Genomic DNA, 72,089 nt, shown 5'->3' on the forward strand with positions numbered 1-72,089 from the left:
TCATCTATCACAGTTCGTGTTCACATTTAGTGTATCCATCACACTTGTTCACTAAGTGCATCTATCACACTTCGTGTTCACATTTAGTATATCAATCATACTTTGTTCACTAAGTACATCTATCACACTTTGTGTTCACATTTAGTATATCAATCATACTCTGTTCACTAAGTGCATCTATCACACTTTGTGTTCACATTTAGTGTATCCATCACACTTGTTCACATGGTGCATCTATCACACTTTGTGTTCACCTTTTGTGTATCCATCACACTTGTTCACATGGTGCATTTATCACACTTTGTGTTCACCTTTAGTGTATCAATCACACTTTGTTCACTTAGTGCATCTATCACACTTCATGTTCACATTTAGTATATCAATCATACTTTGTTCACTAAGTGCATCTATCACACTTCGTGTTCACATTTAGTATATCAATCATAATTTGTTCACTAAGTGCATCTATCACACTTTGTGTTCACATTAGTATATCAATCATACTTTGTTCACTTAGTGCATCTATCACACTTCGTGTTCACATTTAGTGCATCTATCACACTTTGTGTTCACATTTAGTATATCAATCATACTTTGTTCACTAAGTGTATCTATCACACTTTGTGTTCACATTTAGTATATCCATCACACTTGTTCACTAAGTGCATCTATCACACTTTGTGTTCACCTTTAGTGTATCCATCACACTTGTTCACTAAGTGCATCTATCACACTTTGTGTTTGCCTTTTGTGTATCCATCACACTTTGCTCACTTCACCCTTTGTGTATCAATCACACTTTGTTCATATAGTGTATCAATCACACACACTCGCTTTGTGTATCAATCACACACTCTCGCTTTGTGTATCAATCACACACGCTCGCTTTGTGTATCAATCACACATGCTCGCTTTGTGTATCTATCATACCTTGTTCACTTAGTGCATATATCACACTTTGTGTTCACCTTTTTGTGTATTCATCACACTACGTTCACTTTGTGTATCTATCACACATTCACTTTGTGTATCCATCACACACGTTCGCTTCATGTATCTATCACACATGCACACTGTATTCGTAGTGAGAATTGCAATAATTCTCTTACATCCTTTCTGCATTGTGATGTAGCTTGGTTTCTACTTGCTTAAAACTGTTGCATTGTTATGCTTCGTTACAGCTTTCTTTGCATGATCATAAGTTATGTTCAGCATTGTGCATATCATTTGCATCTTGCCCCTGCCCGCGGGCGCATCTCTTTATTATCTTGCTTGTTTGTCTAAGTCTTCGGCCTTCTCAAAAATGGGTCATCTCTGGGCTTTGACATTCACTCACGTCATTTTATGACTTCCAAGTTTTGTCAAAGAGGGGCAACTGTAGACACCCCATTTTTGACCGCTCTTAAGACTTGGGCACTACTGATGGTTTACTTGGTGGTGAAAGGTGTGCAGGGGAAAAGTTCAATTTCTTCGACAAGAGGAGAGTCAAATCCTAACCTCACACCCTATCTTGAACCAAAGCTATTTTGAATGGTTTTTAGACCTTAAAACCCTCTCTTTCAAAACCTTTTTGAAAATAAAATTCCTACGATGTTCCGACGCTCGCATTTTGTTAAATGTTGCATTTTTCGGCAAACCGAGCAAGGAAAAAGTGGAAATAAATGAAAGAGAGATGAAATATTTAAAAAAATCTTTCAAAAACGCCTTGTTTAGGGGTTTGGGGTTGAATAAAAGAGGAGAAAAGAGAGGAAACCCAGTTGGGGAAGGAGTTGGGCATGAATCTTTAAGAGAGAGACAAGAAGTCCTCGCCAAATCAGGCCTATCCTTTTGAATACTTGGATTTCAGCTATGAGGCCACCACCATTGGAAAGCTTACTTCCAAGGCTTCAATTTTCATTCAAGAATCTCCTCGAGCCGAGTCCGGATGGGAGAGGTATGGTTGTTGGAAGTTGGGCATTAATCCGGTTGGACCGAAACTGAGCAGTCTTCACTAAATGAGGGATATCTCTTAGAACACATGGAATTTTGAGGTGAGGCTGCCAAATTTGGAAAGAAGACTTCCGAGGCTACAGTTTAGGCTCAAGAATGACCTGAAAAGGCATCCAGATGAAGGATTTAGGCTTTATTCAAAATAGGGACTAGGACTGATTTTTGTTGCCGGCCTCTATGGGAGTATGCCGGCCATGATTGGCTAATGCCGGCCAAAAGTGACCCCTGTCGGCCATCAATGAGCCACTGCCTGCCATCGCTGATGGCCGGCAGCACCCCTCTCTCAGCTGGTTTTCCTCCAGATCTTTTGAGCCAGCTGGATTTTTGTTTGCTCCCCTCCATACACGTGTATGAAGGGATGAAGCCCTTGTAAAGCTTCTTGAAGAAGCTTTGGCTTTTCATTCCTCTATATAAGCAAGAGACCTCCCTCTTTGCCAGGGGTTCTGAGTTTTGGAGAGCAAAAAACTCACTTTCTCTCTATATTGTTTGTGTTTAATGCTTTGAAGTTAGATTTCCTTGCATTTTTACACTATAACACCTAGATATACACCACCACCATTGGAAAAAGCTTCTTGGGAGGTCTTCTTGAGGTCTGAAAGCAAGCTTCCACCCCATGAAATTGCTGGTTTCGAAGAGGGTCTTCAAGGGTGAGCATTTCTCCCATTTTTTGCACTTTCTTGCACCTTGCTTTAGCCCTCTTTGCATATTGATTTAGGCTTTGCTTATAACTGGAAAAAGTCTTGTTTTTAAGTTCTTTTTAAGTTTGGTTAAGGTCACTTTGCTATTAGGGGTGTGTAACCCCCCTTCCTTGCTTTGTTTGGCTTTGCTTTAAGCCATATCTTGGAGCCTCCAAGCTAGCCTTGGTTTGGCCTTCCTACCACTGAAATCCAGTGGATTTTCAGTGGTAAAGGTGTGGTTTTGAGGTCCTTAATCAGAGGGGGTAGCCCCCTCTCTTTGTGTTCCTCTTTGCTTGCATTTTTGGCCTTCCAAAGGACCATCCTTCTATGTATTTTTGAGGCTTGGTTCAGGCCTATTTTTGTGACTTTTAGGACCGGCCTTGGCCCTGTCCATGGCTGGTTTGGTCATATTTTGCATGCATATAGTATGTGTAGTGTAACTCCATCCATAGCTCATCAAAGTAGCATGCGTGCTTAGCTTGTGTTGAGTCCATTTCAGTGCGTTTTTGGTGATGTTTTACCATGCCATGAACCTTTTTTGGGTTGGTTTTGTTACTCCATGCTTGCATGATGCACTTGTAGTGTAAATCCCCTAAACTAGCTTCATATGCTCCATGCTTTGCCATGTCATTTTAGCTTGTTTGGTTTACATTTCAGCATGTATTTGGTCATCATTTGGCATGATATAACCCTATCCATAGTTGGTTTGATCATCCTTTGCATGCTCCATATAGGTGTAGAACAAATCTTGTTTACTAGCCCTTTGTGCATGATGTTTTGACTCATCATACTAGCATATTTTGGCTTTACTTAAACTTGATTTTATGCTTATTTTGAAGTGTTCTAGGACTGTTTTAGGCTGCCATGTCCATATCACTCATGCTTTGTATAGCTGTAGTGTAAATGCTTAGGCTAGTTTTGGGTTTTGAAGCCTCTATCATGCCATACATGTGATGTTTGCATGTCTTGCCCTCATTCCACATACTATTTCAGTCCATGAAATATTGTTGTTCACTTGCATTTGACATGCCTTGATTGCTTTGTATAGCTTGTGCTTTATGCTTCAAGAATGGATTTTTGCGCATGCCGCTTAGTCTAAGCCTTTGGCTCATCATTTCAGTACATTTTGGGTCCTAATATACCATGATGTAACTCTGTTTTTGATTGTCCAAGTCATTCCATGATTGGTTCTCATAGGTGTAATGCATTGCCTCTTTTGTAGCCTTTCATGTCCTATGTTTTAGCATTGTATGCTAGCTTGCTTTGACTTACTTCCATGCATGTTTTAGTCTCATATCAGTATGTACTAGGACTATTTTGGGTTGCCCTTGCCATATCCTTCATGCTTCGTATAGCTGTAGTGTAATTGGCCTTGCAAGCTTCGTGTTTCGGTGATTCATGCATGCTATCCTTGAGCTATTTAGATGATTTGGCATCGTTTATGATCTCATTTCAGTGCCTCTAGTGTTGTTACACTTGCACATTTGTCACATGTTTGTTTCATTTCGTATGTTGTCGCATACTTGTTTAAGCTTTGCATACCTTGCATGCTCACATGTTCATGTTGCATTTTGTCATGTTGTCCAAGGTCATCACCTCACATCATGCTTATATGCTTGTTGCATGCTTGGTTTAGTTGCATGTTTGCACATTTAGGTCATGTTGCATGTTTGCCATGCTTATGTGTTGTATTGCTTGGATTAAGTGTTAATCCGAGCATGAGGAACGAGGGGCGTTTCATACTTCAAGTGATGGAACGTGTCTCAATTCTCAGTCGCCGAAGCTCTTGATGATTCATGATAGAGTTCTAGGCTTTACTTACTTTATTTGTGCATTCATTTTCATATTGATTTGCACAAGTTGGATCTTTAGCCATCATGCGTGATTGATGGTCGTGGATCCGACTAGGCCTCTCCCTTGATGTTTTGAGGTGATTTGGAGTGCCATGGTGCATACATGTCTTTGGGAGACCCTCCCTTTCCTCTATTTTGTGCTTCGTTGCAGTTTGGTGTCACAGCACACCAGTGGCCCGCAGCCTGCCACTGATGGCCGGCAGTGTGCCATCCTTGGCCGGCAATGGACCATATTTGGCCAGCAGATCTCCTTCCCTAGCCGGCAGGCCACTGGTGACTTCCCCTGTAGTGTTTTGGTAGGATCCAGCAACAAGCACTGGAAGACACCCTGCAAACAGAGCCTCTAAAGAGCAACCGGAAGGCCTTCCGAAGCAAGGAACCGAAGTGAGCATGCATCTCCCTCTTCTTCAAACAGGGCTGGAATAGCACCGTTTACTGCTTTCCCTATTTGTTTGTTGTCTTTCATTTGTAGTTTAATTAATTTGTTAATTGATTAAGTTGTGTAATAATTAGTTGTAGCTAGTTATTCAATTCGGTTCTGTAATAATTAATTAGCTTATGAGTTAGTTAATTAGGTGGCTTGTATTATTCATTCGGACCCTCCGAGCGAAGGCGCAGTTATAATAAGTGTGCGTGCGTGTGATGTATGTCTTCCAACCCCATTTCTTTCTCCCTTTTATTTAGCCGCTTACAATGGTTAGATTTAGGGCATATTTCAATTAGCATACCTTATGCTTGCATGTTTGCATCATTCATCTGTATTGTATGCACCGGGCTCGGCGCATCATACTAACTGCATAGTATTTCAATTTCAATTTGAATACATGTTATCTGTTGCATTTCACATGCCATCCATAGATTAGCCGAGCCTATTCTAGTTGCATTTTGCCTGCGATGCATTAGCCATTCTAACATGGACTTGGATTATACATTTGATTACTAACAAGCTCTTTGTTTTGGCTCGGAGTACACTGTAAGTATTTGTGCTTTAGCATCTCGCATGAATGTGAATGTTAACATGACAGCATGCTTACCATGTGGCTATGTGCTTAGTTGATATAACTGCCTGAATGCCTGTGGGTGAAGGTTGGATTGTTTGAGTTGGAACAACTCGTTGAAATCCGTGTTTTAGCCTACTTGCGAGTAGCAAATTTCAAATTGTCTTTCAAATGAGCGGATACGCAATGCTTTATTCCAAATTAGGCGATCTAGTCTATACTTTTGTGTTGTGAGCATCACATAGTAAATCTAGGCTAATAACCGGAATAAGAACGCATAATGTTTTCAAAACTCAATATCATGGTTAGTAGAGGCTGATCTTCGGATCGGGCGAGAGGGAGTGCTCATAGCTGACCTTCCCCAATCGTACCCAAGTTCCCGAGTCGAGCCAACTTTGGTGATGACGGACATGTGGCCTTAGGCAACGAGTCAGGGTTTCCTAAATTTTCCAAAATAAAATATTTAGGTGGCGACTCTGTATCTGGCAAAGCAGTCCATATTTGGCACTTCTTTCAAAAAAATCTATTTTGAAAAACGATTTGCCGGATTTAGACTCTTTGATGATTCATCGGTCTTGCATTGCACTCTGCGAGATTAGATACAGGACTGTGACTTTGAGTCTTGAACTGTAGTAAACCTCAAATGAACAGAACGGGGGATTCCCTCCGGGGACGTTCGGGGACGTCTACAGAGAGAAGGCTTAATGGCGGAGAAGAGGGAAGAAAAGGAATAAATTATGCAATCATCTCATTTCCTTCTATTTTCTTTTTCAAATACATGTTCTTAGAGGTTCTAAATATTATTTTCAGAAGTATTATAATGGTGTTCTCGTGTTGAAAATGAAAAGAATTGAGCCTTGTTCCATCCTTACTTGGGTTTTCTCTTAATCGGTGCAAAACTATCTTTTTCTAACCAATCTCTCATAATTTCCAAAGGCACACCTTCAATCCAAATTTTTGAGTATAATATATATTATTTAGCATATTTTTATCACAATAGAAGTGAAAAATTATCCATGGTTATCCTCTTTTCTTACTTTATCTCTTATTCCAAGTTTTGTGCTCAAAGAACCAATTTTTCAACCCACTTGTAAAAATTCTAGAAAAATGCAGAACAATTTCCGTACCCCCTTTTTTTATGTCAAAGCCTTCCTTTAAGTGTTATATTTCACAGGGAAAAAATTATCAAAAAAGAGTGAGCGGTTTGAGAGAAAACTCGATTTTCGTAACAGTACAAATCTAGACAGTGCTGGAGTATTTCTTGAATAACTAAAAATCTAAAAAAGCTATGAAACTTCTAAAAGATGTTTATGAAAACCAAATAAAATTCTCTACAAACCATAGAAAGGCCAAGTTTAGAAAAAATCTAAAAGTGTCTATTTAATTGCAACCTTTAAAGTGTACCAAAGTTGGAAATTTAATTTGTTAATGAACTTATGTTCTTGAATTCATGGAAATGCTTATTATCACTTGTTCATGACTTGTTATGATATTTTCATGTGTTATAGTTATATTTCTTACCATATTGATTGATGATGCTCATGTTTATGTAGATATTATTGTCTTGATAAGTTGTTCTAACTTTAATTTAAGACATCTAACTCAACATAAAACTTAATTAGGGCGGTATTGGGTTTTCGATCACTTGAATAATGAAAATATGATAATGTGTTATGTATGAATTGATGGGACGTGTTCCACAACTGAAGGTTAAGTCTTGTGCAAGCAGTTATCGCGTTAACCCTAGAATGGAACGGACGTATTTGGACTCTTTGCAATGGTTTGATGCGATAAGGTTAGGTCTAGATGAGACATTCATGGGGATAAAATCTTTTTTTTCGGAGTGATAAGGTTGGGTTTAGGATGATAAAAAAAATTTCTTTTCACCGCCCTTTTTGAGGTCTACCGATAACGTTGAGCGATATATAATCTTTGCAGGCATCCGTAGTAAGTTCTACAAAGTAGCAAACGAGGGAATTCTGAATAGTCCAGTGTTTAATTCTTGCGGATAGGAGGATGAAATCTCTTTGGGATATTTTTAGATTACTAACATCTAACCTTTGTTGTTGACTTGAATATCATGTTTCATTACTTGCTTATTGTAATTGCAATTGTGCATTGAATTAGGAAAAAAAGGCCGGGTCTATATATGTTTTTTGGGCATTCAAAGCTCATGGTGTTTCATACTGGGTATTGAAGACTATTAGACCGGTCAAAGGCAATGCTAAAGCATTTGAGGACGTACGACTACCCTAAGAGAATTAGAAATTAGTTTTGTAAACGTATTTTGAGATTGCAAGTAATACATCCCTTGTTGTATTTAAGACATGATTTTGTAATTAATATATATCTAAGCATATCTTTTATATTACTTATTCCTTATTTTCTCGTCGACACATGTAGTTCTTGTGATAATACCTTGTTAAGATTTGTCAAAAGGGTAACTTTGCTATTCAAGTTAGTTGGATTTCGAAGGGAGACTATATTGACTCCTCTGACCTTCCTAGAATCTTACTTGGTTATAAACTAAATGACTCATTAGTGATGTTTTCTACTCTTGTAACCTTAGATAAATCGTGTATTTATCTGTTAACATATTTCTTGATATTCCCGATTTTTGGGGCGTCACATTAGTGCGTCGATGTTAACTTAACTAAAAACAGTTTGGTTTTGGTTGAGTGGTTAGGGTAAATCTGGGTAATGTATGGTTATGATTATGAGGCGAGGTACTCATATCAATTGGGTTTTAGTTGAGTGGTTAGGGTAAATCCAGGTAATGTATGGTTGTGATTATGATGCGAGGTACTCATATTGACCATGGGATTTAGTGACACTCAACGATGGTTACAGTGGTACTCAGCGATGGCCACGGGGTTTAGTAGCGCTTAGTGATAGCTACGGGTTATGGTGATGCTTGACGATGGTCATGGGATTACATGGTGCTCAGTGATGGCCACTAGATTTAGATGGTACTTAGCGATGACCACTGGTAGATACATGGACTTGAGAGAATTCATTAGGATGTAGTGTTGATAGGGAAAGATGGTTTACTTAAGTATAAACCTATGTTGTGTAGTTTGTGTTGAATGTAGGTGACTATGGGTTGTGTATGTGTTGTATGAGACTTTGATATTGTACGGGGAGGAAATAATTCTCCTCGTATAATCCTGTTGACCAAGTCCACGCTCCTCCGTACGACGTCGCTTTGTCACCTGAAAACACAAACGTGAGCTAGCCGGCGGGTGTGTGCCGGAAACCTCTCCGATGCCTAAGTCAGAAAACTTGACAAATAGACAAGGCTCTAAGTTTTCAGAAAGATTGTGTTCAATTACCTCCTTCAAGGTGATGCTCGTAGGCTTTTATAAGTTTCCCGTGGCACAATCCTGGTAGGACTTGTATTTCTCCATGCAGAGTCCTCCTAGGATTCATACTCCAAAGGATAATGCTTATCCTTTTACACCCTCCCCCACTGCTTAAACCAAGTGGGATGGTTTTCTCCATAGCCGAACTACCACACGACCGAAATAACACTGGCTATGCTGAGCCACAGAGAAGGCCGAACTATCCTTAGCTCGGTCTTCTCCTTTAACTCATTACTTCGGCTGCCCCTGTTCAACCTTGGTATGCTTAGATCAAGCTTCCAAGTAACAAGTTCTGACCGACTTAACCAGAGTGTGTCACGACCGGACTAATTTCGAAACCGGTCTTCCCAGAACATACTGCGACCGGACTAACTCTGAGACCGACCTAACTGTGAGTTGCCTCCAGACCGGAGTAGTTTTACTCTTCTTTGGGCCGAAGTAACTATCTCTTCTTGAGCCGGAGTAATTTCACTTCCTTGGGTTGAAGTAACTTTGTCTTCCCAAGGCCGGAGTAACTTTGTCCTTCTGGGCCGGAGTATCTATTGCGGCCTTCTAACTTAGTCCTACGCGTTTTGGGCCTCGATGCCCAACTCGCAGCTCGGCCCAATTTTTTCCAAAAATTACCCTCTCAATTGCCCCTTAATTCCATCTGCATAGCATGATTGGGATTACCAGTCCATCAGCCGAGCTGACGTCGTTTTCAGCTATTCTAGCCGAGCTAAAAAACCCTCGAATTTCTCAGCCGAGCTAATTTTACTCCGGGCCCTGTTTTGTCCGGTCAAAAACGTCTCTTCAATCATAGCGTCTGTAACGCTTCCCATTCCAGTGACACGTGGCAGGCTCTGATTGGCTAAGGACGGCTGTCACGCCGTCTTCGTGTTTCGTGATTTTGAAACAGTTCCCGCCATTTCTGCTTTTACACAGGACAGTCCCTTTCATTTTTCGACTTACTCACTCTATTGCTGTTCATCTTCTCTCTCTGAGCCTCTGCTTTTTAAACTATTTTCAAGCTTGTGTTTCTTCGTTTGCTGTGACCGTTCCATCTGTAGTTCCTTCTTCAATCTGGTAAGTAAATCCATTCTCTTCTGTTTTCGCTTATGTTGCTTTCCATGCTTTTGCGAAACATTTCTTCCATTTTTGCTATGCTTCTGTATTTTTACGAAAAAAACCAGTAGAACTCATGTGTGTATTAACTATTTTGTAGGAAAATAGTCTTAGATCCAAAATCACCTAGCAACCGGACTAGGATACTGTTTGTGTTATGTATGTAGATAGATTCAGAAAATAACCGAACTAGAACTTGTAGGAATATCAGTAGTTTCTTCTGAACCACTCTAGCCGAGATAAGATCACCGAACAAGCTTGCACATACCGAACTAGGTACTTCAGTCTGTAACCGAGCTAAGCCTTTCGGGGCCAGGCCGGCTTTCTTAGCGCCTAAACCGAACTTAGAAAGCCGCCCCTAGGGGCTTGACCGAAGTAACTTTCCTCATACTGCAACCGACTTAAGCCTTGGGACTAAACCAACTTTCTTAGTTTTTAGACCGAACTCAGAAAGCTGCCCCTAGACATTAAACCGGTCTAAACTGCTCAAAACCGAGCTAACAAACCTTCTGATGGGCCGAGGTAGAACCAGCCCACTGAGCCGAAGTAGGATTTGTATATCTTGCTTATAATTTGTAGCGCGGTCCAACGATCTGTGCTTAACCCCTTTGTTTTCTACCTTGCAGACTTAGGTTGCCCAGGCATTCCTGCGTGTGCTCAACCGAGCTACTGAGCCTAGTTTTTGTACCGAAATAATTTATTCATAAATTATACGACAAATGGGTAAGTATAGATATTTAGTCGAAACCCCTGGTGGCATGGCCGAATTTAGGCAAGATTACCAGATTCCCGATGACGTCCAACTGGTGTTGGCCAAGAAAGATGCTACTCTCTGGGACAATGAAGGCTTCGTCCCTTTTACCCTTCAATCCATAATAGAAACCGGACTACGGTTTCCTGTCCAACCGCTGATCTGCGGATTTCTTAGACAGACTAGGTTGTGCCCTACCCAACTGTCCACCAATACATATCGTATTATAATGGGAATAGCCGCATTAAACCATCAAACCGGACTAAATCTTGGCCTAGCCGAAATATTCCATCAATATTCCATCGGCTCAAAGAATGCTGGGTGGGTCTATTACCTTAGAATTCGCCGCCGCCGAGAGAAGATAATTAAACACACTCCGGACAAAGATCTTAACGATGATGATTTCTTTTGGGTCTCTGGGAACTTTGAGGATTTTCAAGCTCAAATTCCTGGCCGACCTATAAATTGGAAAATGGGAGAGCCTGGTAATTTAACTTCGGTCTTCTTCTCTGCATTTTATTTCGGTTCTTCAGTCCATTGACCGAACTAACACTTCCCTTTTTTGCAGATTTTGCCCACCTCCGTTCTCTATATAGTTATCCCAACCTTGCAATTTTGCGAGCCGCACTACGGTGCCAAGAGAGGAGTTGGGCTAAGCTTCTGAATTTCGAACCGACCTACCGGTACAGCGGTCGACGGAAAGCAAAGGTAACGGATTTTCTTCTCGAGGAAGACCCAGAACCGGACCCAACTTTGCCCGAGATAAGACTTGTCCCACTAACAGCTGAAGAAGAAATGGCAAAGAAAAGCAGAGTTAGGGCCCTCCTGACCGCAACAACCAGGGCCGAAGTAACACCAACTACTGAGGTGCAGCCCGCCGTCGTGGCCCTTCCTTCACAACGGCCTTCTTCATCTCGCCCTTCAAAACGCGCCCGATCTACGTCAGCCGAACAGCAACTTGTTGATGAAGTCGAATCCGTCCCCCAAAGTCCTCATCCTGCCCCCCAACTAGAGCAAACTGACCGAGCTCGATCTCCGAAGTGGGCTCCGCCGCTGATCTTCAACGACCGAAACATCAAAGCCACTGACTCGGTCGTGGCTGAAAAAGACCACCAACTGGCCTTTAACCTGGCCAAAAGTGTGTGCCTCCCCAAGGACATGGAGCACCACTTGAAGCAACTGAACACCGAAATGAAATCAATTCGGTCTGCTTCCAAGTCCATGATCTTGGTAAGTAGCTCTGTCTGTTTTTTCTGTCTAAATTTTTCCAACTTTTACTTCGGCTGAGATGAGATTTTTGTTTTGCCAGGCCTTGCAAAAGAACAATGTCACTTATAGGAAAGTCCAAGAACTCCGCAAAACCACAAGGCAGGCGATGGCGGAAGCCGAAGCAAAGGCGGCCGAACTACTACAAGCCGAAAAGAGAATGGCCGAGCTAGAAGCGGAGAACGGCCGTCTTGCCGATCTAGTTAATTCGGCGGAAGCGGAGAAGCAGAAAGCTGCCATCGTTATGAAGGACAAGTATTTGCGGGAGTTGTTGAAGCTTGAGAAAAGAAAGGACGCCGAAATAAGCGAACTGAAAAAGAACATGGAGGCGGTCGAAAAGGAGGGGTACAAGCGGGGTTACAAGGAAGCGGAAGATGCCTACGTCAAACAATGCGACGCCGCCAAGGAGCTCTTCTTCAAGTGCGGCTGGAGGGGGGCTGTGGAGAAGCTCGGTCATGATGAGCAGACCGAGGTCTTCGACCCTCCAGCCTACTTTATACCGAAGTCCCTGGCGGCGTATGCAGACGCCTTGCAGCAGGAGTTTCTGGAGGACTCAGACACTGATGACTCCTCTGCTCCTGAGGACCTTCCGGTTGATAATGTGGACCAGCCAGTTCGGTCGGAGCCCGCTGTGGAAGACTTGACAGTTGATCTTCCCAGGGAAACCGTGATTCCAGCCGAAGTGGCTTTCCCGATTGTGAATGAGCTCCCTTCGGAAACCGGTCTGCGAGTTGATGGTGACGCTGAGTTTGACGCCGAGATAAATGAACTTTTCTCTTAATTTTTTCTTCTCTTTGTAACCGAAGTATGCCCATGTAATGACTTCTTGTTGAATGAAAATTTTACGCAACTCTTATTCCGGTTTTGATGTGTATGCTGTAATGTCTTCTAATACTCCAAGTGTTATTTCGGTTTTTGGTTGGTTAAACTATACTTACCAGCCAACCACTCCTAGCCGACATAATTACTTCGGCTGAGGAGTACTAAGTGTTGGTTTAATCCAGCCAACCACTCTTCAGCCTTACACTTACTTCGGCTGAAGAGTAACAAGAGTTGGTTTATTCCAGCCAACCACTCTTCAGCCATACACTTACTTCGGCTGAAGAGTAACAAGAGTTGGTTTATTCCAGCCAACCACTCTTCAGCCATACACTTACTTCGGCTGAAGAGTAACAAGAGTTTGTTTATTCCAGCCAACCACTCCTTAGTCATGCACTTACTTCGGCTAAGGAGTACAAAGTGTTGGTTTATTCCAGCCAACCACTCTTCAGCCATACACTTACTTCGGCTGAAGAGTAACGAGGGTTGGTTTATTCCAGCCAACCACTCTTCAGCCATACACTTACTTCGGCTGAAGAGTAACAAGAGTTGGTTTATTCCAGCCAACCACTCTTCAGCCTTGCACTTACTTCGGCTGAAGAGTAACAAGAGTTGGTTTATTCCAGCCAACCACTCTTCAGCCTTGCACTTACTTCGGCTGAAGAGTAATAAGGGTTGGTTTATTCCAGCCAACCATTCTTCAGCCATACACTTACTTCGGCTGAAGAGTAACGAGGGTTGGTTTATTCCAGCCAACAACTCTTCAGCCATACACTTACTTCGGCTGAAGAGCAACAAGTGTTGGTTTATTCCAGCCAACCTCTAAGTTAGTTTTTCCGGCTAACTTAGAATGGAATGCTTGCAATATACTTAAGTTTTGAAAGCTAACTTTTACAAAGAGTAATCTGTGCTAAAAAGAATCTCATTTTATTGAAGGAAGAGAAAATTACATAATGTTTGAAAAAGAAAAGCTAAAAGTAAAATATCTTGAGATTGGCCGTATTCCATGGCCTAGGGATTGCCTTGCCATCCTTGTCTTCTAGGTGGTATGCCCCTTTGCCGGCTAACCCAACCACCTTATAAGGACCTTCCCAATTTGGGCCTAACTTGCCGTCTCCTGGGACCAAGGTGTTTCCCATTACTTTGCGCAGTACCCAATCGCCAATTTTGAATTGTCTTGGATGAACCTTTTTGCTGTATTTTCTGATTAACTCTCGTTGGTATGAGGCGATGTGGACCAACGCTCTTTCTCTTCTTTCTTCTGCAAGGTTGAGTTCTAAGGCTATGGCTTCTCCATTTAAGTCTGGATCAAAATTTTCGCTTCGCATTGTGGGGAGGCCAACTTCTAGTGGGATCACTGCTTCCATGCCATAGGCTAAGGAAAATGGTGTTTCTCCAGTTGATCGCCGAGGTGTGGTGCGGTAAGCCCATAGGACGTGAGGAAGTTCATCCGCCCACTTGCCTTTTGCTTTCTCTAGCCTTTTCTTTAGTCCATCCAAGACGACTTTATTTGATGCTTCAGCCTGCCCATTTGCTTGAGGATAAGCCGGTGTGGAATTGTAGAACTCTATCTTGTATTCTTCACAAAAGCTTCTGAAGATTCTGCCGTCGAACTGAGTTCCATTGTCTGAGATCAGTGCTTTTGGTATGCCAAACCGAGTGATAATATTTTGCCAAACAAACTTCTTCACATCTTTTTCTTTGATTGATGCCAATGCTTCTGCTTCCACCCATTTTGTGAAGTAGTCTGTTGCTGCGAGAAAGAATTTTCTGCCTCCGGGTGCTGTTGGAAGTGGTCCTACTATGTCTAAGCCCTACATTGCGAAAGGCCATGGGCTAGTTAAGGGTAGCAGTTCTCTTGCCGGTTGATGTATTTGGTGTGCGAATTTCTGGCATTTTTCACACTTCTTCACATATTTCTCTGAGTCTGCTTGCATATATGGCCACCAATATCCTTGTGAAATAGCCCTGTAGGCGAGCGACCTTCCCCCTTGATGACTTCCACATACCCCTTCGTGTATTTCAAACAGGAATGCTTCTACTTTGCTGGGATGAACGCACTTGAGGTAAGGCCCAGAGAACGACTTCTTGTATAATGCCAAAGATGGAGATAGCCAAAATCGCTGCGACTTTGCCCTTATTCTGTTGGCTTCTTTTTTCTCTTCTGGAAGGATGCCGTCTTTTAGGAACAGGATGATAGGATCCATCCAAGAAGGGCCTAATTCTGTGCAACATACTTCTTCTGCTTCGGGGTCTTCTATGCTTGGTCTTGGTAAGAAGTCGATGAGTAATGGATGAGGGATTGATGTATCTGCCATTGAGGCCAGGCCTGCTAGCTCATCCGCTCGGCTGTTTTCTTCCCTGCCAATTTGTTCTATCCTTACCACATCAAACTTCTTGATCTCCGTTCTGACTAACTCTTGGTATTTGGCCATTCTGTCGTCCTTTGCTTCGTATTCGCCAGAAATTTGGTTTACCACCAGCAGAGAGTCACTGTATACCATTATTTCGGTTGCTTTCATGAAGTGTGCTGATTTGAGTCCTGCGAGAAGCGCCTCATACTCCGTTTCATTGTTGGATGCTGGGAAGCCAAGGTTGATTGCTTGCTCTATAACCAGGCCGTCTGGAGAGATGAGGACTATGCCAAGCCCTGCACCATGTCGGTTGGATGCTCCATCCACAAAGAGCTTCCACATCTCTCCAACGAATAGTTTCCAGCAAGTGGAAGGATCAGATGATGCCATGGGGTCAAGGATGGTGTTTTCTTCAAGGTCCATGTTGGCTGTCTGTCTTTCGTCCTCTGTTTGAACTATTGGTGAGCCTTTGTTTGTTTCTTCCTTGTTGTCCTTAGTATGGTCTGCCTTGGTGCTTGATTGACTACCTTCTACTAGGGGTTGCGCTATTCCGGCGTCAACTTCCGTCCCTAGTTCGGTTGTGTCAGTTAGGTCGACTGGGCAGATATGATGACTTCCAGGAGTAAACTCTGCGACGAAGTCTGCCAAGGATTGGGCTTTCATTGCTGTCTTGGGTTGGAACTTGATGTCGAATTGTCCCAACTCCACTGCCCACTTCAAAATTCGCCCACTAAAGTTCGCCCTTTCAAACAGAGCTTTTAGTGGAAAGGCTGTGAGGACGACTATGGTGTGGGCGTGAAAGTAGTGCGCTAATTTTCTGGATGCCATCATTAATGCTAATGCTAATTTCTCCAATGGCAAGTACCTTGTTTCGGCTCCCAATAATGTCTTGCTGACATAAAAGATGGGCAAGTGTTGTATTCCTTCTGCACGAACCAACACTGCGCTGACTGCGTGCTGAGAGACTGCCAGGTACAAAAAGAGTTCTTCACCAGGTACTGGAGTAACAAGTAGTGGTGGGGAAGACATGTACTCCTTCAAGCTTTCCAGAGCTCGGTCGCATTCTTCATCCCACTCAAACTTGGCTTTTAAAGCCTGGAAGAATGGTCGTAGTCTGTCCGACGATCTGCTTATGAACCGGTTGAGTGCGGCCGCCATACCAGTGAGATGCTGCACTTCTTTGACTGAGTTTGGTCTCTCCAACTCCTGGATTGCTTTAATCTGAGAGGGGTCTGCTTCTATACCTCGGTTGGTCACCAGGAAGCCCAAGAATTTGCCAGATCCAACTCCGAATGCGCATTTGGATGCGTTGAGGCGCAGCTTGTGTTTCTTCAGGATCTGGAACATCTCGCCTAGATCTTTAAGATGGTCATTCTCATCCTTGCTTTTGACCACCATGTCGTCGATGTAAGCCTCCATTGTTCTGCCTAACAATGGTTCAAACATCTTGGTGACCATCCTTTGGAATGTCTCCCCTGCGTTCTTTAGGCCAAAGGGCATGACCTTGTAGCAATATAACCCCCTTGGTGTTGTGAAGGATGTGACTTCCTGGTCTGGTTCGTGCATGGCGATCTGGTGGTAGCCTCTGTATGCATCCAGAAAGCTAAGTCGGTTATGCCCTGCCGTTAGGTCTACCAGTTGATCTATTCTTGGTAGAGGGAAGCTATCTTTGGGGCACGCCTTGTTGACTGTTTTGTAGTCGACGCAGACACGCCATTTGCCATTCTTTTTTGGCACTACAACTGTGTTGGAGATCCATCTTGGGTAGTGCACTTCCCTTATTGCTCCTGCCTCCAGCAGGTTGCCTACCTCTTCTGCCACTATTTCGGCGTGGTGGAGTGCCGATCTGCGTGTGCGTTGAATGACTGGTCTGGCGGATGGATGGACGTTGAGTTGGTGACTGATGAAGTTTGGATCAATGCCTGGCATGTCGTAAGGTGTCCAGGCAAACACTTCGATATTAGAGGTCAAGAATTCCAAGACCTCTAATCTCTCAGTGCTGGACAACGATGAGCCAAGTAAGAAGAACTTATCCGGGTTCTTCTCATCTATTTTTACCTCCACCAAGTCTTCCACCGCTTTCTGATCAGCCTCTTTGCCGACGTCCGCGAATAGTTCATTACTTTCTGGCTCTTCCACCGAATAAACGTATCCTTTGGCAGCTCGGCTTCCATTCGCTGTGGCGAAGCACTGTTTTGACATGATTTGATCGCCATAGACTTCTTCAATTATACCGGCGTCATTGGGGAACCGCATTACCTGATGGTAAGATGACGCTACCGAACGCATGGCATGCAGCCATGTTCTGCCCAGGATGATGTTGTAGGTGGAGGGGACCTTCAATACCCAGAACTCCACTTGTTTTGTTACACTTCCTGCTCTGACTGGAAGGATTATTTTGCCGACAGGCCACTCTGGCATGGAGTTGAATCCAATCAGGGGAGAAACTGCAGGTGCCAAGTCTTTGTCTTGCAGTTTTAGTTGCTTGAATGTGTCGTAATACATGATCTCACATGAACTACCCTGGTCAATCAGAATCCACTTGACGTCAAAATCCTTGACTCGGAGAGTGACGACCAGGGCATCATTATGGGGGCAGTAAATTCGTTCCAAGTCCTTATCCGAAAAGGACATGACGTTTGTTGCCTCTGTCCTCCCCTTCTTGATGGCAGGTTGGGCACTTAATACTTCCCTAAAGTGCTCAGCCTTCTTGATTGAACCTCTGAGCTCGCATACGCGTTCAGGTTCAAAAACTCCATGAATTACATTGATGATGCCTTGAGGTGGTGCATCGTTTGGCATTCTATTGGGATGGTCATTATGATCTTGGGGGGCCGGCTGCACTCCTCCTTCAATGTATTCGTCCAAGTGGCCTGCTGCCACCAATTCTTCCAAGTGCTGTCTCAGTGGCGTGCAATTCTCAGTTCGGTGCCCCTTTTCTTTGTGGAAGGTGCACCGTGATCTGTCATCGTAATTCTTCTGACCTTCCCCTAGCTTGGCTGGCCACTTGACAAAAGGCTTGTCTTTGATTTCGCTCAAAATTCGATATATTGGTTTTTTGAACACCGTGGTTATGGCAGTGCGGATTCTCAACCATCTTTTGTCTGGGTCTTCTCCGTTATCTCGTCTGCCACGCCCGTTTTTGTTACTTCGGTCGACCGTGTTGACCTTGGCAGGGGTTTTCTTTTCTGGTGCTGCGGTCGTACTTGATTTGGCTTTAGCACGCGCGCCATCCTCTTCGACCCTGATGTGCTGATGCACTCTTTCCATCAGGGCCTCCATGGTGAGGGGTGGCGTCATGGTGATCGAGTCCCTTAGTCGGTTCCCTACTGGTAGGCCTCTTTTATATTGCGCAATGGCTAGATTGGTGGGGCAGTCTCCAATCTGGTTGAATGTCTCCCAGTAGCGACTGTTGTAAGATCTGAGGGTCTCTTTTTCACCCATGTCGATGGAGAGTAACTGGTCTATCTCCACCGGTGTCTTAGTATTTGTCCGAAACCTTGTTACGAACGCTTCTGCCAATTGGGCCCAGGAGGCTATGCTGCCCTCTGGGAGCTTTTCGAACCAAGTCAAGCCTAGGTCGCCCAGACTTGACGGGAAGAGTATGCACATTAAGGCCTCGTTTCGCCTGTACACGGCCATGACTTGGCGAAAGTGGCTCAGGTGTGAATACGGGTCCGTCTTCCCTTCATATGTATTGAACTTCGGCTGAAGGAAGCCTGATGGTAGGGGTGCGTTTTCGATCGCTGGGACAAACGGCGAAGTCTGTAGTCTTGCCAATGCCTTGTCCGTTGGTTCGTAGGCCGGTCGCGGTATTGGCATTCCAACCTCGACGCTTCCATGCGTCCGAGGAGCCAACCGTTGTAAGGCCGAAACTCGGTGTGGATCCCTTGCCCTGGCATCCTCCTTGTATCGTGCTTTTTCTTCTAGCACGGTTCGTAAGTCGGATGACCTGGGTAGCTCTGTTTGTCTGGATCTGGTTTGGTGTGAATGTGAAGGCCAATACGTGCTTCCTTCAGTGTATGATCTTTCGGACCTCGTCCTCTCAGACCTGGAGTGACGAGTCCTTGAAGATAAGGAGTGAGTGTCGCCTGTCCTGAGGCTTCTGTTCTCTCCTTGGGAGGGTGTAGTATTCCTACTACGACTCTCTGAGTGGCGAGGGGGCGTCTTGTGCTTGCGCCCCTCTCCTGTCGCCACATCTTTGGTCTTCATATGGCGTTTCAAGGCCTCCATGTCCGCCGCCATTCTTCGAATTAGTTCATCTTGTTCCTTTACGCGATCTTCCAGGGCTTGAGGATCAATCCTCCTCCTTTGTCTGTCGGGACTTGGAGAGTGACGAGGGCTGCCATTCCGCCTTCCCCTGCCACTCCTCCTGGAATTATGTTGTTGGGGCTCCAAGTCTGCCATGGGAGGGACAGCAGGTAATCCTTCACGCCTTGCGCCCCCTTCTGGAGTTAGTCCGTCGACGGCGGACTGTGGCAAGTCTTCAATGTGTGCCATTGATTTGCGAGAAAGGAGAAGCTTAGTCAAGAGGTTTTTGTTCTTGTCTGTTCTTCCCACAGACGGCGCCAATTGTACGGGGAGGAAATAATTCTCCTCGTATAATCCTGTTGACCAAGTCCACGCTCCTCCGTACGACGTCGCTTTGTCACCTGAAAACACAAACGTGAGCTAGCCGGCGGGTGTGTGCCGGAAACCTCTCCGATGCCTAAGTCAGAAAACTTGACAAATAGACAAGGCTCTAAGTTTTCAGAAAGATTGTGTTCAATTACCTCCTCCAAGGTGATGCTCGTAGGCTTTTATAAGTTTCCCGTGGCACAATCCTGGTAGGACTTGTATTTCTCCATGCAGAGTCCTCCTAGGATTCATACTCCAAAGGATAATGCTTATCCTTTTACACCCTCCCCCACTGCTTAAACCAAGTGGGATGGTTTTCTCCATAGCCGAACTACCACACGACCGAAATAACACTGGCTATGCTGAGCCACAGAGAAGGCCGAACTATCCTTAGCTCGGTCTTCTCCTTTAACTCATTACTTCGGCTGCCCCTGTTCAACCTTGGTATGCTTAGATCAAGCTTCCAAGTAACAAGTTCTGACCGACTTAACCAGAGTGTGTCACGACCGGACTAATTCCGAAACCGGTCTTCCCAGAACATACTGCGACCGGACTAACTCTGAGACCGACCTAACTGTGAGTTGCCTCCAGACCAGAGTAGTTTTACTCTTCTTTGGGCCGAAGTAACTATCTCTTCTTGAGCCGGAGTAATTTCACTTCCTTGGGTTGAAGTAACTTTGTCTTCCCAAGGCCGGAGTAACTTTGTCCTTCTGGGCCGGAGTATCTATTGCGGCCTTCTAACTTAGTCCTACGCGTTTTGGGCCTCGATGCCCAACTCGCAGCTCGGCCCAATTTTTCCCAAAAATTACCCTCTCAGATATCAATGTATGTATATTGAGGTCAATGTTGCATATGTGTACGAGATGTGGTTAGCCAACGATATGGTTGAGTATATGTGAAGAGATGTTTTGAAATGTTGAATTTGAAATGGTGAATGAAAATGATAAGACATGGATGTTGGTAAATGAATAAGGAAATGAACTTTTGAAAAGGGAAAGGTGTTATTACATATGTATATTTTGGATAAAAAACGTCAAATTATATATACACTTTGATGTGGAGCATGCATGATCACAGCTAGCTATATGTTGCTATTGTTTACGAGCTTTGGGGTTTCTACTATACTATATGTTCATTCCACGTGTTGACATATTTTCATGTACAAGGCTAGAAGACCGTCAAAGACTTGAAATCTTTTATTCTGTTGGCCACGAGGCCTTTTAGTTGTTTAGTAGTATGCCATGTTTTGTATAAGGGTAAATCCTTTTATTATTTACATTCAAATGTAACTTTAAGGGCATTATAATGATTTATGTGTATTTGGTATCATTATTTATAAGAGAGAGAATGTATGAAATGTTTAATTCTTTATTGTTTCTTTATGCTTTCACGTGCATACTCTATAAATGGATTTAAATAATGTATTTGATAATGGATTCGGATAATAAAAGTTGAGGTGTTACAATAAAGTAGCTCGCCTTGAAAATTACGGAGGATAGTTACCATTGCTGCTTTGTTATATTTATTTCCCATAACCAAATCAATTGCTTTACCTTAAAACTACTCTCAAAGAATCAATGAACAAATCATAGAATTTTATATATACTAATACATAGTTGTGGGACATATTTTTAGGTAGTCCACATGGCTGAGGTTGTTAGCCGAGGTGCCACGTGGGCGAACCATGGTGCTGAGATATGGTGCGATGATACCAGAATTTGAGATGAATGGACAAGGGACAAGAGTCCTAGAATGGGAGAGGACTTCAATTGGGACAAAGATAAGACTGTTAGGGAGTTTATCCCAATCTAACTAGGAGTCTTGGATTAGCATTGAGCCAGAATCCATTGGAGCTAGGCTTCTACTGGGATTAGGTCAGTGTTGGCTATAAAAGTAAGGCACGCTCATGGGTCTAAGGTACGCTTTTTGTGTTTTAAATAGCGAGTTAAGCACTTTTGCTATTTTTAAGAAATAACTGAGTTGATCGTCGAAGTACCTCGGGGTGGACGAACCACCGTCGGAATCTTATCTTTTTGTGGCAAGTCGTTTGGGTGCAATTTATTCTGCTGGTGTTCTTCAGCTGAGTTCCCCGTTTGGTTGTTTGGTTGGAAATCAACACCCACAATCTAGCACCGTTTGTGGGAACTTAATTAGAATAGACGGCCATCATTGTGCAAGATCAACATGTCGACAATTACTAGTTTAGCGAAGATGAAGAATGTGTCGACATTAATGGAATGAAGACCTTTCCAGAAGGGATGCAAAGACAAGGGGCATGAGCGTTCCCAAAGAGATGGCTTTCAAGTATAGAAAGATCAGCCTAAGTGAGCAGATCCCGAATTCCGAATTCCAAATCCTAGAAGATAAGATCTCGGCCTAGATGATTAGGTTCGAAAAGACGAGCTCAGCCTAAGTGAGCAGATCCCGAATTCCAGATCCCGGATCCCAGAAGACAAGATCTCAGCCTAGATGATTAGGTCCGAGAAGACAAGAGCTCAGCCTAGGCAAGCAGATCCCGGATTCCAGATCTCGAATCCCGGATCCCATATCCTAAAAAACAAGATCTCGGCCTAAATGATTAGGTCTGAGAAGATAAGAGCTCAGCCTAAGTGAGCAGATCCTGGATTCCAGATCCCGAATCTCGGATCCCAGATCCTGGAAGACAAGATCTCGGCCTAGATGATTAGGTCTGAGAAGACAAGAGCTCAGCCTAATTGAGCGGATCCTGGATCCCAGATCCTAGAAGACAAGATCTCGGCCTAGATAAGTAGGTCCGAGAAGACAAGAGCTCAGCCTAAGTGAGCAGATCCCAGATTCCAGATCTCGAATCCCGGATCCCAGATCCTAGAAGACAAGATCTCGGCCTAGATGATTAGGTCCGAGAAGACAAAAGCTCAACCTAAGCAAGCAAATCCCGGATTCCAGATCCTAGAAGACAAGATCTATTCCTAGATAATTAGGTCCAAGAAGACAAAAGCTCAGCCTAAGTGAGCAGATCCTGGATTCCAGATCTCAGATCCCAAATCCTAGAAGATAAGATCTCGACCTAGATGAGTAGGTCCTAAAAAACAAGAGCTCGGTCTAAGTGAGCAGATCCCGGATTCTAGATTCCAGATCCCAGAAGACAGGATGTCGGCCTAGATGAGTAGGTCCGAGAAGACAAGATCTCGGCCTGGATGATTAGGTCCAAGAAGACAAGAGCTCAGCCTAAGTGAGTAGATCTCGGATCCTAGATCCCAAAAGATAAGATCTTCGCCTAGATAAATAGTCCGAGAAGACAAGAGCTCAACCTAAATGAGCAGATCCCAAATCCCATAAGACAAAAAAGAAGCACACAAGATCAGACTGAAGTCGGCCAGGTTCTGCCTGTCAGTAGAAGGCCATCTGCACAGAAGGACTTTTATTGGACCTCTATTGCGATGTGCACATCCTTCCCAGGTTGAAGACTTTTTACACGAGATCTATGCGGGGGGCAGATCCCTTGCCCACAGAGCTATGTCATAGGGATTTTGGTGGCCTTACATGCAAAAGAATGTCAAAGCCTATATAAAAAAGCATGAAAATATTATTGGAATCCATGATTGTGCGATAAGATCGAAATGTCTTATGGCGATGTTCCCATGGTGAACGTGACGAGCAACTTAGACTTATTATATGGTAGAGTCGAATTATACTTGCATATGATAGAGTTGAACTAAGTTGACAATGTTTTTGAATAAAACATGACGAATAACTTAAACTTATTATATGGCAGAGTTGAATTATACTTGCATATAATAGAGTTGAACTAAGTTGGCGATGTTTCTGAATGAAACATGACGAATAACTTAGACTTATTATATGGCAGAGTCGAATTATACTTGCATATGATAGAGTTGAACTAAGTTGGCGATGTTTCTAAATGAAACCTGACGAATAACTTAGACTTATTATATGACAGAGTTGAATTATACTTGCATATGATAGAGTTGAATTAAGTTGGCGATGTTTTTGAATGAAACATGACGAATAAATTAGACTTATTATATGACAGAGTTGAATTATACTTGCATAATAAAGTTGAACTAAGTTGGTGATATTTCTGAATGAAACATGACAAATGACTTAGACTTATTATATGGTAGAGTCGAATTATACTTATATATAATAGAGTTGAACTAAGTTGGTGATGTTTCTGAATGAAACATGACGAATAACTTAGACTCATTATATGGAAAAGTTGAATTATACTTGTATATAATGGAGTTGAACTAAGTTGAATTAACCCGGACGTGCCATATCAGCAGCGTCAAACTCAGAATGGAACTAAGTTCATTAATAGAGAAACCAAGGTTGAAACACCTCGGGAAGCCTTTGTTTGAATCTAACTTCGGCAAAAGACCATAGATACATGCTTAATGTGAACTTAAGTGGAACTTAGGTTCACATTAGAGGGCAGGGAGCTGGAGTGATGAACAAACTTAAGAGTTTGACATTTGTTGAAATTTTCAGAAATGGGCTTAACACTTGTTGAACTTTCAGAGAAATTTAGAAGTTGAAGTTAGCCGATGCAATAATGAATAAAGTATCCAAGGTACATGTTACCCGAGGTGACCAATCAGGTTGTCAAAACTTGGAAAGGGTGAAGTTTTAATAGAAGATAGCGTATGGAGGCAAAAAAGCAATAACACTTGTAAAAATATTTTTATTTTTAAAGTGTTAGCCGAGGTATGAAAATGGTTAGCCGAGGCAAACAGTCAAAGTTTATCCGAGGTATTGTATCCCGGAGTTATACAGTTAAGGTACACTTTGAAAAAATACAAAAATATTCTAAGTTTGGAAGCATGAAAAGCATGAAAGAAAGCAACAAACATGCATAGAAGAAAAGAAGGCATACATTCAACACTTGGAAGAAAATATAAGACTTGCATTCAGAAAAGAAACTTGTTCAGATACAAAAAGGCACTTCGGCCTGGTATAAGAGATTACTTATTCATCTACAAAGACAAAAGGGGCACATCGGCCAAATATAAAGCTAACATTTTTCAAACAAAAGATTACAACAGTCTAAAATGAAGAAGGAAAAATACAAAAATGAGGAAAAACCAAAGTTTATGCATTTTCCACAGTCTGCCCTGCCTTGGCAATTGGCGTTGTGTCAGCCTCGACAGACAGTTGGACAAAATTTTTAGCTTGGATGTCGGCGTCGATCTCACACAGTGTGTCATCTAGGCTCTTGTTGGCAGTCTCGACCTCGGCCTCAGAAGTGGTCTTTTGAACCTCATCATCTTCATCTTGAGTCAAGTCAAGGACTTGCTCATTCAGAGTTAGGACTTGGCCCCAGCAGCAGCTTCAGATTCTTTCTCGGCAACCTTAGTGTCAGCCATTTCCTTGTCTCCGGCCTCTTCGTCGTTTGCTTCTTCTACGTCATCGGCCTCATCCTCAGATTTGATTGGGAGAGGGAGAGAAAAGGACATTGAGCTGACCCATATCATGGAGGGGTGAGTCCTCGAGGACAGACATTTTTTTAAGGGTTGTCATCCAGTCAAGATAGTAGCCTTCGTTGTAGGCCATGTTGACTTAATTTTTCGGCTTTAACAATGGCCTCGGCTTTGGCAGCAGTAACTTGGTCCACTTGCTTCATGTGTTTCTCTTTCGAGATATTGAGTTGCTGGAGGCATAAGCATGTTGGATTGACTATAAGGAGATGGAGTGGATTGCACAATTATGACATCAGGGATGTCAACAAGAGGGTCTTCTACGACAAGAGTTCGGCGAGACATGTCGTCATTGGTTACGACGATGGTTACTCACAGATAAGGTGATTGAAAAATTATTAAGGTCTAAAGCTGGGAGATTAGGACCTCGGTGTTTCCTGTTCTTGGTTCTAGCTGCAAGATTGTCGCTATGTCGGTGTTTTCACTGCCATTGAGATGGTGGGTTGATGTGTGGAGCAGCTAATGAATTGCTTGGCTGTTAGTCTGGTTCAATTGGTAGAGTTTGAACCTTGGGCACAAAAGGAGTCTTCATAGTAATGAATGCTTCAAGAACAGTGATGATGGTTTGCAGAGGCCAAGAGAAAGAGAGTCTTGGGACAAAGATAAAAACGAAATAGGAAGATGAAATGGTTTTGCTGGAATTAGAAAAATATGGCAAAAAGTTATGATTTTGAGTCCTGACGTGCCCGTGCTGACGTCAGACGGCGATGGGCAGAACTGATGCGACTTGATGGGGATGTGATTGGTACGCTCCAATCTCATAATGATTTTGATTGAGATGTGCGATCTTAGTTGAGATATTGATCTCGGTTGATATGACAATCTCGGTTGAGATGACGATCTCGGCTGGGATGACGATCTCGGTTGAACTGGTGATCTTGGTTGACATGATAACCTCAGTTAAGATATTGATCTCGGTAGAGATGATGATCTTGGTTGAGATGACGATCTCGGTTGATATGGTGATCGTGGTTAACATGATGATTTCAGTTGAGATGTTGATTTTGGTTGAGATGTTAGACTTGAAGGGGGGTAGAACTTGTTTATTCTTGGTTTCTGATGAGTTGATACTAGGATCTTGATGTTCTTGAACTAACAAGTCATGATCTCTGCTAGTAGTGCGATCTCTGTCGAGATGTTGGACCTAGATGAAATGGAACATGATGGTTCATGGTTCTTGGTTTTTGATTCTTGATTCTTGACGAATGGACATTTGAGTCCTTGTTTCTTGGTGCTAACGAGTCACGATCTCGGTCGGGGAAGTACATGTATAGGTTCTATCACCTTAGTTTGCTGAGGTAATAGAACTTAGGGGGCAGTTGTGGGGACATATTTTTAGGTAGTACACGTGGCCGAAGTTGTTAGCCGAGGTACCACGTGGGCGAACCATGGTGTTGAGATATGGTGCGATAATACCGGAATCCGAGATGAATGGATAAGGGACAAGAGTCCTAGAATGGGAGAGGACTTCAATTTGGATAAAGATAAGACTCTCAGGGAGTTTATCCCAATCTAATTGGGAGTCCTGGATTAGCATTGAGCCAGAGTTTATTGAAGCTAGGCTTCTACTGAGATTAGGTCAATGTTGGCTATAAAAGTAAGGCACCCTCAGGGGTCTAAGGTACGCTTTTTGTATTCTGAATAGTGAGTTAAGCAATTTAGCTATCTTTAAAAGATAACTGACTTGATCGTCGGAGTGTTTCCGGATGAACGAACCACCGCCGGAATCTTATTTTTTTGTGACAGGTCGTTCGGGCGCAATCTATTATGTCGGTGTTCTCCAACTAAGTGCCCCGTTTGGTTATGTGGTCGAAAATCAACACCCACAATAATATATATATTTTTTCCTTGAAAAATTTCCAATTGGATCGGTAGAGTGGTGTAATTTGGAGTTTTTAATAAATCTATTTAAGAATTTTTGAATTTTTTTTTAATTGGTGTAATTTAAGAGTTTTAATTTGTTTATAATTTCAGTGTACTTTAAAGAGTAATTTGAAAAAAAATAATAAAATTTATTGAAAATAAATTATAATCTTAAATAAAAAAAAATTTCAAAACAGTAAACACGGAGCGAGTTAGATACTTGGGCCTTTACGATGATCCAGCTCAAAACGGGCCCGGTTCGATCCTATAAGAGGAAACACGTGCAGCTCATCGAACCATTTCTGCTCGGTAGATAAAGTAGATCGAGAGACACACACACTCTCTTTCCGTACCTGGAAACCCTAGCCCCCAAAATCCCTAGAACCAAACACAATAGCCATGGCCAAGAAGCGAAAGCTCCGACCTTCCGAGCCCGAATCATCCAACATAACCCCCGAACCCCAAACCCAACCTCCGATCGAAGCTGAAGCAGATCAAGAGCAGATCGAACAACACCACCACCAACAACAACTACAACAACAGATCATTGAAGAAGAAGAAGAAGAACAACGACAAGAACAACTTCAAAACATGGACGAGGACGATAACGAAGAAGAACAAGAGGGTGTCGAAGAAGAAGACGACGAAGAAGGAGTTGAAGAATCGTTGAAGAAGAACTCAAACGATGTCGCTTTGAAGGAACAAGTTCCTGCTGACGCCAACGGCGGCGAGAACGGTGACGAAGAGGAAGAGGAAGAGGAGTTGGAGGATGAGCCTGTTGAGAAGATTCTAGAACCGTTCGGGAAGGAACAGCTTGTTGTTCTTGTGAAAGAGGCGGTTTCCAAGTACCCTGAATTGATGGAGATTGTTCACAAGCTTGCCGATGCGGACCCAGCTCATCGCAAGATCTTCGTGCACGGACTTGGTTGGGATACTAACGCCGAAACCCTAACTAGTGTCTTCGGGAAGTACGGCGAGATCGAGGATTGCAAGGCTGTGTCTGATAAGGTCTCTGGAAAGTCTAAGGGATATGGGTTTATTCTGTTCAAGCATCGGAGTGGCGCTCGGAAGGCGCTCCAGCAGCCCCAGAAGAAGATTGGGAATCGGATGACTTCGTGCCAGCTGGCGTCTGCTGGGCCTGTCCCGGCACCTCCTCCTACCGCACCGCCGGTGTCTGAGTACACTCAGAGGAAGATTTTCGTGAGCAATGTGTCGTCAGAGATCGATCCCCAAAAGCTGCTCGAGTACTTTTCCAAGTTTGGGGAGATTGAGGATGGGCCTCTGGGATTAGATAAGCAAACTGGGAAACCTAAAGGGTTCTGTCTTTTTGTGTACAAGTCGATTGAGAGTGCAAGGAAGGCCTTGGAAGAGCCGCACAAGAACTATGAAGGGCATACATTGCATTGTCAGAAGGCAGTTGATGGTCCAAAACCAACTAAGCCCTATTATCAACAACATCAGCAGCATCACCATCAGCATCATCATCAGCAGTACCATCCTCACTCTTCCAGGAAGGAAAAGACCAAATATTCGTCTGGTGGGGGTTCTGGACCGGGACACTTGATGGCTCCGTCGGGACCTTCAGTGGGTTATAACCCTGCTGTTGCAGCGCCTGCGTTGACCCCGGCTCTTGGTCAGGCGTTAACTGCTCTGCTTGCTACTCAGGGAGCTGGATTGGGGATCACTAACTTGCTTGGGGGACTGGGTGCACCAGTGAACCAGGGAGTGCCACCAATGATGAACAATCCGGGGTATGGGAATCAGCCTGGTGGCAGCTATGGAAATCAACCTGGGATGCAGGGTGGGTATCAGAACCCACAAATGGGGCAAGGTGCTAGTAGGCCGCAGCCGGGTGGTGCCCCTTACATGGGTCATGGTCACTAGGTAAGTGAAAGGTACATGATTTACTTGCTTGATATATATGTTTTCCTTGCGTTTTTTTTGTTGCTACTGATACACAAATTTAGTATTTTGTGAATTTATTAAGTAGTACAGAAAAATATTGTGCAATAGCATTTAAGTTGTGTCAAATTGAAGGAAAAGGTGAGCCTAAGTAATGAAGAGAAATGTGTTGCCTACTTATTTTAACTGAAATTAATTTACTTACTAGAAGAACTTCCAATAAGGAAAATGCTATTGAAGGTTTTGAAGCTTATGACCACAAAATAATATCACATAAGGAGGAGTAGTTGGGTTTCCGGGATAGTTTGTTTTCAGGGATTGTTAATCTATCTATGGATCTATTTTTTTGAATTTTGTTGGCTATGTTGATACTATATGATGTGTAAGGTTATTTCGGTTTATTATAGTTAATGGTATACTTGTAGATGTATGAGGACCGCATGCCTTTTTAATGTTTTTTTAATCAAATTTAAGTTTTAATTATAAGAAAAAAGTGTTTTAGTTGTATTACAAAACTCATTTGTGTGTGCTTTGGTCTTTTGGTTTACTTACTATAATCATTATTATTTTTGGTTTGTTAGAGAAAGAAATGAACTAAGAAGCATGGACATTTTTAAGAAGACTTCTTTGTCATACACTTGTCGGATATTGACACTGGTCGAACACTTTCTGACAATCAATGGACACTTCTAACTTGTGTTAGACACACATCAAAAAATGTCCTTTTAATGATTTTAAGATTTTTTTGGACATGCTTTGGACACTTGGAGAAAGACACGTGTTCATTGCTTAAATACATGTGAAAAACCAGGTAGATTTATACATATCCTCATTGTAGTTTGTTGTTTTTGATTGTCTAGTTGGATGGTAGGTCTGTCTTTTCATTGTGTCTATTACTTTGGTGTAATGTGTAGGGCAGCAATGATCTGACATCCCATATTCTCATTGATGAGGTAGGTGTATTGCCTTGATAACTGTTAGGAGTAAGCTGGCTTGTTTTCAATTATATTTGCATTCTGAGCTCCTCTGTTTTGATTTTGCCACACATGTGATGGAAATATTGCTGTGTAAATTGCTTGTCAGTTTTAACTATTTATATGAAGTTTTGTTTTGAAAGTGTTCCTGTACTACTGTCAAATTCTTTTTGTTTTCAAGCTCATGTTAGAAGTTAGCTCTCAAATCTTTTGTGGCTCTTTTCCTAAATTTCCTACTCATCGTATTACTATTCCGTTTTTTTTTTTACAAATATCCTTATGATTATATCATCGCTAGGTAAATGACAATTATTGTTTTTTTAACTTAATGAAGGTATGGGATTTCAGCTTCAGTTTGTTACATTGGTTTTTTCTTCTTGAAATATTTTCTTCTTAAAATAGGTTTTTTTATGTTTTACGTATTCATTGTGCAGATTCCTTCATAGATGCATCAAACTTTTAGTTTTGGACTCTGGTGATTCTTCTGAAGTTCCAGGAACTCATGCAATCGACGTCTTTATATTTGTAGCAATATGTTACTATTTGCCTAAAGACCAGAATCTTAAACTTGTATTTTCCTTTCTATTCAAGTACTTTTCTTCCTTCGAATGTTTTCAAAACAATGTAGTATTTTGGCTCCAATGTTTTGTTTCTGAAAAAGTGTTGGGGAGCAGGTAGGTTTTTCCTATAGAGACCACCATGTCTCTCCGGATTTTTAAGTGGTTTATCAGCAATGTTTTTCTTTATTGACTAATGCCTTAATGGCGTCTTTGTGCTTCACTTAGCTGCTTGCTTAATGGCATTTTTACGGTTGTTTGAAATTTTCCCTTTTATTGCCTAAATATGATTTTTTGTGATTCGATGTCACTTTATCCCTGCTCGTGTGGATTGCGTGGCATAATATTATTTTTGGAGTCTTACTACCCCCTCCCATTTGTTTATACACAACTATTTGGAAAGACAAACATTTTGCATTATGTTTTTACCTTACCATGTAAATCTATTGAATTACCTATATAAGAAAAGAAAAAACTATTTTGCAAGTGTTGTGTCCATTTGCATTTAGAATTGAAGCTGATACCTATCCATTCATTGTCTCTGCCCTTTGATGTACTGTATTACAGAATCAACCTTGGCAAGATGGCTAATCCATTCATTCATTCTATGAATTTATCTTATGAACATTGTTATTGCAGGTGATTTCTTGTAGCACAAACAACCTGTAGCAAGGAAATGACATTTCCAAGAACTTTCTCCCTTTACCTTTTCTTTTTTTCATTATCTTTTATCTGTTTTTTTTTTTTTTTGGCTATACAACTTAGTAAAATATTATCTAAGTAATTTTTTTGGGATGGGGGGAGGGGTGTTAAAGAATTATTCTGAGCATAAAACAAATTTTGTCAGACCTTTATATTTACTCCATTTTACAAAGCATATTTTTAGTAGCAAGAACTCTTTAGTATTGGGGAGGAATTGCTGGGTGATTTATATCTGGTTGAATGCTTATTGTAGGTGCAAGTTTCAGAAGTCTGTAACTTTTGAAAAATAAAAAAATAAAGATGGGTATATTGCACTTTACTCCCTGCAGTTGGTCCAAAAAACACTAAAACCCTGTTTTCCTTCTAAATTGACTCTGTGGGCATGAAGCAACAAAAAATGATTTGTTTTTTCATTTTAAATTGAATTATTAATTTTTAAAATGACATTTAAACCTCTTAAAAAATCCCCTCCTCCCTTTACCTTCTTTCTTCCTTTCACGTTGCTCTCTGCAACTCTCCCCTCCTTCCTCACTATCTCATTTTGCCTTATTGTATAGATTTGGGTTTTGGTTTGATTCGGTTACTTTGCTCTGTGAGAGCATTATTAATTTTTAAAATGACATTTAAACCTCTTAAAAAATCCCCTCCTCCCTTTGCCTTCTTTCTTCCTTTCACCTTGCTCTCTGCAACTCTCCCCTCCTTCCTCAGTATCTCATTTTGCCTTATTGTATAGATTTGGGTTTTGGTTTGATTTGGTTACTTTGCTCTGTGAGAGCATTAGTGGGTTGGGGGAGGAGGAGGTCTGACGAGGTTGGGGGTGGAGGTGGAGGTGGTATTGACAGGGGCGTGGGTGGAGGGAGGGAGGGGCAACAACAGGGGTTAGGTGGTGGTGATGGGATTGGTGCAGATGGGTGTTGGTGGTGGTTTTGGGTGCTGACGAGTGCTGGTGGTGGATTGAGGGAAGAAAGATAGAAGAGGGGAGAGGGAAATAAAAGGGTTATTTTAGTCCTTTTAATTTTTTTGGTCACAGCCATCATAGTGTCATAAATCGTACTTCAGGATGCATTGTGTTTTTGGGCCTAACCCTAGGATAAGGTTTAATTTTCCCAAAAAAGATACAAAATTACCCAATCAGTTTGCTAATGGAATGATTGGATGCATTTTTTCTTTTCCTAAAGCCTGAGATAAAGGTTTTCAACTCCTGTTTCTTTGCCCTGAGGTCAGAATTAGGATTTGGTCAAATATGGTTGTTTCCTTCGGATGTCGAGAGTTTCTTTTCTTCCCCCTTCCCCCTTTCCCTCCCCTCCCTGGCAGTAGTATCTGTTCGCAACAATTTCTCTTGAATCTTCCCTTGCTGTGTGAGGATTGGTCTTTCTTAAAGCAAAGGAATCTGGGCAAAGAACATGATGATCTGATCCAGCCTGTAGCCTCAGGATGTGCTTCCATGGATGTCCCATGCAACTCCCTGGCTTACAAGGTAAGCATTTGCTTGTAACGGTTGATTGCTTTGATCAAATCCAAAGAGTATCTTGTACTGAAGTTCCTCTATAGTAATGCTTTCTGAAGAATTTAGTTGGATATCGTCCTATAGAATGTTTAGAACGATGATTAGTTAATTTCAGTTCCTATTGCGTTAGATGGCAAGTGTAAATTTGGGGTACTTGTTTAACAGAAAACCGTTCCATGCCTTTTCTTTTGCTGATATCAGTTTTTAGAACCTTCACTCCATTTCACTGGTTTCCTTGCCAACCTGAAATTTTTCTACCCAGTTTTTCCCCCTTTGAGAAGGTGATGCGGATTTGTAGAAATGGGTGCTTCTTTAGCTGATTTTTTAAAATTAAAAAAAAAAAAAAAAAAAACTCTGCAACGACTCCTGATTTTATATGGATTGGTCGTGTTAGATATTTGTTCTATGTGGTTGATATTTTGTATTCTGGTTAACAATAAATGCTTGGTATGAAATGATTTACAAAGTAGCAGATATTTAATGGACATAATGAAATTGGCTAATTAGTAGGTTTGGCGGGTGGGGCTTTATCATTTGTGGGACGTGTCCGAAGTATTCTGTGGGCACGACTGTTTTCATGTTGAACATTTTGAGTTCTTCATATCTCAACTAAATTACCAATTTTATTTACCAACAATCCACATAGGCGGACTCGTGTGTCTACTTGGTAAAATATTTGGTAATTAGGTAGGGATATCTATATTTTTCCAAACATCTTAGTACCTCTCTATCTGAGACTGGATAGATGAAATTTTTGTTATATTATTAGTTGAACTGGATGTCTTTTTCCTCCTCTATTTGGGATATCCATTTTTGTATTCTTGTTGCTATGTTGCCCCATTAGGTGGTGCTGGACCCAGACTCGGACCCTGGGCTGGAGCTGGATGTGATGATATCTGCATTGCAGGGATGAATGGGCGTGGTGGTGTGAGGATCTTTTCCTTTGTTCTCTATTTGTTATCTCCATGGGTTCTTCTTTGTTGCTATGTTTTTTATTTTTATGTTTCATGGTCAACGAAAAACAAAAATTATGTTATGGAACTAGAAACAGTAGTTCCATAGTATGGTTGTGGGCTTACTTTAAAAATAAAATACCACAAATGGTATATAAATCGTAGGTAGAATCAATCCTGCCCTTATGGTATTTTACTGTAGGTATTTTGTTTTTGCACAATGTATCATGGGAATAGATGAAGATTTTTTTTGATTAGATTGGATGCTAATGATATTATATTGATGGTATTATGAAGGTAAGTTATATCATGGTAATAGATGAAGATAGAGAGGGAAAGGGCAAAGGTGGGTTTTTGTGAATCTTGTCTAATTTATTTTCATTATTAAGGACATGTGAGACGTTAGTTTTGAAGGTGGGCATGCATATAGAGATGAGAGGTCTAGACAATAATGGATATGATAGGTTGGGTGGTGAGCCGTTACCATATGAGAAGACTAGTGATTTTTGAGAATCGAAAACACAATTTATATGCAAGTTTAAAGATATGGGTGAGGGGAGCTACTAAGCGTGCAGGGTGAGTGTGGAGTTGTCAATTGTGCTACACCCTTGGCTTTCCGATTGGCCTAATTACTATAGGAAAGAAATAATATGTATGGCCTAATTACTATCTTTTATATGGCTTTACTTATTTCCATAGTTTTATCTCGTGTACCATTATTATAGTTTTTAAGAATTTTTATTTTGTGCATATTAAATGCCGGTGACAAATCATGTGAGGCTAAATTGTCTTTTATTCACAAGATTAATTGAAATGAAGTGGAGATAAGATTAATTGAAGACAGACATATATATATATATATATATTGAAAAACTAATTGAAGTTAAACCTTGCCTTCCATGTTTGGAAGTAAACAATAAATCTTTTTTGACACCTCATCCGCGCTCATGTTAGTGGGGGCATTTCCCTAAATGAGCCTAGTTTTGAAAGAATTTTTAAAATAGGTTAAATTGCGGTTGTGAACTACGATTTCAGTATATATGCGCTTGTCTCGCGTAGATAGGAAATCTTAAAATTGTAGTTACAAAACACGTTTTTGATTAAGAAATCGCGGTTGTAAAACGCGCTTTTAATTAATTTTTTTTTTCTTCTAAAATCGCTGTTATGAATCACGATTTTATTCAAAAAAAAATTTCTTCTAAACTCGCTGTTCTGAACTACGCTTTTATCCAAAAAAAATTTCTTCTAAACTCGCGGTTCTGAATCACGGTTTTGGTCAAAATATTTTCAAACACAAATTTATTCTGATACTATGACACATATTTATTCAAATTTATTTTGGCACTATCACACTGACAAACGTTTTCAACACATTTTCTGTACCTCTCACACTATGCCACACATATATATTTTGTAATAAAATTGAGACTAATATTATTTTAATATATAATTTATAATATAAATAAATTTTATTTTATAAAATTGAGACTAATATTAAATATATATAATAATAATTTATAATAACAAATAATAATCAATTATATAATTTTTGTAAATGTAAATCATTTTTATATAATTTTAGAAATAACTTTTTACAAATTAAATTGAAACAACCATACATACGTATGTATATAACCTGTTTAAAAGTTAAAATGATAATTATTTTTTACCCTTAAATAATATTTTTTTTATTTTTTATTTCATAACAAAATTAATTTTTAATTTTTAAAAAAAAATTCTAAAAATCAAACTATACATAACTTAAAAATTTTTTGATAAGTCATTTTTTATATTAGTAACTTATTTAATTATTTATTAATTTTACGACATTTTTACCATCTGAGGCAGGTTTGGTAACGATTTCGTTTTCAGTTTTCAATTTATATTTACAAAAATTTTAAAAAAGTATCATAAAAACTTGTTTGATAATTTTTTTAGTTTATAAATGGTTGTCTCAATTTGTAAATTTGAGAAAAAAACGTAAATTCAAAAAATTGGTAAATTTTACTAACAAAATTTTTCTTCAATTAATTTTTTGAATTTACATTCAAAAAATGAGTTTACGTTGGTTTGTAAATAATTACGTTGGTTGTCTCAATAATTTTTTTAATCAAAAAAACTAATTTTTTTTTCAAAAAAATTAATTTTTTGAATTTACGTTTTTTCCTCAAATTTACAAATTGAGACAATCATTTATAAACTAAAAAATTATCAAACAAGTTTTTATGATAGTTTTTTTAAATTTTTGTAAATATATATTGAAAACTGAAAACGAAATCGTTACCAAACCTGCCTCAGATGATAAAAATGTCGTAAAATTAAAAAATAATTAAATAAGTTACTAACGTAAAAAATGGCTTATCAAAAGATTTTTACGTTATGTATGATTTGATTTTTAGAAATTTTTTTTAAAAATTAAAATTAATTTGGTTATGAAATAAAAAATTTAAAAAAAAAATATTATTTAAGGGTAAAAAATAATTATCATTTTAACTTTTGGACAGGTTATATACATACGTATGTATGGTTGTTTCAATTTAATTTGTAAAAAATTATTTTTAAAATTATATAAAAATGATTTATATTTACAAAAATTATATAATTGATTATTATTTGCTATTATAAATTATTATTATATATATTTAATATTAGTCTCAATTTTATAAAATAAAATTTATTTATATTATAAATTATATATTAAAATAATATTAGTCTCAATTTTATTACAAAATATATATGTGTGGCATAGTGTGAGAGAGACAGAAAACATGTTGAAAACGTTTGTCATAGTGTCATAATGTCAGAATAAATTTGAATAAATATATATGAGTGTCATAGTGTCAGAATGAATTTGTGTTTGAAAATATTTTGGCCAAAATCGTGATTCAGAACCGCGAGTTTAGAAGAAATTTTTTTTGGATAAAAGCGTGGTTCAGAACAGCGAGTTCAGAAGAAAATTTTTTTTGGATAAAATCGTGGTTCATAACAGCGATTTCAGAAGAAAAAAAAAATTAATTAAAAGCGCGTTTTGTAATCGCGATTTCTTAATCAAAAGCGTGTTTTGTAACCACGATTTTAAGATTTCCTATCTACGCAAGACAGGCGCATATATGTTGAAATCGTGGTTCACAACCGCGATTTAGCCTATTTTGGGAATTCTTTCAAAACTAGACTTGGTTTGAAAATTGATTTAGTATTTTGGCTTATTTAGGGAAATGCCCCCATGTTAATGCTCTAGTTTTGGTTGCTAAGGACTCCAGTTTTTGTTCGAAAAATAGAGCCTCACTTCTTTGGAACCCTCATTTGTGTACTAATAGAAATATTTTTATTAGATTTAAATGAAGGGTCCAATTGGAGCGGTCAATTAATTCTAGTTCTTAAATTTTCTATCAAATAAATGATCAAATATTTCACTTATATGTGATTCACAAAATTGCAAACCCCACACTATGTGAGACATTAGATCATTTATTTGATAGAAAATTTGGTATCTCGAGTATTACCCATCAAAGTAATGAATGGTTGTCTTAAAAGCATAGATTCTTTATAAAATTTTGTTGACTATATTGGTTACAAGTGCCTGTAGAGTGTTTTTTTTTTTTTTTTTTTGGGTTTTTGAAGTTATTTAAATCTTACTTTCGATTAATGTATTACAAGAAAGACTGATAGATTATATAAGATTAATTAATAATTTTGTAACTAAGCATTTAATAAGAAAAGTAATATTTAAGTGATACTGCACTTAATTTAATATTTATGTAGTATTATATCTTTATACTTTATTTGGTGTTTTATTTCTTGTCTTAAATTAAATTTGAGTATATTATTAATTGATGGATAAAGAACGGGTAAATTACACTTATGGGGTTTATTATATTATTTTCATATCACAATTTTGCTTATAAAAATTGTGGGTATTTGCAATTTTACCTTCAAATTTTTTTTCTTGTAAATTATACATAGAGGGTGTTTAGAAAATTCGCCTAGTGCCCCAAAAATGTAACACTTCCACCATTTATTTACAGACAAAGCATTGTTATTACCATGTGTGGCATGTGTTTTTCATTCTGTTTTAATTTTTTTGAAGAACACAAAATTGTTGGGCAAATTAAAGACAAAGCATTGTTATTACCATGTGTGGCATATGTGTTTGCTTGTGTTTTCATTTTGTTTTTATTTTTTGAAGAACACAAGATTTATTGGGCAAATTAATCTAGTAGTCCTTATATTTTGTCTGGTGTCATTTTTGTTCTTATTATTTTAATTGATTCAATTTTGATCTTAAATTTATAATTTTGTTACAATTTAATCCAATTAATTATACTCGTTAGTTTTTTTTTTAATGGAAAATGGTTATGTATGTGACATGTATCATACATTTCGGGGTAAAATTGAAAATATACTTGACTCAATGAGTTAACTCAAACCAAATTAATAATTATTTTTTATCAAAATTTTGACTAGCGCTATCAATTGAATCAAATTGATACAATGGTCAAAATTGAGTTAATTAAAAGTATAGAGATTAAAATGATATAAGGAGCAAAATGCAAAAATTACTGAGATAATTTGTCCAAATTTGTTTGATAGGCTATTTCTGGAGAAAAAACATTGAACTTTTTTTTATTTATTAAAATAACCAACATTTTTGGGAAACACAACAGTATTTATTTTGGAAATTTAAAAAAATATCACTAATCGCTTCAAATTTGAAGAAAATATAATAAATTCTAGCACTGACAAGTCTAAAATCGAGCATCGACGATGGCGATTGGACTACCTATGAGCATTCTCACCGATAATCTCTTTCCACCAACGATCTATGTGACCGAAATTTGAGCACTGATGCTAATGATCGGACTACTGATAAGCTCTCTCACTAACAATTTTTGTAAAGAAGTTGCTAAATTTTAGACCTATATGACTGAACGAATTAGCTCCGTTTGGACTTGCGTTATTGAACAAATTATTCCCGTTCGAACCTGTGTTACCCAACAAATTAGCCTTGTTTGGACCTATGTTACCAACCAATTTGTACAAACTAGTCTAGCTAGAGAAGTGCGAACTTGTCTAAGACTTATTAGAGAAGATTTGCCACTGGAAAAATTTGCAAAGAAGTATCGTTTATGTGATTGTGTAGGTTTTATGAAAGTTTTGAGGGTTTTAAAGTAAGTGGGTGATGATGGAAGTGGATACTTTCAAAATCTTATTATGTTATGATTTAGTGGGTGGGTCTAATTGTGAGATGAGGTGTCTCAATTGCATCCATGTCTTTTTTTGTCCTCTTAAAGTTTCACTCATTTCTCACTTTTTCCACTTTAATCCTTTATGTTTGCAATTATTCTCACTTTGGCCTTTTAAGTTTGATTTTTTCTCACTTTGGTCTTTCATGTTTGCAATCTTTCCTATTTTACTTCTAAACTAACTTTTATAAAAAAAACCAACAAAATCTGTCACATCATTAACACATCAGCTCTAAGTGTAATGTAAAAAATTCACTAAAGATGCAAAAAATAAAAAATTGAAAATTGAAATTTTGATTTTTTTTTTTTTTGTCTTTAGTGAATTTTTTTTTCAAATTTACTCATAAACATTATTACATTATAGATGTATCTATATTAGATGCATCTAAAAAAATAAAAACAAATTTAACTAAAAAAAGAAAAAAAAGTTTACTAAGCCCCGATTTGGCATTCTCACTTGGGTTAAATAAGCACATAAGGACAAAAAAGAGTTACAAAATCACAAAATGCCAAAAAAGTTTAGTTGGGATGCAAAATTACCAAAATGATCTATATACAAACAAAAAGTCAAAAAAGCATCATTCCAAAGTGGAGGTCAATTTTGTCATTCAAATGCTAAAAAGTCAAAAAAGCCAAATAAGAAAACCAAACAAACAAAAAAGTTTCAGGCTAAAAAAGTTAAAAAAATAAAAAAGCCAACTAAAAAATTCATTGCCAAACGGCCCCTAAAAACGAAAAAAATGAAAATATACTAACTCAAGCATCTGTATTGTCAATTCTGAAATAAAAAGTTTTTTTTTTTTCTGTCTTTAGTAAGCTTTTTTTTTCTTTTTTAAGTTAAATTTGTTTTTATTTTTTTAAGTGCATCTAATCTAGATACATCTATAATGTAATAATATTTATGAATAAATTTGAAAAAAAAATCACTAAAGACAGAAAATTCCCATTTTTTGTTTTTTTTTTTATTTTTTGCATTTTTAGTAAATTTTTTACATTATACATGGAGCTGATGGATTGGTGATGTGACATATTCTGTTAGTTTTTTGAATGGAAGTTAGTTTAAGAGTAAAGTGGAAAGGATTGCATATATAAAGGGTCAAAGTAGGAAGAATTGCAAACATGAAAAACCAAAGTGAAAAAAATCAAACTTAAAAGGCCAAAGTGAAAAGAATTGCAAACATGAAGGGCCAAAGTGACAATGATTGTAAATATAAAGGGTCAAATTGAGAAAAATTAAATTTAAAAGACCAAAATGAGAAATGATTGAAACTTCAAAGAAGCAAAGTTTAATTTATCCTATCCTTTTTAATAATTTCATTTGAGATTATCATTATAATAAAAAAAGATAAAACAATTGGAGAATCCAAAATAATAATTGAGATGCTATTAGCAACACTGTGACGAAAACCAATAATGATATCTTTACCCTTTTTAAAAGGACAAAATTCCAAACAGCACCCCAGGCTTATGAAATACATGTAACTTTTTAAAAAATTGCTCGCCTGTAAGATTCTAGACCATATAACAAAAGACTTTTTATTCAAGGATTGATTTTGTTGATGTCATTAATTTTAAATATCCATATTACCCTCAATATATCATCTATCTCCCTTTCTCCGCCGACAATCTCTCTCACTCATTCTGATTTACCACTCTCCACTATAACCACCATCAAAGTTACCACAACAACCACATCTATTGGTAAAGGCTTAAGCGTGCCTTTGTCCTCGTCAAGGAGGAGATCCAACTTCATGGTGGTCAAAAGATAGACCAGCTACAACCATCTAATCGGATCTTTATGTGCGTGGAAGTCACAATAAAGATGACTATTATGGCGTGCCATTGTTGCTTTGTGATTTGAGGCAAATTGTGTCTATGTTGGGTGATTGGCAAGGGTAGATGGGCGAGGAGGCTAGGGGCGTGCAGCCGAGAGATAGGAGTGGTTGGTTGGGGGGTTGGGCATAGCAACAGAAGGTGGTTGAAAGGTGGGTGATCCTGGGTGAGGAAGAAGAAAGAAGAGATAAGAGTGCAATTTGTTTTGCTAATCACGAGTAACTATGAGAATGCGCAGCAAGTGGATGGGAAATAGGAAGAGGGAATCAAACACTCACAGTGGTGACTCGAACACCGGTAACAAAGTGCAAAGCTAGCCCATATTCTGAAAAGATGATATTGAGATTTCCATATTCACTCCCAATGGTAGTCTCTTATTGTTATTGGATGAGACTGCAGTATAGCAGGAGAAAGGGCATATTTGAAATCAACAGGTAAGAAAGCTTGTAATCCAAAAATTTTGATATCAAACCATAAAAACCCCAATGAGCAAGGGTGCAACTGCAATCTCATAAAAGCAATTACTACTTGGAAGAAACATATAACATCATTCCAAAACAACATCTAGAAAACTATGGGCTAAAACAGATACTTCCATTCCAACTGAAAAACCGTAATAATTAATTGAAAGGTCAAGGCAACAGCTGCAAAACGATAAGATACACGCAATTTCCCATCACTAGCCACTTAGAATAGAGAAGTTCCCTTCCCCTTCTTATCTCCACCAATCTCAAAATGTTTGCACCTCTGCAGAAACAGTTGCAATAAATTTTTTAAGTATTCATAAAAAAAAAATTAATAAAAAAAAAAAAAAAAAACAACGACGACGACAACAACAACAAACCAACACTGAATGTGGATGTGTCACTAAGAGTTACAAAGCTAACCTTGATTGGGTGCTGCGATACATGTTTGCAACCCTGGCATTGCAGCCTCAGCACAATCTTTTTAGTGGTTTTTGCCTAGTCAAATATAAATCAAGTCTATAATCATCAATCTGGGAAATCCAACAACCATATATTTTACACTACAATTTCCTCGACTGAAATGGTAAGATTCCTATCTTTATGGCTAAAGAAGCGGGCTAGCATACATGGATGAGCACCTCTAGAAATGAAAAACGTACATTAGGAGAAGGTTGGAAATTGATTCTTACCTTTTTGTGGAAAACTGGTTTTGTTTGTCCACCATAGCCAGATTGTTTCCGATCATAACGACGCTTGCCTTGTGCTGCCAAACTATCCTTTCCCTTCTTATATTGGGTAACCTTATGCAAGGTGTGCTTCCGGCACTCCTTTGACTTGCAGTAGGTCTTCTTGGTCTTTGGAACGTTAACCTACAACAGACGGATCATATTACATTTAAATACAACATAAAGAACTTCAAAGATGTATGATTAGATGAGAGCAAAATGATTACAATAAACTGAGGTTTGAATTTCAGCATCTAGAAAATTTATGTAGACCATGGGAATAAATAAGTCAGCTATGAAAATAAAAAATGGGACCAACTAGTAATGTTAATTGTGAGCAGTTCTTAGATGATCCAAAAAAATAATATTTCAAAAAAAAATTACATTTATTTAACTCACCAAGTCGAGGTCCATCTCCAAGAAAAAAACTATAGATCTACCAGAATATCCAAAACTAGTATAGGTAATGACAGCATTAATGAATATAAAAGTAGATTGAAAAATTTCTCTCAAATTAACAATTCGGCAATCAATTTATATCATTTACAAAATAACATGCCTGGTCGAAAACAGTTACAACCAATCATAGTTTTTTTTTTATGAGTGCATTCAATCACAGTATTATTAAATGTCTCTTTCATGTACAAATAATCAATCTTTTCCCCATTCTTCTGCAATCAGCAGTAACAGCATAAACTTCTATGGGAGCTCAATCTTAGGGTTTAAATGGCTGAAACAAACTTCCATCCCATCTCAAAATAAAACCAAGATTTATAAAAAGTAAAAACATAACATGGAATGATCAAAAACAATAATTTTAGTGGTTAAATAATATTTTGCACTAAATGTGAAAATGGACACCACAATATATTAGTTGCAGCTGAAATAAGATCTTCCTTTCTACATGAAAGTTTTAATGGAATAACCCATTACTTTAGCATTAAGACAAAATATTTACAAACATTTCAAAGCAATTTCGACAATTTATTTACTTTTTATTTCTTTATCACAATTTGATTGCCTAATATCAAGCCAATTCCAAGCAAATACAATTGCAAACCCTAGCACGATCACAGAAACGTATACATCTCTAGACTACAAAAAAGTTGAAAGAAAGAATAAAAAAATGATCAGATCTCAATAAATCGACGGGCCAGAGTTCAAATTTCTTTCTTTTCCTACATTTTCTCTTCAACCAAACAGAAACAAAACGCTAAGCTAGAGAGAGAGAGAGAGAGATACCATGGCTGCGTCGCAGAGTCAGTCTCAAAGCTTCTAGGGTTTGTGAGAGCTCTAGCGTAAACTTTATTGTTGTAGTAAGCAAATAGGCGGTGAGTAGGGTTAGGGTGAGGGTTAGGGTTAGGGTTTTTGACGGGCCTGTGATTCTGAATTGACCCAATTGAACTTGGATCTCTACGAAGCCCATTTCCAATGTTGGCCCAACATTTCTTCTTCTTCTGCTCCTTCTTCTTTTGCATAGTTGATTGTCTATTCAAAACAATATTTATTTATTTATTTATTGATTGATTTTAAATTGGAACCTTGTTTCCGAAAATTGGATTAGGTTCTAATAAAACAAAATTAATAAAAATGCCTTTAGTTAAAAGATAATTTTATAGAGATCAAAAGATTGTTTTGGCGGATGAGTTATTTTTTGCCTTGCTAGAATTAGCTCTCGTACTTTTAACTAGCATTTTCTTCACGAAAGCTCATTAAAGTATGGAAGATAAATTCGAGTATTAATAATAAGAGTGATAAACCATCTCTTGTTCGGGTCAGCGGTCATGGTCCACAATATTCCCTGTTCAAGTCAGGCGTCGGAAAAACTTAGGTTGTGTTTGGTAGAATTTTTTAAATATGATTTGAGAATATGAGTTGTATTTTTAGTTTATAAGTTTGTAATTATAATTTGAGTGTATAAAATTTATTTGGTAAATAAGTTTTAAAAAGAGTTTTTGAATTGAGTGGTGTGACATAATTTTTATACAAAAACTTATAACTCATAACTAAACACATAACCTAAAATTCTATTCAAAATGCAAAAAAAAAATTAAAAAAAAATTGAAAATATTTTGTATTTAACATATAAAAATAACAAGTGCAAAAAAATAAAATTAAATTAAATTAAGAACACTGTTCTGGTCAACCGGTCGGAATCCGAGGGGACATCTAGGTACACGAATTTCAAACGTGGGTGTGAAAATATGTTTTGAAAACTGTAAACAAACGCCGCACTCAAACTAAAAGGTAGAATCATGATTCAAAAGCTGTACCAAACATAGCCATAATGTCTTTGGGATTGGATTGGGTCAGTTATTGGTAGCATTTGGTTTACTTTTCAAAACTTAATTATATTTTTAAATCATGATTTAGATAAACACATGTTAATCAAACATATTTTTAAAATACAATGCAAAATTACTTTCAAAACTCCTCTTTTCTTTTTTTCTTATTTGCTATTATTATCATTATTTAATCAATCAATCATTTTTTCTGTCTCATCTCTCCTCTCTCCTCTCACATACCCTCACATTCTATAGATCAATCAATAAAAAAAAAATTACAAATCATCCAAAAGCTATTTTCAAAACTCATAACCAAACAAATTTTCTCTTTTCAAATTATGATTTAAAAATTCAAAACTTAAAAGCCAATTCCATACTCAAATCATAATTTGACAACTAAAATTGTCATTTTTAGGTATTACTATGTTGCATTATGCAGCTTTCCTTTATTCCCTTTCTATCTATTTTTTGTTTTTGTTTTTGTTTTTGTTTTTGTGTTTTTTTTTTTTTTTTTGTTCATAACCCATAAAATAAAAATAAATAAATAAATAAAAACACAAACTTCTCAATTGTGATATATGGATTGTGCACTTTGTAAAATATACATATTGTATTATTTTTCATAGGTTTTTGATAAAATTATAAATAAAATTAAGTTTTTTGGATTATTTTGCTAAATATGTTTCCTATAGTATGAGACAATAGAAAATTGTACCATAATTTTTTTTATTCAGTTACAGATGCTTTTGTTTGATAAAAGGTGCTTAATTTTTACAATATATATATATATATATATATATTTTATGTAAATTGAAATTAGTTCTAAAAGTGTAATTCATAATGTATTAATGGGAATGAGTAAAAGTAAATAAAACATAGCACTATAAAAATTTGAACTTTTTCTATAACAATTTATCAAAAATAAAACTTAATTGTTCACGTTGTAAATTGTAATTTGATGACCCTAGGAAAAAAGAAAATAGAAAATAAATAAGTAAAAAATTCTAAGATATACTGCAATGTATATGGGTGCAATCCTTTGGCAACCTGCTAAAGCCTTAAAATTGTCCTTCTGATTTTGAAATTTAAAAAGGTAAAAGGCCAAAATATTCTTTGCTCAATTCATTTTCCTACTTAAGAAAAATAAATAAGTGCATTTTCTCACCAAAAATCACTATCTCATCAAAAAGCCAAAAATCTCAATTTTCTATGGGGGTGTACACGGTCCAGATTGGTTTGGTTCTGAGAAAATCCAAGAACCGAACCGATCCTAACGGTTCTGTGATTTTGAGAACCAGACTAGACCGTTACACTTGTAAAAACAAACCAGAACCAAACCGAAAAAACGGTTCGGTTTCGGTTTGGTTTACAATTCCAAAATTTTTTATTTACAAGAATAAATTGTTAATATTAATAAAATAATTACTCAAACTAATTACATTTAACTCATGATAAAAACTAATAATATTAAGGCATTACTTAATGTTACACGTATATACCATCCTAATATCATTAAAATTATAAAAAACCAATTAATAAAAATAAAACTTGATATTTTGGAATTGTTTGGAATAACCTAAATAAGTGCACTTTTTGTCTTTTTACGAAAAGATGTGTAGAAAAGTAGAGGAATGATGTGATGGAAAAAAATAAAAAGATAAAAAGATAGATTATTTGGGATTTTTGAACAGCCCTAATTTTCTACAAAAAAAGCCTAAAAAATCATTTGAAAATAAGATTGTTGCATTTTAATGCAATAGTATGAAGGCCATATTGGTTATTTTTCATTAAAAAGCTAATACATGGTTACCCAAAAAAAGGCATTATTGAATTTTTTATGAAAAAAAAAAAAACAAACAAACAAACAAAGGCATGGCAAACAACCTAAATTTCCTTCACCCAAAAAAGCAACCTAAATTTTTTCTGCCAAAATTTTTTATAGACTATTTTTCAGCCAAAAAATCAATTTTAAACCAACTTCCAAGCAAGGCTTGAATCAGTTGAAATGATTTTTGCTAGGGTCCAAATAAGATGAAGCATGCAAACTAAAATCTGTAATACAATGCTGTAATTGACATATCTAAGGCCTCATTTGCAATTTTAAGTTTTAACAAAAAAGTTAAAAAGTCACTATAAGTTATCACATCACTCTCTCTACATATCTATACATCTTTTCGTAAAAAACTAAAAAATTACTAAACGAACTTGTTCTCAAACGAGGCCAAAATTCATTGCAAAATAGGATGCATTACAATTTACAAGAGCAATTTTCTCATATTTTATTAAACTAAAAGAGAAAATTATCCTTTGGCAAAGTTATGCAAACTGGATGTTACTACCAAGGTTGCAAATCTCTGCTGCCCTCTCTGTTGACAACACTAGCAGCTTCAGCAGTCCAAAACTCATGGTTCTCATCTAGGCCCAAATCATCACTATTCTCATCATCACTACCACCACCAGCATCATCATCAGAATCGTCAGATTCAAATAAATCATCTAAACCATCATCATAATCATCGTCACCATCGGCATAAACACCATAATGTTCGTTATCAACTTCAACATCAACATAGTTGTTAATGATACCATTTCTCCTCTCTCGCCTCATTCGCTTCGCTTCCCTAACCAACTCCATTAGCTGATCCTTTATGACCAAAATCTCATCCTTCTCTATGAGCGAGCCCTTATCGTCATAGCCCTCCACCAAAAAGACCGAGTCCCTCTGTCCCTTCAAACTCACATAGAACAACTCTGGGTGCCTCACCAGCATCCCCCGCAACTTGTTGGGCAGCCCAAACTCCTTCCTATAATGTGTCAAGTGATCTACCAAAGTCCTCTTCTCAACCATCATTCCCAAAACCTCCCTCACCACAGCACATGCCCTCTTCTCTGACTCAATGGACTCTTTCGCTAATTGCCCCATGGGGGTTTTGTATGGGCACATATCAGGCAATTCTCCAAACTTGATCAGAAATTCACGGTGAGGTCTTTTCACATTTAGCCCCTTTCGGAGTCTCAAATGCTTGAATTTCAAAGGTCTATCTACAATTAACCCGGATTTAACTTCAAAAGCAGGTAAAGGGTTGGCTAGATGTGGGTCCCACGAGACAAGCTCAAGTGCCCGGCCATAGGAGGTGTCAACTGTCTTGAATTTGTCTGGGTGGCCATTGCAGAGCTTGGATCGAAAACTAGGTGGAAGGCCAAGATCGGGGGCAAGGTGAACAAGCTTTGATAAGAGGAGACGGTGGTGGGAGGAGAGCATGAGAAGTTTCTGGAGTTTTCCGGCCAAGGTTACAGACATGGTTGATTTGAGATTTGATTCTCGAGCCACAAGTGCTGATGCAGCTGGGGTAAGACGAACACAGAGTTGAGAGTATGATTTTGTTGCGTTAAGAGGAGTTGGGGGCGTTGGGATTGTGAAGAGTTCAAAAATTGAAGGGTAACGATGGATCATAGAGAGGAGGGAACGAGGCTTTGGTAGGGATAGATAAGAGCGGCATTTGGAAAGAATGTGGATTGGCATGTAATGCTTTGGTTTTGAAAGAAGTAGGGTCTTTAATTTTTGTACAAAACGAATCTTGTTATGCTTCACCACTTGCCTGTCTAGCGATCGATCACGAACAATTTTGAGAGATGAATGAGATACTGAAATCGAGAGACTTTTGCAGCTCCTGTTATTAACATAATTTCTATTAATGACATTAGGCTTCAATAGAGGCACGGGTGGAAGGAACTCCGAGTTGAGGGAAATCATTGGTCTATCTCTTCGAGATGACACGGATAGAGAAAATGCCATTTTTCAGGCTTGCTGAGCCCTGCACAAAATGAATGCAATGATAGAAAAAAAAAAAAAAATTTGAGGACATATGGCACATCTCTCTTCTTAGACAAGACTAGTGCTACAAATGAGCCCAGCTGCTCACAAGCTCGGCTTGTTATGCATAAAAAAGAGCTCGAGCTAGATTTTTAGGCTTGTTTAAGCTCGAGCTAGAATAAGCTTGGCTTATAAAGCTTGGTCTGTTTATTATTATTTAAATAATACAAAATGTGTTATATACGCATATTTAATATAGAGTAATATTTAACGAGCCAACCGAGCTTAACTATTGAGCCAAACTTTTTCTTCATTATCAAGCATGATTAGTGCAAACGAGCTGAGCCAAGCTCAAGCTGGAATAATTTTTGAGCCAAGCTCAAGCTTGATTTTCAAGCTCAAGCCTTGCAAAGCTCGACTAGACTTGGCTCAACTCGTTTGAACTAACATGTTTACAAACAAACAAATATGGCAGGCAAAATTATAGCTGTGATGGTCTTCTTACTTGCTATACTTCCATCTGTCACAATTATAGTATGGAAATGGTGTTGGATGCAGTCAACATTGCTGCTACAATCTGTAGAGAGACAAAAATAATAATAAAATTTAATTTAAAAAAAAGATTAATGTGTGTTTGGGAGGAAAAAGATTGGGTACACACCTAACCTTTGCGTAGTGCACAAAGTGGTTGTCCCGAGACTTAAAACTCATAACTCAAGGTTATTAGGCCAAGATTTTACCATTGACATAAAAATTTATGTCAGTAAAAACACATTATTGGGATTTCGTGACATGAACATCAAGTGTTGTTCTATGTTGGGCATTTGATCAAACAGCAGGTGAGCACAATGGAAGTTGTCTGCTTTCTTTAATTAAATAGGGCATATGCATAGAAAGGCTTGGAATCTATAGATGAAGAAATATTCAGAAAATCCAAACTAGGATTTAAAAAACCCTTGATCAAAATTTTTTTCCCCATCTAATTGGATTCCAAATTTGAGTAAAAGGTTCGATTTGATATGAAGTATAATTTTTTTCTTCAAAATCTTTTTAAAAAATTCCCTCTTATGATTTGATGAACATTTTATGAAAGAACTGGAGATGGCTTTTGAACACAGTTAGAAATGCAAAACCCCAAAACTCATTTTCTATGATTTGTCAGAAGCTCATGACATTGGTAGTGTGGTTTAATGAATGACAATAATTTCATGGAACTTCCGAAATCCCAAAAACAAGAAGAAAAAAACCAAAAAACAAAAAGGAAATCTTGAATTTATAACACTAAAAACACAAAAAGAAAAAAAAGCTTCAATCAATGGCAAAAAAGGAATTTGTAAGGAATTCAAACAGAGTGGTCCGTGTTCTTCAGACTTGAGCTTTTTCTATGGTGATCAACCAAAACATTGAAAATAGACTCAGAGATAAAGAAGAAGAAAAGGAGTTAGAGAAAAAAAAAAACACAGAGAGAGAGAGAGAGAGATAGATAAAGAGCCCATCTGACCCGTAGATGATACCGGAGAAACTTGGAATTGAATCTTGTCGCGTCGGAGCTCCGATGATCTCTTCCTCCTCTTTCTTCTTCTTCTTCTCCTCCTTCTTCTTCTTCTTCGTTTTGTCTCGCTCTAGCTTTCAGGTTCTCTCTCCTGTGGCTGTGGTTTGTTCCATTTAAATAGAATTAGAAGAAGAATTCAGAAATTCGATCCAAAAATCAGCTACAGAGAATCAAGTACTTAACTATGAAATTCCTTTAAATTTAAAGATTTGAGAATTCAACTAAGCATCCAAGTTTACCCTTCAACAACCCAGAAATCTTTAATACCAAAGAAAGATAAAACCCACAAGGAATTACGAAATTCAAGACCAGAACTGCACTTATAACTCCATTTAAAAACAATTGGAAAAGGAATTTAGAAACTCGATCCCAACAACCACCAGCTTGAGAGAGAGAATACAGATAAAAGAATCAAGAACTTAACTATCAAATTCCTTAAAATTTCAAGATTTGAGAATTCAACCAAGCACTCAACTTTACCCTCTAACAACCCAGGAAGTTTTGATACCACAAGGAATGGGGAATTAAAGACTAGAACTGCAATTCTAATTCAACTTTAAAGATAAATAGAATCGAGCAAGAATCTAAACAAGATTTAGAAATTTGATTCCAAGAAACAACACCAGAAAGTAAGAAAGAAAACAAAGTGTGTGGGTGAAAGAGACAGACTACACATAAAGAATTAACAACTATCAAAATCTGTAAAATTTAAAGATTTGATAATTCAACCAAGTAAATAAATACCTTATAATTCTTTGCTGCAAATTGGTTAAAACGCCTCCAACGCTGAGATTGTAACCTGATTGAGTGTAGTCATGGCCTTGATGGTGTAGGAATCAAGGAAAGGAACCCAGTAGAGAGAAATCAAAGAATAGAAAATCAAAGAGAAAGTCATAGAAAAAAAAAAAAAAAAAACCTAGAAAGAGAAATTGAAGAACACCCAGAAATGCTATCGGAGAGAGAGAGAGCTGCAGCCGGAAAAGAAATGAAAGGGAGGAGGTAGAGCACCAGACTATCTAAATTTTATCTTAAAATATTATTAAAAAAATTATTTATTTTTTAATCTTAAAATTCATTTTCTATTTGAAGGGTCAATTTTTTCATCTACTTTCTAATAAATTCTCTAATATTTCTTTATTCTGTTAAAATAATATTTTTAATTATTTAAATATTTTTTTAATAATAAAATAATGAAAACACATGCAACATCACAGCACGTGCTAACAGCAGAGAAAAGTAAACAGTAGCGGACGATCGGCCAGTCGACTGATCAAGTTAATTTTGAATATTTTTCTTATTTTGTTTCAAACACTTACGGGACATCTGGGGAGATGTCTAGGAAACGTTTGAGAGGACATTATTCTCGCCTTCAATAAAATAAAATAATAATTTATCAAATATGAGGGAACTACAGTGACTCTCTACAAATAAAAAGTTACTGTAGTAACACTTATATTTGGGGAGTTAAATAAGAGAACTACTGGGGGTGTATTTTGACAGAAAAACTCTTTATTTTGGCTAAGAAGGTAATATAAAGAAAAAGATGGGGATGGTCTTACTTTGCCTCAATTTATTTTATTTATAATTTGACCCCAAAAAATTCTCAAAACTTTTATTGAGTTTAAAAAATAAAAATAAAAAGTAACTTCATAATAAGGGTTATTTACACCAAAATTTCATCAATTATTAATGAATATCGTTTTACTCGCTTCTTATTCTGCTTTGTGTCTTCAAATGCCTCATTTCAAATCTTTTTTTTTTTTCTTTTTCTTTCTCTACCTTTGTTATCCATCATTGAAATCAATTTGATTTTTGTGGACAATTTAATTTGTGTAAAATTAGGTAGATGTGAGATGTACGTAGGTAGGGATAATGGAAATGGATTTTATTTTTATTTTCTTAAGATAGTTAAATTAACCAAAAAAGAGTTACAAAGCTTTCGAAACAACAAAATAAACCAGATTAGTTGGGACCTCCTCCATTTACACCTTGTATGATGGGGTTCAAGAACGTCGTTGAAAAATTCTAAGATCTTCGAAGATCCTTGAAGAAAAATTCGAATTCTCTAGAAGATGATAAGAGACTTAAATTTTTTAATAGTCTCAACTAAGAAAACAAAAGAAAGGAGATGATGGAGATAAGAGATTGGGTGAAGAAGAAGGCAAAGTAGCTAGAGAGAGAATAATGGTAAGGCTCTTCCATGGATCTCCCACTTTCACTCTCAAGGTTGATAATAGAGAAGGGAAATTAGTTCTTTCCCAAGAATTATCGCTCAAAAATCCATCACTTGTAAAGCTATGGGTGGGTGCTATTTATAGGCACCTCATGATGTAGGATGGAGCCTATGTGCAAGGCACATGGGGAATATTCTCTCTAACCACCTTGTCCGATGAGGTGACCTCTCCGAGGATGAGGAAAACCCCAAAGAGGAGATCAACCTCTCAACGAACCCTTCTTCTTAGCCACACCTAACCAATGATCCCCAATCATCCCAAAGGGTCAGGAGTAGTCCCAAAGGACGTCCTGCCGCATAAGGGTCAAGGGTAGTTCAAGAGAACGCCCTGCCACAAATATTGCCGAGTCTCAGGGACCCCATAGATCATGCCACCTCGACCCAGGTATAGGCTAGTTTAACCGAAGAGTGAATTTATCTCTACTCACCGTCCTTGGGATCGGGTCCTTTGTTCGGACTCCATTACGCCCATGGTTCTGGTACGTAAATCCCGGAAAGCTCCGAGTCCGCAAGTGTTCTGGGACTCATTGATAGGGCGGCTTCTAGATTGCGTCTGAATCCGTTCGAAGCCAAGTGCTTCGGATCTCTAGATTCGTGGGTCCGAATCCTTTCGAGTCCGAGTGCCTCGGATCTCTAGGCTTGCTCAATACCCTTTCGAGTCCGGGCCCGAGTAAGTCTCTAAGTTCGTGGATCCGAACCCTTTCGAGGCTTAGAGCGATTCGGCCCGTTTGATGGCGATAAATCTAGGCCCACCAATCTTGGATTTGCGATAAATTTAGGCCCACCAACCTTGGACTGTTGGGCCTAATTAATTTAGTGGGCTTAAATTAGCTCCTCTTACACACCTCAAACCTGAAAGCTGCTTTGTCTTCTTAGCCAATCCATGCGCAACCGAATTAGCCTTGCGAGGAACATGAGTAAAGCCATGCCAACAAAATCCTCAACATGAATGTGAGGTGCCTTAAAGAAGGATTTGGGGATACTACTGCTGCTGCACGCCCAAAATGGCGTCGTTTTGGGCTCCAAGGTTATTTCAAAAATTTCAAACAATTCCAATGGCACCAAGGTTTGATCCCATGAACGTATGGGGCGCTCTTACCACTGCGCCACTTTGCGTCCTCAATATTATATGCGACACACATATTATTTATTATATTATTCAAATGTATACCCAACTGCAGTGTCATCAAAAACAAAAACAAATAAAAAAAATTAGATGTATATAAATCTAATTAGGTGAATGTCATAATCTCACTTTATTTTGTGGTTCTTACTTTCATAGTAAGAGAATAAATAATGTACATTTAATTTATATTTTTTATGAATTGATGACGCCACTCAATTCGATATATATTTGCACTTATTCATCTAAACAAGAAGCAAAATGACTACTTCAAGAATAAACAATATAATTCATCAAATCAATAATTAAAAAATAATAATTATCAAGTTATGCCAAAAACTACAATATGTCCATCCAAAACAACACTAAAAAAAATTCCAAGACTCAAACAAAATTCTATAAAACCCATTTGAAATATTCAAAATATGTCTCAAAAAAAAAAAAAAAAAAACCATTATCTAAGAATTACGATAAAAAATAAAATAAAAATACGACATTTCAATTTTGTGGGGGAGGTTGTGAATGACTACAAAATTTTAAAAAAGTTTCATTATCTAAGAATGACTCATCCCCCATGGGATTGACCTCTCCTTCATCAAATGAGAGAATATATTGGAATCAATTTATTTATTTTATTAAAAACAAACTACATTACAAACTTAAATTGCATACCTGAGAAGTTTGTGAATTAACTAATAGTTGTGTAGATAAAGGGGTAGACTGTGGGTAACTTGATGCGCACGCAATGTTAGTATCATCAAGCTTGAAAAGATTGTGACCATAATTCATCAATTGTGGCCAATAGGGTATCCCAACATCCTAATTCATAAAATACTGTTAGAAGTAAATATACTATTATAAGAAAATTTAAATATAAAAAATAAAATCTAACCTGTGAGTGGCATAAAGAGGAACTTTGAACAATTAACATGTTGCTTGATTGGCCAATTTTCTAAACAAATTATAACATTTATCAATACATTGTATGAGTCTAAAAGAAAGCAAAAATTAGAATCAAATTAGGTGAACATTACCTTACTAAGGTCGGTAGGTTGTGAAATAATTTTTTTCCTCTTATTAGTCTTCTCATGCCAAGCTTTTAATCTACCCCCCACCCTTCTGTCCACCTTTTTTTTTAAACCTTTAACTCGTGCAAAGTTAGGATTAGAAGTCATATCAATGTTGCTTCCACTACCACAATCACCCAAATCATCAAATGATACCATCATTTTATTCACTTTTGTACACAGTTCCTTAATCCCTTCATCAACCAATTGATAAGTAGACTTATAAACAGATGCTTGAGTTGCTAGCTTTACCATCCTAGGACAAAGATCCCTGTAACGTGCTGATATCTCTAACCTGGGATCATTCTTATCCACTTCAACTTTTCCTCATTTAATTTCACCACTCTTGGCATCTAATCTCCATCGACCTAATATGTACCTCTCAGGAATTTCCATAACATTCATTCTGTCAAGTGCTTTAATTGCATGATCACATAAAATTTCAATGTTTTCAAACTTTTGACAAGTGCAACAAATTTTTTGACAAATTTTTTCTCCTCCTAACTCATTGACTTCCATATTACCCTCCACAATATACTCTCTATCATCACCATACAAGCTAATCATGCACCGAACTTCTCCTTCTAACTCATGGCATTGCTTCACTTGACAAGAAAGAGACATATCCAACTCATTATGAAATAAGTCAAAGATAGGAGGGGTGTACAAATTCGCAACTTGGTTAAAAATTGGAGACCTTTTCAATTTCATTCTCGACAATTGTTGTCTAGAATTATATATAGCTTTTACTTCTTCGTATCGCTTATCTACAACAATCCGATTGAAGTGGGTAAAAAATTGAACAATATTATGATCAGCTTGCAAATACCTCTTTAATGTTGCGTTCAGGCTTTCACTAAGTTGGGTGCTTCGCATTCCTGCAGTGAACAAGTATTTCATGTAAACGTACGCCCATTGCTCTCTTTTTTCCCAAGTCTTCTTCATCCACGCATTCTCATACAAGTTATATTTATCAATCAAAGAATCCCAAGCTTTAATTAACTCATGTTCATCCTCGCATCCAAAAACACAAGCTTTGAAATCACTACCAAATTTTGAACCACTCTTATACAAGTACCCTAAATGCTTCAAAGCATTTTGCATTAGGTGAAAAGTGCATAATCCATGGAAAACCTTAGGCATGACTTCAGATATTACCTTAGTAATTGCTTGATCTTGGTCTGTGAAAAAACTGGTAGGCTTTTTCCCTGACATTGCATGCAAGAAGGTTTCAAATGACCACTCAAATGAAGCTGTAGTTTCATCATATAATAATGAGGCACCAAAAATCACTGTTTTTCTAATGTGGTTAAAACCAGTAAATAAAGCTAGTGCCCGATACTCCTTATTTGTGCGAAATGTTGTGTCGAATGATACGGCATCACCAAAAAGTTCATAATCTGTAATCATCTCATGGTCAGCCCAAAAAATATTAGTAATCATCTCATCCATATCCAATTGAATTGCATAATAAAAATATGGATTTTCAGCTGCTTGTTGCTGAAAAAATCTTAATAAACTCCCAGCTTCTCCGTATTGCAAATTTCGTTGTCTTTTTCTACGCAAGTAGCTTTTTTGGTCTTCTCTCATGAATCCCAAATTTTCTTTTCCCCCTTCTAAGGCACTAATGAGATCATGTGATGCTTTAAGAGAGATACCAGTGTCATCAGCTATATCAACATTCAAAGCCTGAACCTGACTTAACTTTCTTTGAGATGGTATCAAATGTGTGCACTGAGGAAGATGCAAAGGATGGTTGTAGTTGTCATCAAACTTTTTCACTATCCACTTTGACAAGTCTCGATCCAAAGATACATACATAAATGCATTGCACTTTGTTCTTGTCTCATGTTTAGGATGATTTACAATCATGTACCGTTTATCTTTTTCTTTTTCTCCGTCCTTACAACAAATAAACTTCCTGTTAATCATAGCACCCTCTTTTCTACTTTTGCTATGGAAATCTCTTCTAATGCCAAACCCCATAATCCTTCCATATTCATTATAGAATTGATTTGTGACTTCCTCTGAATGAAATTCCATGCCAAGACATGGTGTTTTATCTTTGGTCAACTCCCCCATATTTTTGCTACAACCCTCATGTCCATCATTCTCCATTCTAACACCAACAAATCTAAAAAATTGAGAACAAATATAAAAGTATTGTAAGATTTTTTGAGATTGTCATGACATAAAATTTATATAGATGTCACTGTAAAAAAAATAAAAAATAAAAAATAAAATATTAGTCTTTGTTTATAATTTTTATAATTTTTTATTCTACTTATCTAATAAGATGCCAAGTTTTACTATTAAATTTTTTAGAATTATCTTCTCTAATTTTGAAGTAGCATAACATATTCTCTAGAACATAATGCCTTTTGATTAAAAAAAAATGTTTCTAACCTCAAAACAACCTAACATTTGATGGCACAGAAAAAATTGACAAAGAGCAATCACCAATTGACCAATTGAAAGAATTAAGATTCACCTTTTTTTATTCCACAAAATTCATTATTACAACAATATGTTGTTGACAAATAAAATGATAAATATAATACGGTATAACAATATGATAGATGTAACATTATTGTTCTTATTTTTGAAAATATGAAATAAAAGTTAAACAATAAAAAATCTTAAATCTAGTCATTCATTAATTTTAGAATATTTTGTATTAATTTATTTATATATTTTATTGTTCACTTTATTGATGTCAAAAAATAATAATAATAAATAAACTGTAGAGACTAAACAAAGCAACGCACAAAGGGGCACCAATAAAGGTAAACACATCTAGCATCTAGTATTAATAACGAAAGCAATAGTTCTAAAGACAAAGAAAAAAAAATAACTCATAACATTCTACAGGGAAAAAAAACCAATCAATCACAATTACAATATTGAAGAAAATTATATGTTTTTTGTTGAGGCCTACCAATATTCAAAGAGCAAATATGTTGTATTCGTACAAACCTGAATAGTATGGTGCAAGCGATAGAGAGTCTCCGACGAAGGTAGATAGATGGTTAGCCGATGAGAACAAACTTTTTAGGGTTTTGAGAAATTGATAGTTAAGAGTTTGTTTGAGATTATAAAAATAAATTAGAGTAAAATAAATGATAAGATCTTAAATAGTGTACTTTTGATTTTTAAGATTTTTTTAAAAAACAAAATTCTAAAATGGAACTGGTATAAAATTTCCAAAACAGAACAGTTGCGTACTGTATATTTATAAGGTATAAATAATATATGTTATAAGGTATAAATAATATATGTGTCGTTGTGGACACGCCCTCGAGCCCTGTGCTCTTCCATAGTTCGGACTCATTTTGTGTCGGTTCTTAATCTGATCTTGCAATGTACAATGCAAGACTGATAAATCACCAAAGAGTCCAAATCCGGCAAATCGTTTTGGAAAACAGATTTTTGAGAAAGAAGTGCCAAACATGGACTGCTTTGCCAGATATAGAGTCGCCACCTAAATATTTTATTTTGGGGGGATTTTGGAAACCCTGACTCGTTTGCCTAAGGCCACGTGTCCGTCATCGCCAAAGTTGCCTCGGCTCGGGAACTTGGGTACGATTGGGGAAGGTCAACTATGAGCACCCCTGCTCGCCCGATCAAAGATCGGCCTCTACTAACCATGATAGCTAGTTTTGAAAACATTATGCATTCTTAATCCGATTAATTAGCTAATCTTACTATGTGATGCACACAACACAAAAGTATAGACTAGATCGCCTAATTTGGAACAAAGCATCGCATATTCGTTATTTAGAAATGATTTGAGGTTTGGTACTCACAAGTAGGCTAAAATACGGATTTCAATGAATTATTCCAATTCAAACAATCCAACCTTCACCCACAGGCATTCAGGCAATAAATCAACTAAACAGTTAGCCTCATGGCAAGCATGCTTTCATGTTAACGTTCACATACATGCGAGATGCTAAAGCATAAAACACTCACAGTGTACTCCAAGCCAAAACAAAGAACATGTTAGTAATCAAATGTATGATCCAAGTCCATGTTAAGATGACTAATGCATCACAGGCAAAATGCAGCTAGAATAGGCTAGGCTAGGCTAGGCTAGTCTATGGATGGCGTGTGAAGTGCAACGGATAACATGTATTCAAGTTAGATTTGAAATACTATGCAATTAGTATGATGTGCCGAGCCGGGTGCATGCAATACAAATGAATGAATGCACACATGCATAGCATAAGGATGCTAATTGAAATATGCCCTAATACTAAGCATCAAAAGCAGGTAAGTAAAAGGGAGAAAGAAGTGGGGGTTGGAAGACATGCATCACACACACGTACGCTTGTTACACAATTCGCCCTCTCTCGGAGGGACCAAAAGAATAATACAAATTTAACTAACTAACAAGCTAATTAAATAGTTGCAGACCACTTAACTAGTTAAGCAAATTAACTAAGCTAATAAAGCGGTAAAACAGCCTCGGAAAGAGGGTCCAATGCATGCGTGCTCGGCTTCGCTCAGAAATTCGCCACCATGCACAAGCTGCCTCTGTTTACCCTGCTCTGCTCCTCTGAAAATTGTGCAAGTCTCAATGATGCTCCAGAATCATTTCTTGATCACTATGGAAGGTCACCGACCAAGAGGAAACACCACCGGCCAGGGGAAACTGGTCATCGACCATTGGTATGGCTCTCGGCCAAAGATATTTAGTCGGCCGGCACTCAATGTGGTCGGTCGACCATATCTTCCTGCAGAACCCTATTTGACAGCAGCAGAGGGCAGACAAAGCATGGCAATGCATTTTCAAGCAAATGTTTGCAACACCACCCTCCCTATCATGTTATGAACTTAAGGGAGTTTGGTCTTCGACTCTCGGACCACCAATCGCGCATTTCAATGCATGATGGTCCAAGGTGTCAAGTTGTGCATTTTGATGTCAAATGAAATTCACACAAACACCTAAGGGGCCCAACCTCTATCATGGTGATTCAAGAGGCAAGGCATGCATGCCAAATGCAACCTAAGCATGCAAGATAAGTATACAATATGAGCGTGCAAGCAAGTAATGAGCACTAGGCACACAACCTAAGCAACCAAGCATGCTAGACATGTAACAATAATGCTAATGACCAGCATGCAACAACATGTGAAGGGGACTTAGCATAGGAACATGTGAAGCAACTTAACACAAGATCCATACCAAATGCAACACCACTTGAACATGCGACAACGTGCCAATAGACCAAGTATGTGACAACATGACTATGGGCCAAGTATGTGACAACATGCAAGGCAAATGTACACACAAGCATTCATGCACACATGGTCCAAAACTTGAGCATGAAGGAGTAATTTTTAAGCCCCAAACAGTGGCTAATATGCTAAGCACATGAAAGCAAATGTGCATGCAAACATGTATGCAAACATGGTCCAATACTTAAGCATAGAAAGGGGACTTTTAAGCACACTTAAAAGGGGACAAACATGGACAAAAGTCAAGCATGATAAAACTCTGAAAATCATGTTAAGGATGGTGCCAAACCAACTAATCAAAACAATCAAAGCATGCAAGCAAGGTTCAAGGCTCAAAGCTGTCAAAGGGGCTTAAACCATGATTATGCAAGGCAAGTCCCAAAGGGTCGAGAGGACTCAAAATAGTCCCAATGTAGATCGAGACAAGGCCCAAAACACATTTAGATGGCATCTAAATGGCCTAAGTCTAAAGGCATGCATGATGACCCAAACATGGAGCATAAAAACACAAAGCTCTTGAAACATCAAAGGGGGCATAAATGCAAGTATACAAGCATACTATATGGACTGAAATGACATAACTAATGGTGCCAAACCACTAAAATGATGCAAGTAGAGCATGCTAGAGGATCCAACACTCAAGGCCTACAAAGGGAGATTGCATGGTAGCTATACAAAGCAAGTCATGGATGACCCAAATGACCAAAATCAGACCTCAAGCACATCAAAACATGCATAAAAGCTTCACAAAGCTAAACCAAAATCATGCTAGAAACAAGGCTCAAAGCACAAAGCATGTTAAGGCAATTTCACGGCATTACAAGACAAGTATGCCAAGCATGCATAGTATGTCTAAACCAACTAAAAACAGTGCTATATCATGGAAAAATAAGCGCAAATACTACTTAAGACATGGCCAACATGAACTCAAGAAAGGTGCTCACATATGAGGCTAAAATGGCAAGTATTGAAGACAACAAGGAGAGAGGATGACCCTCTCCTTCTTAGGACCTCAAAACACCATCCCCACCACTGAAATCCCTCTAAATTTCAGTGGTGAGGAGGCCAACACAAGGTGGTCCCGGAGCTCACCAAAAGTGCACAAAAATGAAGCCAAACAAGGCCTAAGAGGGGTCAAACAACCCCAAACCTCAAAGAGACCTTAAAAAACTATTAAAAGCAAGTAAAAACATAAATTTTACTAGTTATACACTAAGCTTAAAAATAGATGCAAGAATGGCTAAAAACCTATACAAAAATGGGAAATGAAGGGGTGAAGTTCTTACCCTTGAAGACCTCTTTCAAGAACAATGCTCCAACAGCCTCTCCAAGCTTAAATCAACTCAAGAACTCTGAAAATAACTCCTTAGTACCTCAGTAGTCGAAGGAAAGTGTAGCACTAGGTGTTTTTATGCAAAACTATGAACAAAAACACCTTAAACACACACAAAATGGAAGAAAAAGGAGATATAGAGATAGAATAAATACACAATCCTCTAACCCTAATCTCAGAGCTCTGGAACTTCTTGGAACCCTTGAGGAGGGAGGAGAAGCCCTCCCTTTATAGAGATTCACTCTTGCAAAGCTTACAAAACAAGCTAAGCAAGAGGGAAATCTCTCCATACACGTGTATGGAGGGGGTGCATTGTGGATGCCAACTATCACAGCTGGCATAAAATATCTGCCAAAAGCAGATGAACAGTGATCGGCTAGCCAAAAATGACAAATTGACCAAAACAATGGTCGGCCGACCATAAAGCATGCCGACCGGCCATAACCAATGGCCGGTAGCAACAAAACAGGTCCGGTGGCCTCAAGCCATGGCCGGTGAGGTGTGGAGATGGCCAACAAGCCATTTCCCACCCTCAGAAGCAAAACAACAAGTGTTTGGTCCAAAACCAAACACAAAATAGACGAGTCGAGAGATCTTGAGGTAAGGCGCGTGGCCGAGACCTTCGAGAACTCAAGACGAACACAAACATGGATGATCACAAAGTGTTCAAACGGTGACGTCCAAGTCTTGAGGATGGTCAAAAATGGGGTGTCTACAGTTGCCCCTTTTTGACAGAACTCGAAAGTCATAACAATGACGGGAGTGAGTGTCAAAGCCCAGAGACGACCCATTTTTGACAAGGCCGAAGGCTTAGACAAAGTATACAAGCTGCAAACAAAGATATGCGCCTGAAGGCAAAGGCAAAATGCAAGACAATGCACAAAGCTGAGCATAACTTATGATCATGCAAAGAAAGCTGTAACGAAGCATAACATGCGACAGTTTTAAGCAAGCCGAAAACCAAACTACATTACAGTGTAGAAAGGATGTAAGAGAATTATGTAATTCTCGCTACGTTTCACGCGGAGAATATAATACCTGTGCGGTTTGTCTGGCCGTGCCAGCTTCAAATGAACCGTACATACAATATCGTTCCTGTCCGGTTCGTCTGGTCATGCTAGCCTCAAATGAACCGTACATTCAATATCGTGCCTGAAAAAGGAAAAGAATTTAACAGGTACAACATCGTTAGATACATGCATAACAATGCAATTGAAAGGTGCGTGACAACGCAAGCGAAGGAGTGCATGACAATGCAACTCGTGTGACAACGCATAACAATGCGGAAAGGATGCAAAATGATAAGCAATATTTACAAAACTATGTATAAACAATGCAAATGATGTGCAATGCATTTGGGATGATCAAACCATAAGCAGTTCAAAACCACACAAATATCATGAAGATGATGGAGATGCAAAATCCGTCTACCATAGAAAAGGTGCCGACACCCTCAAACCATAATCCCAACAGTGGAATAGGCGCGTACACATGCAGAACTATGAGTGTGTAGACGAAACACAAGATACAAGTAATTGGGTCAGATGATATAAGTGAGGCATGCTCTGCTCAGGAAAGACCACGATCCTAAATGCTGGACGCAACACATTACACTACAATGCAATGAATGAATGAAATGGATAAGGCGCATGGCCAAAACATATCTTGCCTAGGAAAGGTATGGACACATACAAACCATGTTTAACACAGAAACGGTGCCGTCACCCACAACACTAGGTGCGTACACATAATATCATAATTGTGCTTCAACGAGAAAAGTATGAGCACATACCAGACCAAGCTCAACATGGAAAGGCGCAAGCAATGGATGGAGGATACATCAAATGTATGCAATACTCTCTATGTACAATACAATGAATGCATGACAAAGCAAGCTATGTACAATGCAAGCTACATACTAGATGATGCAGTAGGGAAATGCATGACAATGCAAAGTAAGGAAGAATGCATTACAATGCATGTAAGGAAAGATGCATGACAATGCAAGCTATGTTCAATGCAATATTTACAATTAAAAAAAAATGCAATGGATGCAATGGATAAGGCGCGCAGTCGAAACATATCTTACCTAGGAAAGGCATGGACACATACAAGCCATGTTTAACACGGAAACGGTGCTGTCACCCACAACACTAGGTGCGTATACATAATATCATAACCGTGCTTCAACGCGAAAAGTATGAGCACATACCAGACCAAGCTCAACATGGAAAGGCGCAAGCCGTAGATGGATAATGCAGCAAATGCATGTAATCTACAATGCAATATATACAATATGCAATAGATGGAATGGATAAGACCTGCGGCCAAACCGTATCTTACCTAGGAAAGGCATGGACACATACAAACTGCGTTTAACACAGAAACGGTGCCGTCACCCACAACACTAGGTGCGTACACATAATATCATAATTGTGTTTCAACGTGAAAAGTATGAGCACATACCAAACCAAGCTCAACATGGAAAGGCACAAGTCGTGGATGGATAATGCAGCAAATGCATGCAATCTACAATGCAATATATACTGTCACGCCCCAATTTTTATTACTCGAAGTCATTACCAAGTTCATTAACTTAATTCAATTTCAGAGGTAACATGCGGAAATAAACTCAAATGTTCAACTAAAAGGAGTGAACAACAACTCTCTCTTTCGAATGCTGATTAAATACAACATGAGTATTCTGAATAAGTTGCCCTCAGGCTTACAACATTAAATAATCAAATGAAGGGTATAACCCTTTTACATAAATGGCATTCCGCCTACAACAAAGAGGCCCCGTGGCCAACAAGTAAAAAGATCCAAATCTTGTAGCACATCCTGCTAAACACCTGAAAAAAATTCAACAACGTGGGATGAACATATAGTCCAGTAGGGATCTCAACATGGCCCTCAACAATAACAACATACAGATAGCTATGATCATGAATGCTCAATCTCATACTAGAATAGTAATGTGACAGTTTACACAAAATATACATAATTTTGCACTTTTCACGAAAATAACCATTTCAATCAACGCCATAGGCGATTCATCTTCCCTTTTTCCTTCCATTAATCCCCGTTCCCAATCTTTCATAGCATTAACAATTTCTTAGGAAATAAATTCACTAAGACCACTACTCTCTTTCATTCTCTAAACATACACAGATATGCCTTTTCAAAATATATATTTTCTCAAAAAAAATAATCCGTTCTCCTTCACACTTTCCAAAAGACAAAGATGACATTTTGGCTTCTTCCCGATACAATCAAATCTATGCATGCACCGTTATAAAAAGGGAGATAACAACTCACCAACATGCATAAAATAAAGCAACAAGGCAACTCAGCCCTCCAAAACTATAACTGACACAATCCATGATATTCCCAGACACACTGAAATATCAACAACAAAACTTTGCTCTACTAGCTTTGTGCGTAGTAAGCCAATGCCTATCACAACAACATGCTAGTTTACCAGGCGCTAGCTGGAAGGGTATGGTGCCTTATATTCTCAGCACAGTCAGTTCTCCAGGCGCTAGCTGGAAGGTCACGGTACCTCTGATTCTTAGCGCAAGGTATAACACCACCAATTGAAATGCAACAGGGCATAACCAACATGTGTAACACATATACACAAACCATCAAGATGCAAGCAATGTGTTAAAGTATATGAACACATAACTACCTCCTCCTGAGCAAGCATACATATATAATGTATCTCAACACTTTATCACATACGACGTTCAATCAATAATGGTATACTGCATACACGACAAATTAACACAACCACGTCATCCTCCACCGATGACCAAGGACAAAACCTCTAGATGCATGTATACCGTACATCTATTAACAAACTCAATTATCATGAGATCCCAAACCCATCAACAACCCAAGCATGGTAGCTACAAATTAATTCCCCCAAATATGTGCACTCGACATGCATGATGCAACAATCCAATTCCCATATTTATTTTCTATGACTCACATAGAGTTAAAGTTTCATTATTCACTTTCAAAATCAACATGTTCCACCACTTAATCCAAAAACACTTTTCTCATTTCCCCAAAATCAATTCCATTCCTTTCATAACCTTCCAAATTAATTATGCAAATAAAGTCATAATTATTAAGTTAGGGTTTTTTTCTCCCTCTTTCTCACATTGACCAAAAATGTTCAATCTTCAACAATAAACAACAAAGACCTCATTTGAGACCCAAAATACCCAAGTATTTGCCCAAAGAACAAAACCCCTCTTTTAATTTATCATGACACATATAAATTAGGGCATTTCTATATTTCAACAACAACATGCTAATTTATGTCACAAATAGTCCAATGAACAACCAAAGACAATAAATCCATTTTTATCAACCAACTCTAGGTTTCCTCATGATTTTCAAACAAACCCAACATAGGTATGGTTTTCATGCAAAACAAAACTACCACATGTCTATCTATAGACGAAGTATTGAAAAAGAACAAGGAAATCCCTACCTCAAATGTAGAACTCAAGGAGAAGAAGAGCAAAACTCGGAAGTGCTCCAAATCCCAAATTTCTCGGATCAAAACGAAGCCCTCGACGATCAACACAACTTTTACAAAGTCCAAAGGGTAGGAAGACACTCTAACTAGATCAATCCTAAGAGAGAAGTTAGGTTTTAGAGTGAGGTGCTCTCCAATGGAGGTTTCGAAAAAGTAAGAGAGAGAAAGGAAATTAAAAAGTGATAAAAAAAGTGATTTCACGGACTGATATAAAAATAGGTCCGCTCGAACGTACAACACCCCGCTCGAGCGTCAGACACAAGTTCACGCTCGAGCGTCCAAAGATCCGCTTGAGCGCCGGATGCACTCTCTCAAAATTTTCTGCAGACGTCCAAAATGCTGAGAGAAGGAAATTCACGCTCGAGCATCCAAACTACCGCTCGAGCGGAGAGACAACAACAAAAGCCCGCTCGAGCGTCAAACCGCCGCTCGAGCGGAGAGACCAAAACCTGGGCAAAAATTTCTAAGCTTTAAAACACAACCAACTTATTCCCAACTTGCCCAACACAACCCAAAACTCTAACACAAAGAGTAGGGGATAAAAATGAGGATAAGACAACAACGAATCTACGGAACCGAGTCCGGATTACAGTTAAACAACAACAGGGAATATCGGGATCGCTATATATACAATATGCAATAGATAGAATGGATAAGGCATGCGGCCAAACCGTATCTTGCCTAGGAAAGGCATGGGCACATACAAATCGCGTTTAACACGGAAACGGTGCCGTCACCCACAACACTAGGTGCGTACACATAATATCATAACCGTGCTTCAATGTGAAAAGTATGAGCACATACCAAACCAAGCTCAACATGGAAAGACGCAAGTCGTGGATGGATAATGCAGCAAATGCATGTAATCTACAATGTAATATATACAATATGCAATAGATGGAATGCATAAGGCATGCGGCCAAACCGTATCTTGCCTAGAAAAGGCATGGACACATACAAACCGCGTTTAACACGGAAACGGTGCCGTCACCCACAACACTAGATGCGTACACATAATATCATAATCGTGCTTCAACGTGAAAAGTATAAGCACATACCAAACCAAGCTCAACATGGAAAGGCGCAAGCCGTGGATGGATAATGCAGCAAATACATGTAATCTACAATGCAATATATACAATATGCATGTAATGTATGTATGTAATTCAATATTTACAGTGATGCATGACAATGCATGGTAAGAAAATGCATGACAATGCATGTTTGTTTTTTTTGTATTTTGTTTTTTGAAATGCATGACAATGCAAATGAGACACAAATGCACGACAACCCGCGTCTTTCGAAATGCATGACAATGCAAATGAACTTGAATGCGCAACAACGCATGTCTTTTGAAAAATGCATAACAATGCAAATAAACTCGAATGCGCGACAACGCACGTCTTTTGAGATGCATAACAATGCATGTGAACTCGAATGCGCGACAACGAGCGTCTTCTTTCGAAATGCAGGACAATGCAAGTAAACAGTGCAGAACAGTACATATCAATGCAAGGGATAATGAAGTAGTTTCCAAGCCTTTGCAAGATACAAAAGGATACGAAAAGGATCACCTTGCACGTATTCGAGTGCTACGCACATAAGACATAGCACAGAGACCGGTTTAAGCTTCAAAATATAATTTCTTGCACTATCTTTGAGCAATGGAGGCCCCAAACCATATATCTGACCCAAACAAGGGTGTAGAAGATTCACCGTCCATCGGGGGAGGTCACCGGCCATCCACCGGCTGAAAATAAGGCCATCGGCCAAATATTTGGCCGACCCTCTAACAATGTGGCCGACCGGCCAAAAATGCCTGTATCGGGGCAGTTTTGACATTTCGGCAGGGGTCTTTAAATATAGGGCTTCTAGCCCTATTTCCTCACTTGCCTCTTGCTCGAAAAACCTTCCCCCATCTCTCTAGGTCACTTTCCAACCTTCTACCCTCGCTTTTTCTCGATTTTCGGGCCCGTTTCGTCATTCGATTCGCAAACTTCTTCGCGTTTCGAACATTTTAAACTGAACAAATCTCAAATTTGGTGTTTCTTTCTCGATTCTCACCACTTGGGGTTTGTTTCCCCCAAGTTTACCTTGATCTCTGTGCCCTTTTCAGACGATCTTCCACAGGGTGGGACTCTCCCGAAGCAGGAGATAGACCCCGAGACTGAGCTCTTGCCTTTGAGCGTCCGACCGTTCGACCCAACGACCTACCGGCCGGCGATTCACGTGTTGCCTCCTGACAGACTTTGCCAGTTCAGGAGTTTTGCCTGGGGCGTACCACCAGAGCTTCTACTGTGCAAGCCCGAGTCACATCTGTCTTACGGCGCTTCCGAGGTATACTCTTCCCCATTTCATTTTTCACAATGTAGAACACAACTGCAATAGTCGATCTTGTTCTTTAATTTCTTAGCCTAGATACACCGATATACCACATGTTGTAGTCTACTGCGAGCACACCTGCACCCGATATCTGTTTGAATCTAAACACGTGCACACATGCTGTATTTTCCACTGAGCCACTCAGACACACTGATACATCACATGCTGTAGTTCACTGCGAGCACACCTGCACCCGATATCTGTTTGAATCTAAACACGCGCACACACGCTGTATTTTCATCAATTCTGAGTGCTTTCAACACTGTATTTGTAACACTGCTTCGCAACTGTTTGTTTTGACCATAGGGGGATTCCTATGCCTTCCGGGGGTATGGGAACGTCATGGCCCGGGGGTGGTACATGGACTTCTTGAGGCAGTTCGTCGTATCGTTGACCAGGCCGGCTTTGGCACTTTCTGCATGGGGCTTTCATGCCTGACTGCGAGTAGACCTCTCATTGCTGCTCTAGTGGAGATGTGGTGGGACACCACCAACTCTTTCTATCTTTCAGCCACGGGAGACATGACGATGACTCCCTTCGATTTCTCCATGCTCACAGGCATTGGAGTAGGGGGTGATCCGATCCCCTTCGATATAGATATGGACGAGTGGGAGGCCGCTCAGATGTACCTGCTCGGCGACCTACCGCCTCTTGCTCGTCTAGGATTTGTACGATACTCGTGGTTCGAGGACCACTTCAGGATCCAGGCACCTATGGCTCAGGAGGAGGTGGAGCAGTATGCACGCGGCTTTCTCATGTTCCTGTTGGGGGCTACTCTTTTCGCCAACTGGGCGAACACTGTGCCCCTTTGTCTGCTGAGTGCACTGGTTGACGTGACCAGGATCCGCGGCTACGACTAGGGTGGCGCAGGCTTGGCTACACTCTACGACTATATGAGTTCATCCTCTCACCTCAGCGGATAGCTGCTTGGAGGCTACTGGCGGGCTTGGGAGGTACGTCTTCTTCTTCTGTTTCACATTTCTGCTTTACATTCTCTGTACTCTGTATACTGTACACACTGCGGTCTTCGTCACACTGGTCATATACTGCACCCACGGCACACATATAATTTGCTTTATACACTGCACACATTGCACAACACACTTCATATACTGCACAATCTGCTGCCAACTGATTGTAGACTGCACACACTGCAAATATGCAATCTGCTTTACACTGACTGTATACTGCGCACACTGCAAACATGCGATATACTTTACTTACTGACTGTATACTGCATGGATTGTACACTCTACACAATGCACTGCTTAATGTATGGTTCTGCGCCTTCTGCTTTATTCTGCATTGTGTTTTATCTGATAAGCATATTGATATCTGTTCTGTCACATTGTAGTTGTGGGTATACGCCTACTTCCTGAGGTTTGCCCCAGTACCAGAGGAGGAGATGCCTCCCATGATCCCATTCTCCTACCGTTTCGACGTGAGGTGCGAGCGGAGACCACGAGAGTCTTTCATATTCTTCCGCCACTATTTCGATACCATCACCGTGGCAGAGGTATGTCAAACATTACAATTCATTTAAGCTTCGCTTTGCATTGAATTTTCAATAGCAGTAGATAACAAACTGTATTTTGTTTACAGATCACCTGGCAGCCATGGGCCTCATTGCCCATCGCAGTACGAGAGCGGTATGAGGGCGCTCAGGAGACCTCCCGGTTTAGGATTTTGCTAAAGGGCCCGGTCTGTAGGGCCTGGTACCTGGGCGAGCGCTTCTTGTGACAGACCTTAGGCGTGCCAGAGCAGACAGTTCCGGAGCTGCCTCCTACGACCATGAGGCAGACGGAGAGATACACCCCACAGGAGATGGCCACTTATACGATCGATTGGGACTCGGGGAGCTTTAGAGGCGAGGGCGACTATGCAGAGTACATCCAGACCTATATCATGCGGCCTCTAGGTAATGCTCGTCGAGCTGAGAGGGAGAGGCCTGTGGCGCCGGCATCTAGAGTAGGAGTAGGAGCAGGAGAACCGAGGGTGGCTCAGGCAGGAGCAGAGGTACCGAGGATGGCTTGGTCCCGTGGTAGGAGTGGGTCCCGGAGAGGGCAGAGAGCTGGGTGGCCAGCGCTACCTACGATGATAACATGCAGAGGGCAGGGTGGGGAGACTTATCAGATCCCTATCGCTTCCCTCTGGCTAATCATGAGCTAGTCGGGTTCTACGACTTGCCCCCGGTATGTACTACTGTATTTTGTAAAGTCATTTCATTTCATTTCTCTTGATATTCTGCAGAATACTGATACTTCTAACACTTTTGCAGGCTTCATCCGAGTATACTCGCCAGTCCCTGGAGTTGAACGCCTCCATGATGGGGATGCTACAACGGAGCCTCGACCTGCTGGCCATTTACAGTATCCCCGTACGTTCTTTCGACCATCATCTCAAACTTTGCATGATCTGATGCAGCGCACCATTAACACAGTACTTGATATACGGCCCTCATGGCATTCGATACACTGTAACCCGCAGACTGTTCACAACATTACTTATGGCATTCATACACTACACTTAGTCACTGTACTCTGTATTCATACACTGCTCACAGTATTCATACACTATACTCACATACTGCATTCTGTACTGATACACTGCTCACAGTATTCATACATTGTACTCACATACTGCATTCTGTACTGATACACTGCTCACAATATTCGTACTCTGCATGGCGTAGCATACTGATGCGTTTTCCATTTGTGCTTTTCAGCCTCAGTTCCAAATTCCGACTGCAGGAGGTGCTTCAACTAGACCTTCTGTTCCTGCTCGAGGAGGAGGACGAGGAGGCACAGTATATCCCCGCACCAAAGCGGGGCGCACTCATGTTGGGAGCGGCTCTCGGGCACCAATCCCTGACGATGATGAGTCTGAGGCAGAGTCGGAGGCGGAGGCAGAGTCGTCCAAGGAGGAGACCGGAGATGACTCGGGCTCAGGCTCAGATGGTGGAGCTGGCGATGATGCTCCTGGACCTTCGTCCAGGAAGAGGACTAGAACAGACCCTCAAGCCTGAGACCAGTTGACATTGATCCAAACTTTGTTGCCTTTCTTCTTTTTGTTTTACTTTTCTTTTTGCTGGTAGCTTGAGCACACTGTACTGCTGCAGGCGGGTTTTATTTTCTTCAAAGCTATGTACTTGAAAAGATGATGAAATGAAACAAGATTTTTGTCTGAAAAAGTGTTGCATTTGTACGTTTCATACATCACATCGCATTGCATTATATCACATAACAATGTAAATGAGATTGATCTTTTGTCTGAAAATTGGGACACTTGCATCGTAATAACCAAGTAGTGAACCAGCTAACGTCAAAACAACTCATATAACCCAATGCTCATTCTGAACACACAGCCTACAACACAACGCTTGGTTTACTCGGCACACAGCCCATATAACGCACTGCTTATTCTGAACACACGACCCATTCTGAACAAACAATTCAATCTTGAAATGACGGGATGCAAAAACGGGGCACGTAAAAGTTGGAACAAACATGGATGCTCCACAATTTCCCTTTTTTCTTTTGCTTCGCGGTCCGAAACCCACATAGTCTCGGATAGGTCCTGGTTCTACTGTTCCGATATGGCCTGGGTGGAACCCTGCGGCTATTGAAAGAACCAATCTTGCTTTGCACAAATGTGGAGAATGGCACAGCACTCTGAGCACAAACGATTTTTTTGAAATTGAGAAATGAGTTGTCGACCGGGTATTGAGCCTACGATTGAACACAGCGCCCCTACGACTCAACAAAAGGTACACAACCTAAACACATCGAGACATGCTCGGAGCAGACTCAAAACAAGAGTTGAGGTAAACAAAACAAAAGACACGACACACAGACGTGTTACAACGACAAGAGACCTCTCAGTTCGCGAGGAGCCAGTTTCTCCGGATATTGTTTCCCACCCTTTCTTATTTGTGATTCTCACATCACTCGACCCTCAGGCTCTATTTTTCTAAAAAAGCCCTTTTCTAACTTTTTCTCTCAACGCACATCTCTCTGTTCTTCAATCTCTTTTTTTTTTTTATCCCTCCCCTAAGTGGTTGATAGATAAACAAGAGGTTGTGGGTTCATGCCTAACACTGTTAGCTCGCAGTTACTTCTTCCGGCGACATCTAGTCGATGCTCCGGATGAGAGAGTGGAGTATCTTGATCCATTCTGACTCGTGCTTCGCACTTGGCTTGATACCTCATTGCTCAGAGGGTGAGAGAGCTTTCAGCCCTTTACAAACAGCTCCAGTTGTGCCCTTTCTAGCAAGTATGCTGGCGATGGGGGAAAAACAGGAAGCCCGACTCAACTGTGCCCCTTAGTTCATTATTTTGACCATTTTTTGTTTTGGTTTTCTACTAAAACAATTTTGACCAACATGAAAGTTAGATTAACATACTTGTTCGATTTTTGATTTGAAAATCATGCAAGTCAGGCTATGAGCACTGAAAATTTTCTTTTTTGGGTCCAAGAAAATGGCCAAGTTTTGGAAAAGATGGAATAATTTTTGA

At 38.9% G+C, this 72,089-nt stretch overlaps 3 protein-coding genes, 1 long non-coding RNA gene and 1 pseudogene across 8 annotated transcripts; 2 read left to right on the forward strand and 3 right to left on the reverse strand.

Annotated features, from left to right (window-relative positions):
- Positions 1-27,422: 27,422 nt before the first annotated feature.
- On the forward strand, positions 27,423-31,992 carry LOC145807491 (UBP1-associated protein 2B pseudogene; annotated as a pseudogene). 3 transcript variants are annotated; one of them, XR_014350630.1, is made up of 2 exons: positions 27,423-29,014; positions 31,203-31,992. The product of XR_014350630.1 is annotated as a UBP1-associated protein 2B pseudogene, transcript variant X3 (transcript). The 3 variants fall into 3 exon arrangements; XR_014350629.1 differs by lacking the exon at positions 31,203-31,992 and adding an exon at positions 30,441-30,760 and having other exon boundaries at positions 27,423-29,025; XR_014350628.1 differs by lacking the exon at positions 31,203-31,992 and adding an exon at positions 30,441-30,760.
- A 204-nt stretch (positions 31,993-32,196) lies between these two features.
- LOC145807492 (uncharacterized) lies at positions 32,197-33,982 on the forward strand. Its single transcript, XR_014350631.1, has 2 exons — positions 32,197-32,742; positions 33,617-33,982. It is a non-coding gene; the product is annotated as an uncharacterized LOC145807492 (long non-coding RNA).
- A 7,293-nt stretch (positions 33,983-41,275) lies between these two features.
- On the reverse strand, positions 41,276-43,707 carry LOC114291874 (large ribosomal subunit protein eL42). Its single transcript, XM_028235755.2, has 4 exons — positions 43,236-43,707; positions 41,958-42,137; positions 41,689-41,763; positions 41,276-41,548 (listed from the first exon to the last, which is right to left on the reverse strand). Exons 1-4 carry the CDS (start codon positions 43,236-43,238, stop codon positions 41,489-41,491), a joined length of 318 nt encoding a protein of 105 aa, XP_028091556.1. The 5' UTR covers positions 43,239-43,707; the 3' UTR covers positions 41,276-41,488.
- A 2,598-nt stretch (positions 43,708-46,305) lies between these two features.
- LOC114291841 (protein WHAT'S THIS FACTOR 1 homolog, chloroplastic) lies at positions 46,306-50,711 on the reverse strand. 2 transcript variants are annotated; one of them, XM_082905824.1, is made up of 4 exons: positions 50,389-50,711; positions 49,594-49,741; positions 48,580-48,669; positions 46,306-48,093 (listed from the first exon to the last, which is right to left on the reverse strand). In XM_082905824.1, the coding sequence occupies exon 4, from the start codon at positions 48,072-48,074 to the stop codon at positions 46,614-46,616; it is 1,461 nt and encodes a 486-aa protein (XP_082761950.1). In that variant the 5' UTR covers positions 48,075-48,093; positions 48,580-48,669; positions 49,594-49,741; positions 50,389-50,711; the 3' UTR covers positions 46,306-46,613. The 2 variants fall into 2 exon arrangements, with proteins under 2 accessions (XP_082761950.1, XP_082761949.1); XM_082905823.1 differs by having other exon boundaries at positions 48,598-48,669; positions 50,389-50,657.
- Positions 50,712-54,394: 3,683 nt separating this feature from the next.
- LOC145806823 (protein FAR1-RELATED SEQUENCE 5-like) lies at positions 54,395-56,185 on the reverse strand. The gene has a single exon (XM_082904647.1). The coding sequence runs from the start codon at positions 56,183-56,185 to the stop codon at positions 54,395-54,397; it is 1,791 nt and encodes a 596-aa protein (XP_082760773.1).
- Between the last annotated feature and the right edge of the window lie 15,904 nt (positions 56,186-72,089).

This window comes from Camellia sinensis, chromosome 14 (assembly GCF_055761805.1).
Source record: "Camellia sinensis isolate YWXY chromosome 14, ASM5576180v1, whole genome shotgun sequence".
Lineage (NCBI taxonomy): Eukaryota > Viridiplantae > Streptophyta > Magnoliopsida > Ericales > Theaceae > Camellia > Camellia sinensis.

Coding starts and splice junctions, on each gene's coding strand:
- LOC114291874 (XM_028235755.2), bottom strand. Junction 41,764..41,957: donor AACCAGTTTTCCACAAAAAG/GTAAGAATCAAT, acceptor ATATTTGACTAG/GCAAAAACCACTAAAAAGAT. Junction 41,549..41,688: donor TATCGCAGCACCCAATCAAG/GTTAGCTTTGTA, acceptor CTGTTTCTGCAG/AGGTGCAAACATTTTGAGAT.
- LOC114291841 (XM_082905824.1), bottom strand. CDS start 48,074: ATGGCATTTTCTCTATCCGTGTCATCTCGAAGAGATAGACCAATGATT.
- LOC145806823 (XM_082904647.1), bottom strand. CDS start 56,185: ATGGAGAATGATGGACATGAGGGTTGTAGCAAAAATATGGGGGAGTTG.